At 37.2% G+C, this 60,948-nt stretch overlaps 6 protein-coding genes and 1 long non-coding RNA gene across 12 annotated transcripts; 5 read left to right on the top strand and 2 right to left on the bottom strand.

Moving 5' to 3' along the window:
- Nucleotides 1–5,203: 5,203 nt before the first annotated feature.
- On the bottom strand, nucleotides 5,204–7,478 carry LOC121803268. Its single transcript, XR_006050948.1, has 3 exons — nucleotides 5,749–7,478; nucleotides 5,607–5,677; nucleotides 5,204–5,336 (listed from the first exon to the last, which is right to left on the bottom strand). It is a non-coding gene; the product is annotated as an uncharacterized LOC121803268 (long non-coding RNA).
- A 2,501-nt stretch (nucleotides 7,479–9,979) lies between these two features.
- LOC121801965 (pyruvate kinase, cytosolic isozyme-like) lies at nucleotides 9,980–13,383 on the top strand. 3 transcript variants are annotated; one of them, XM_042201455.1, is made up of 4 exons: nucleotides 9,980–10,122; nucleotides 11,232–11,507; nucleotides 11,859–12,320; nucleotides 12,390–13,383. In XM_042201455.1, the coding sequence occupies exons 2-4, from the start codon at nucleotides 11,247–11,249 to the stop codon at nucleotides 13,200–13,202; spliced, it is 1,536 nt and encodes a 511-aa protein (XP_042057389.1). In that variant the 5' UTR covers nucleotides 9,980–10,122; nucleotides 11,232–11,246; the 3' UTR covers nucleotides 13,203–13,383. The 3 variants fall into 3 exon arrangements, with proteins under 3 accessions (XP_042057389.1, XP_042057390.1, XP_042057388.1); XM_042201456.1 differs by having other exon boundaries at nucleotides 10,073–10,217; XM_042201454.1 differs by having other exon boundaries at nucleotides 10,080–10,236.
- Nucleotides 13,384–18,473: 5,090 nt separating this feature from the next.
- LOC121801966 (alpha-galactosidase 1-like) lies at nucleotides 18,474–33,946 on the top strand. 2 transcript variants are annotated; one of them, XM_042201459.1, is made up of 14 exons: nucleotides 18,474–18,694; nucleotides 18,775–18,833; nucleotides 18,915–18,971; nucleotides 19,059–19,093; nucleotides 19,619–19,722; nucleotides 19,791–19,866; nucleotides 20,031–20,089; nucleotides 20,174–20,388; nucleotides 20,454–20,536; nucleotides 20,626–20,716; nucleotides 21,049–21,098; nucleotides 21,198–21,338; nucleotides 21,491–21,627; nucleotides 33,870–33,946. In XM_042201459.1, exons 1-13 carry the CDS (start codon nucleotides 18,525–18,527, stop codon nucleotides 21,581–21,583), a joined length of 1,233 nt encoding a protein of 410 aa, XP_042057393.1. In that variant the 5' UTR covers nucleotides 18,474–18,524; the 3' UTR covers nucleotides 21,584–21,627; nucleotides 33,870–33,946. The 2 variants fall into 2 exon arrangements, with proteins under 2 accessions (XP_042057393.1, XP_042057391.1); XM_042201457.1 differs by lacking the exon at nucleotides 33,870–33,946 and having other exon boundaries at nucleotides 21,491–21,725.
- Nucleotides 26,395–27,916, top strand: LOC121804321. The gene is made up of 2 exons (XM_042203811.1): nucleotides 26,395–27,753; nucleotides 27,809–27,916. The coding sequence occupies exons 1-2, from the start codon at nucleotides 26,395–26,397 to the stop codon at nucleotides 27,914–27,916; spliced, it is 1,467 nt and encodes a 488-aa protein (XP_042059745.1).
- A 1,374-nt stretch (nucleotides 33,947–35,320) lies between the features above and the next one.
- On the top strand, nucleotides 35,321–40,592 carry LOC121802918 (plant UBX domain-containing protein 7-like). Of its 2 annotated transcripts, none has more exons than XM_042202608.1 (9): nucleotides 35,321–35,491; nucleotides 36,861–37,075; nucleotides 37,529–37,727; nucleotides 37,916–37,993; nucleotides 38,074–38,142; nucleotides 38,658–38,801; nucleotides 38,951–39,062; nucleotides 39,518–39,780; nucleotides 40,148–40,592. In XM_042202608.1, exons 1-9 carry the CDS (start codon nucleotides 35,390–35,392, stop codon nucleotides 40,310–40,312), a joined length of 1,347 nt encoding a protein of 448 aa, XP_042058542.1. In that variant the 5' UTR covers nucleotides 35,321–35,389; the 3' UTR covers nucleotides 40,313–40,592. The 2 variants fall into 2 exon arrangements, with proteins under 2 accessions (XP_042058542.1, XP_042058543.1); XM_042202609.1 differs by having other exon boundaries at nucleotides 35,322–35,491; nucleotides 37,532–37,727.
- Nucleotides 40,593–41,028: 436 nt separating this feature from the next.
- Nucleotides 41,029–51,671, bottom strand: LOC121801963 (protein SHORT ROOT IN SALT MEDIUM 1-like). The gene is made up of 21 exons (XM_042201453.1): nucleotides 51,435–51,671; nucleotides 51,167–51,340; nucleotides 49,695–49,967; nucleotides 49,431–49,531; nucleotides 48,433–49,149; nucleotides 48,293–48,338; nucleotides 47,627–47,719; nucleotides 47,507–47,562; nucleotides 47,243–47,360; nucleotides 46,098–46,309; nucleotides 45,960–46,023; nucleotides 44,743–44,916; nucleotides 44,093–44,120; nucleotides 42,883–43,973; nucleotides 42,707–42,781; nucleotides 42,462–42,536; nucleotides 42,038–42,361; nucleotides 41,671–41,868; nucleotides 41,552–41,593; nucleotides 41,399–41,461; nucleotides 41,029–41,315 (listed from the first exon to the last, which is right to left on the bottom strand). The coding sequence occupies exons 1-21, from the start codon at nucleotides 51,510–51,512 to the stop codon at nucleotides 41,226–41,228; spliced, it is 4,092 nt and encodes a 1,363-aa protein (XP_042057387.1). The 5' UTR covers nucleotides 51,513–51,671; the 3' UTR covers nucleotides 41,029–41,225.
- Nucleotides 51,672–52,530: 859 nt separating this feature from the next.
- Nucleotides 52,531–58,182, top strand: LOC121805624. 2 transcript variants are annotated; one of them, XM_042205554.1, is made up of 11 exons: nucleotides 52,784–52,802; nucleotides 53,169–53,254; nucleotides 53,377–53,611; nucleotides 53,791–53,877; nucleotides 53,973–54,142; nucleotides 54,666–54,808; nucleotides 55,208–55,382; nucleotides 55,457–56,051; nucleotides 56,757–56,869; nucleotides 57,482–57,725; nucleotides 57,796–58,182. In XM_042205554.1, exons 2-11 carry the CDS (start codon nucleotides 53,205–53,207, stop codon nucleotides 58,018–58,020), a joined length of 2,037 nt encoding a protein of 678 aa, XP_042061488.1. In that variant the 5' UTR covers nucleotides 52,784–52,802; nucleotides 53,169–53,204; the 3' UTR covers nucleotides 58,021–58,182. The 2 variants fall into 2 exon arrangements, with proteins under 2 accessions (XP_042061487.1, XP_042061488.1); XM_042205553.1 differs by lacking the exon at nucleotides 53,169–53,254 and having other exon boundaries at nucleotides 52,531–52,802.
- Nucleotides 58,183–60,948: the final 2,766 nt, after the last annotated feature.

Here is a 60,948-nt window from a genome sequence, read left to right as displayed (position 1 = left end):
CAGGATGAGTTGGAGGCGATATGGAGGGAGGACGGCGGCAGCGGCGGCGATGATGGTGGCGACGGCGATGGTGGCGACGGAGGCAACAGCGACGGAGACGAGGAGTGAATTGTCACTCCTTTTTATTATTGTATTTTTTTTAAAATTTATGTACTTTTTTTTATTATTGTATTTTTTTTAATTAATGTACTTTTTAAATTATTGTACTTTTTTAAATTTTAATAGTATTATTAAACTTTTCCCGTATATGTCTCGTAAATTAAATTTCGCATATTGTGTGATTGTTAATTATTTCATTTTGTATATATTTGTTAATAGTGATGTGGATATTAGTGGCTAGGCTATGGCTAGGCTATGGCTGGGCTATGACTGGGCTATTTGCTTGTTTTGATGATGTGGTAGGAGGATTTTTAGTGCTGCTGATGTGGCAGTGGCTGGGCTATGGCTGTGCTATTGCTAGGCTATTCCTATTGTGGATGGCCTAAAAGAACAAAAAAAGAGGACTAGAAAAGACCAAGTGGTTTTTTTTTCTCTAAATTATATTTAGGTTCTTCTATTTTTAGATATCACCTCATCAACTTAATTACTTACAAAATACTTGCAAGATAATCCTATTTTGCAAATTACCAACAATGAGATGGTTTGTTTACCAATTCTTTATTTGATAAAAAAATGTTAATACTATACTAACAAATTAGTTGGTATTACGAAATACTACTACAAAACAAAACAAAAAAACATGGTTGTTTTGTAGAGAGACATATATATAGCGACTGCGATAAATGATATGGTTGTTGTTTATAAACTTATACCCTCTCCGTCGTACTCTAAGTGATACACATTCGTTTTTAGGATGTCCTAGTTTAAATTACACGTTTCTAAATATAACATCACTCTCTCTACTTTTTCCATCTCTCTTACTTTATTCTCCCCACTTACTCACAAAATAACACTACAAAAAATCTAGTGTCGAATTAGAATCGCTCTACTTAGAATGTTACGGAGGGAGTATTAAAAATAAGGGACCATTTCCAGTTCAATATAAACAATCTTTTGGGATAAGTTTGTTGGCAATAATGAGAAAAAAATCTACATATTAAAGGAAGGCAGCATTCAACATACTTAGCTGGTACATATTGTAATAATTAAACGCTATATATAGTCTCAATTCAAGTAAATTAAAGTTCATGTCCTCTCATTGTCCTAAGCCTTTGAGGACATCTGGTCCTACAGTTGACAATTCAAAATTACATTTCAAAATTATGTTTGAACTTTGACCCTTGATATCAATTTTTTTTAGAATTTACTTTTAAAACACTAACAGAGCTAGATATTTCACGTCAAAGTCGAAGGATCTAAAAGCATTCTTATCGTATGAAAAAAAGGGGTGTTGCAACTTGCACCGCTAACTTCCGGTGCAGTTTGGCAACCATTGTAGGTGAATTTTAAAACAATCAATTTGGACAAGGTTTACCATTATACTACCTACTCAAAAGAATACAAACGGAAAGAACAAACTCTGAATTGCCATAATGAATTTCTAGAGTTATGACTTCAAATGAAGTGATATCGTTTTGTTCCATTGCATTGATATCTAACCATATTAAATTTTGACACTATCCTATTGTAACTATTGATCCTTCCAAATTTATCAAAATAATACTGCACTCTTTACACAATCACATGATTTGTTTATAAATGCTATAAATACAATAATAAACAGGTAGAAGTAGACCATTTTCAAATGCTCAAATGCATGTCAATATTGAGAATATATTTTAAAAATGGTAAATTATAAAAAAAACATGAAATTTACTTAAATTCTTTATTTGCCCCGCAACCTTAAAAATCAGCATGAAAATCATAAAGTTTAGATTTGTTCATAATTATCCCACGACAAGAAAGTCCAATCACACATACATAATATCGCGTAAATGTTTCTTTAACCAAACAATGTCATTTGCTTTATAAATTGGCGACATCATTTAACTCACCAATAATGACTTTCATGGAGTATATAATTTCATAAAAAAACCGTTATAGGATAATTGTAATCAAATCCAACTTTACTGATTTTTCAAAGTTACAAGACAACCTATAATCTAGCCCAATTTTATACGAAGTGGAGTAATTTTTAAAGTTACTTGACAAACTAATAATAACACAATTTTATGATTTTTAGACAATTTACCCTTAACCAGATGAGGACACAATAAATCACATATTATATCGTCATATCATCCAAAACTTACGTCAAATGCCGCATTTTCCTGTCTGTCACCTTGTCAGCGGCCCCAACATGCCAACCCACAAAGACCCAAACAACTTTTAATTGAATAAAACTATAGAAACTAAAATAAATAGTGGGCCGATAGTAAATCAAAAGGTTAAAAATATGGGTCAGTATAACTAGGGTGTAAAAAGTTACCCATAAGGCCTAGTCCAAAATTCAACAAAGTTTTAAATCACAATTAGTAAAATAGGAGATAAAAAATATGTAAAGTATGAGAGAGAAAAATAGAAAAATATTTTTAATAAATAGAAAGACACTAATTTTGGTGGACATACCAAGATGAGAAGAAGAGACTATTTTTTGGAATAAAAGCCATGAAAAACAGAATGTGAGGCGAATTAATTTAAGTGCAATACTGTATGAGGTAAACAGAAAAACATCAATGAGGTGGGGAATGCAGGTAGGAAGAAGGACAAGCAAGTAGAAAAGCTAATATTAAATTCATGTCTTGATAGGAAGGAATCATGGATGGTCCTTTGTGGTCCTATGCCCTAAATGTCAAAATATTACTCTCTTTCATAAACCAGACAAAATCCATACACATATATTTTATTTTTATCAAACCTGTATAATCATATGTACATTTCATCCATTTGCTATATAATATTCTGCTTGGGCTTCGAATATATGCCCTAGGATCATCAAAATTTTGGCAATTGTTTAGTACTCATCCCTACCGCCTTATTTGAGGTGTTTTTTAGGCACATAGTTAAATTAAAGAAAGAATGTGTAGTGGATTAAGTATTATAAAGTATAAAAGATAATAACGTAGATAATTAAACAGAGAGTAAAGTAAGAAAGAGAATAAAATAAAAGAGATTAAATGTGATTTTTTTGCTTTAAAAAAATAATTTAACCATAGTACAACAGAGAAGACATTATATCACACTAGCATTGCCAGTTGTGATTATTGGACTGATAATCAATAGTATGCATAATTAAATAACTACAAATAAGCACCCATAAATGACTAATAGTGACCACATAACGTTTAAGTAATAACATGGAGTGATTAAGTGCTAACTAATTAGCGATCACAAATTAAGATAAAATCTTAGTTATTAGATTAGAAGATCTAGTGGTTGAAATAATGACACATGGATTATATTTTAAATTAAAAAATTATTAAATAAATTTAAAGGGTATTAATATCAATTATCTCTTATCAAAATCATCTTAAAACTTTAAATTTACGTAACTCTCTCGATTTAAATTATTTTTTTGCAAAAAATATATCAAATTAAAGATAATTTTATAAGAATTCCAACGAGATCTCAATTGCATATGTTCCGACGATGTTCGGATGATGAAATTTAATAAATTATATTTCAATTTTTCGTACATGTTGATAAGTAGATTTTATCAACAAATGCAAAAAAATCTCAATACAGTGTATGCAAAATCTCAATATAATGTAGGTAAAATATCAATAAAACTATGTAGATATTTTCTTTTACTTGTATTGATATTCTCATGTCATATTATTGATATTTGTAATACACTATGTTGATATAAAAAACACCCACGAAAATTATCATATGATAACATAATGACGATATTACCCTTTTGTTGATATTTTATCTACTATTTATTGAAATTTGTGAGCTTTAATTTCATCCACTCATTTTTAAATTTAAGGGTGTAGATTTAGTCTTGATTTTGGATTATGATGTTATAAGCATTAGAAGAGGACCCATAACATAATTTTTTTATATATGTCCAACCTCACATCAAGAAAAGAAAGCTAACGGTGTTAAATGATATGTAGTAGGATAAAATTAGGATTTCAAATCAACATCTATAGATCCGGGCTTACCTGGATTTACAACTAAACATTAAACTATGTGGTGAACAGCAACCCTTCAAAAGGGTGGGGTATATAGCTATGTTATGAGGGGAGTACATATAACGAGACTCAAAAGGGTTAATTTGCATGTAAAATAATAAAATTTGGCCAAATTCTAGTTTGTCATGCGCCCTTTCAAAATTTGAATGACAAATTCAATGTTAAGTTGGTGCACACGTGCAAAATTTGATGACGTCGATAAATAGCGACGATGCATGCGACTAAACGACGTCATTTTGAGCCTTAGAAACTACTTGTGTAAAAGAATAAAAGAAAACAAATTTGGTCACATGAGACAATTGAGAACTTTTGAAAATTCGTGTTTGCATTACAAGCAAAAAATTTGGCCAAAATTTGTAATTTATAGAGAACTGACCCAAATCAAAATAACGAGACACTACTGATCAAATAAGCAATAGCTTAATATTTTTGCTGTGGTTAGTGTTATTGAGCATACAAATACCCAAATTCATAAGAGTCAGTGTATGATTTACTTGCTGAATATTCATATATTTGCTAGCTAGAATGAAGCCTTTCCAGGTAACGTTATTCTAAATTTTAGTTAAGAGTGAAGGGATCAAGGGAACACAATACTATTTGTCTTGGCTATTTAACTCTAGAGAATTGGTTGAGTCGAATGATATTATAAGAATAAAAAAAGACTAAAAGAGCTGTTATTGGTAGCTCAAACTATAACAAGACAAGCTCTCTCTCAAAGTTAGATAGATTCTTATGTTAAACTTTGTCCAAGGGTCCAAGAAAGTGGTTAGAAGTTTTAGCAGACTTTGAGAAAAGATAGGCATATATAAATCACTGCATGATTAATGGGAGGAAAGGAAGAATCAAATAATGGTGATGGATGGTTGGTAGAAGGGGGGCACTCTACCAACCATATAGACATCAATGAATAACCGATTCATTCAACCGGTGACTAGTCAAAGTTGAGATTAGTGTGTGCATTTAAGACTAAGATTTTCATATGATAATCCTTCTCAAGCAATGTGAAACGGCCCTATTTTCTACACAAGTATGGAAATATGTTCTCATTCAATTAATTTGGTTGTCTCAACAAACGTCAGACTGTACTTAAACTAAAATTTATGTCTCACTTTAAATGAAACAAAAATAGAGGCTTTGAAGTTCCATAAGATTTTGTTTGCCTTAGATGATTCAGGAGTTGAACAAATTGTGGCTAGCCTGCATTTATGAGGAGATTTTCCAATTATTTAATAAATCCAAAATCTAGTGGTGAATGGTCAAGTAATTATTAACCTCAGTAATCAGTATAATCTATATTGTTCAAGCATTATTAACTATCTAACTTAACCTATCGAAGGCCGTTATAATTTTGATTAGTTTCAAGCTTTATAGATTGAAAACTAAGATTTGGAGAGAGAGAGAGAGAGAGAGAGATGGAAGTGGAAGAATGTGAAAAAATGACAAAATTGTGTTGGTCAGAAAGCTTACTTGAATTGAACAAGAAGCTCTTCAACTGAAGTAAAAGAATTGTTTGACATGCCAATCCCAAATTGCAGAACCTGAAAGAAATTTTATTACTGTGGAGCACAAACAGAATCAGTAAGGACTAGCACATCATACAATTAATTACCTGCATCAAAACCATCTCCTGCAGATTTCTTGCCAACTATCATGCTTAATAGAAAATGGAGCAGGATATTATATACATTAATGAAACAACGATCCAACGCATTTCAAAACATCACCGGTCGTGTAATGTTGGGTCCTCGATAAACTTGTCTCCCAAGGATGTGAAATTTGTAACAGATAGAGAAGGCGAATCATGTATCTGAAAAATAATCAGGTTAAAAAAGAAAAAAAGATGGATGTAGATCAATTTACCAACTTAGCTTGATATCCATAATGAAACAAGAGCAAATAACTGCAAGCTGCATTCTCCAATCAGATGTAGAAGCCAGTTTTTTGTGACCTTGCTGTCATTAGGTCATTAAATAGACTCTAGATTTGTATTTTGGTTGTGAATAAGCTTACTGTTTACTTTAGCATATGCTCTCTTTAAAATTAACTGGTGAGTGATCAGTACAAGGCATAATGAAAACTTCTGAAACAGCAAAACCTGACTAGCCAACAAAAAATATACTGGATTGAATCTCCTACTCCTAATTACCTACTGGTATAGCCGATGAACAAATATTAAGCAGGTTAGATGAAACAAAAGGAGAAGAAAAGTGATGACATCAATCAAGATGTGAACCAGGTTGAGCTTCAAGAGGCGTATAAACAGAATAACACAGCAATGTGAAGATTTGTCACAAGTAACTGAGTGAACAAGAAGGTTCTACTAAAGCATGAAGGCTGCAATTGAATAAACTAGTCAGAGTCTAAATGAATGCTTTTAGTGTCGTTAGCACTGTGAAACATAAAACTATATCTCAAGATCTCAGCTATGCACCACTGCACAAAACTATTTAACAGAATGAACAATCTGCATAACTACTAGATGAAGAAGGACAACTTCCAAAGATGCCTTCACATTTCTCATCAAAGTTCAAACAAAAATTATGGAAAACAAACATACTTTCTTGTAAAATCTAAGATAAAAGCAATTTGCGTGAGGCATACATGGATAACAAAAATAGTAAGAACTAAGAATCTTACGCATCAACATTGCAGTGATTCAAATTTGAGATTCTTCTGGTATCATAGAAAACTGTTGATATATCGACAAATGCTAATCATTCACAGCCACAGGGTAAGTACTAAGTAGTGTGTTTAATCTGTTCGTTACACAAGATTTTTAATAGTAGAGAAACAGATCATACACAACAATAGATCGTTAATGCTCCGCGTTCCGTCATACATTACAAGCAGAAAACATTTTCACAAACATCAGAAATGCATTATTTAATCACATAACACACTCAATCGGGGAAAAAAGTAGTAACTAAAAGAAAATTAGAATTTCCTGCATAAGCATACTCATCAGTCATCCCCCAACGCATTTAGCTACAGATTTCGTAATGAAATAATAAAAAATCGAATAGATGCAAATGAGTTACTCGAAGAGAGTAGGATGAAAGCGATCGGCGAAGACCGACAGCGCCGATTACTTGGCTATTGGCGAACGTCCAGCAAATTTTTCCAAACATATAACAGTGAATCACTGGAGAAAATCAAACGGAAGCCTAAAATCCATGCTGAATGCTACAATTTTTAAGGAAAAAAAAATCAAAATGCACAGGAAAGCTAGCAGGCCTAAGCAGATCGAATGAAGAACTCGATCACTCGAGATCGCAGGCATAGGCATCGAGCTTTCTTCATGACGCCGCTGCTCTGTTCTGCCTCAGAGAATGTGGTGAGAGCGCGCTCTTCAAACGCATTTTGTTGGAGGGAATAACCAAGTTAGCATTATTATTCTATAATGATTTTTTTTAATAATTTGACTTTGAATAATTAGTATAATTAAAAAGAGAAAAAATAGACCAAATTATTAAAGCAGCAACAACATGATTTAAATTTTAAAATAATCAATTGGCCTTGTATATATAAGGAAATCTGCAACGTCACGGCCTTGTTCCGCCGGAACGTGACGGCAAGCCAACCTGAAACTTTGAGCCTAGGGATGTCAATCAGGCCGGCCCATCGGGTTTTGGGCCGGCCCTACTTTGGATGTGGATCAATCGGGTGCGGGCTAATCGGGTTGTGAATTCTTTCGGGTTGTAAAAGTTCAACCCTAACCCTAAAAGCTCGGGTTTCGGGCTAGCCCAGCGGTTAAACGGGTTGCCACCGATAAGATTAACATGCGATCAATCCAATAAATAATGATGAAAATTAGTTATATTCATAAAAATATAAAATATTTAATTATGATAAATTTGAGATATATGGTCAAACTCAATCATAAATATGATCAAATACTAATATTTGAGATATTTCGTGAAATTTTAATGCATGTTTTAGAAATTTAAATATTTTTAAGTGAATTTGAAGTTTTTAATTTATTTATCAATTATTATATTAATAAAAATTCAATATATAATATGTATATTTAATATAAAATTGAAAGTTATTTTTTTTAGTTATCTATATTATAAAATTAATCAATGAAGTGTCGGGTTTGTGTTGTGTTGTTAATATTAATAAAAATTCAATATATAATGTGTATATTTAATATAAAACGGTTATTTTTTCAATATACTTAAATTACTTTTCGTGTTGTGTTGACCCAAGGTGGTCCATGTTGTTAATGAGTTCGTGTCGGGTTTGTGATTTTCTTAACAAGTTGTGTTTACCTTATTAGATACGGTCGTTAATAGATTGACCTGATAACGACCTAACACGCACGATTTGTCACCCCTAGCTGTAGTATAATTATGTTTTAGGGGAGAGGATCCCCTGCTGTGGAGGAATCACAGTAGGGCCCTGCTGCCCCTCACATTCCAATTTTTTAATAATAACAAATAATATTAAAAAAATAATAATAAAAAATTTGAATGCGAGGGGCAGTCCACAGCAGGGGATCCTCTCCCATGTTTTAGGGGATAAAGGTTGATTTTGTCACGTTGTAGGTATCTATCCAAAAATATCTCACTAATTAATTTGGCGACATTGGGCAGGTGGCTGTATGAGCAAGGAGTGAGCATGGCAAGCAAGAGCTTTAACAAAGAGAGGATGAGACAAAATTTGGAAATATTTGATTGGTGTCTGAGTGAGGAAGACTTAGGTAAAAATAAGCCAACTCCCACAAATCAAAGGGTTCACTTTGGCTGCTATTTTTGGACCCTATCCTCTTCTTTTGGAGATTGATTCATTCTTTAAACTTGAGTTTCTTTTGTGTTTGGTAATTATGTACTCCCTCCGTCCCTGAAAATTTGTCACTTATTTCCTTTTTAGGCGTCCCAAGTTACTTGCACTATTTCCATTTTTAGTAAAAATTTTCACCTACAGCCGTCATTTTTGACTTTCCTATACACTCATTCCTAAATCTCCGTGCCGAAAAGGAAAGCGGCGAGTAGCCCGGGACGGAGGGAGTATTACTTTGTGGAGTATTTTATAAAACTAATTTTTACCATGCATGAAGCTAGTAGTAGTAATTAGCTAATTAATCATGAAGGCTTCGATAAATGGGCAGGTGACAAGTTTGAAATCGGTACTCCCTCTGCCCCTTATAATTTGTCTCCATTTGACTTGACACGAGTTTTAAGAAATGTAATAGAAAATGAATTGAAAAAATCAGTGATATGTGGGTCTATTAATTTATAATAAAATATAAGTAAGAATGAGTTAGTGAAATATGAGATCCACTACAAAAAATGGTGAAAGTAAAAGGTGACAAATTTTTTAGTACGGACAAAAATGAAAATAAGTGACAAATTTTAAGCTACGGAGGAAGTAATTAGTACTAGTCCATTTGATTTGAGTATTGGAGCCGAGATAATTAAGAGGAAACAGTTAATACTACCTTCCTCTCAAAGAGTCTAAGTGAGTACATCCAATCCATTTGATTACAGTAATAAATAGTTTGGGCTAGTTTTGAAGTCTGGGCCATAAAGCCCAATAATTTAATGGACATCATGTTTTATTTATGTAGTAACTATAAAAATGAGTACTGTATTTTTGAATAGTCTCTCTGTTTGCAATTAATATTCTCTTTTTTTTTCTAATCCAATAAAATATCCATCTTTAATTAACAATTCTTCAATATTTTTAATAATCCTATTCCTATATACTTTATCTTCTTTTACAATTTCCATGCAACTGAAAGAAAGCATTACTACTAGATTTACTATTACTCCAAAGCAGTGAGGCAATAATTAAGGTGCGATTTCTTTTGGAAAAAGTAACCAATTGTATTAAATATGAAACAATTGAAAATAAAAAAAATCTGTGGCTGGGATCTCCGGTTTCCGGTTTATAGCACGTGGCGTTTGCGACACTAATCAACTTATTTTGGACAAGGAGATTCACACAGATCTGCAGCCTTAAGAATTTTCTCATTCAACAGGTTGGACTCTTTTTCAACTTCAATTTCAAACAAGATTTGCGCCTTAGTATTTCATGCTCCATTCACACTCGGTGCTTCCCTGAATTTATTTGTGGGTTGGTTCTTGAAATCTTGGTAAAGAAACGATTTTTATTGGTTGTTGAGCTTCACTTGCTGTATTTGTGTTTATGTTTATCTGAATAATGTTGTCTAAAAGGGGAAAGAGAATCATAAGGGCATATTCGATTTGATTCCATTTTTGTAGTGTGATTCTTGCAGTTTCATATTCCCATTTGAATCTGAGTTCTTGCTTAAGTGTAAGTTTAATTTGCAGGTAAAGATGAGATTTTTTTACTTGTTGAGCTTCATTGTTGTATTTATGTGGTTTTAGGCTTATGTTTATGTGAATAATGTTTTCTAAAATGAGGAAAATAGAATCACAAGGGCATATTCGATTTATTCCTTGTTTATAGTGTGTGTGATTCATGCAGATTGATATTCCCATTTGATCTGAGTTCTTGCTTTTAATTTGTAGGTAAAAGAAAAGATTTTTTTAGTTGTTGAGCTTCACTTGCTGTATTTGTGGGTTTAGACTTATGTTTATCTGGTTAGTGGGAAAAGAATCAAAAGGGCATATTTGATTTGATTTGATTTGATTGATTCTATGTTTACAGTGTGATTCACGCAGTTTGATATTCCCATTTGAATCTGAATTCTTGCTTAAGTGTAAGTTTAGTTTGCAGCTAAAGAAATTTCTTTAGTTGTTGAGCTTCACTTGCTGTATTTGTGTGGTTTTAGGCTCATGTTTATCTGAATAATGTTGTTTAAAAGGGGGAAAAAGAACCATAAGAGCATATTTGATTCGATTCGATTGATTTCATGTTTCTAGTGTGATTCATGCAGTTTTGATATTTCCATTTGAATCTGAGTTCTTGCTTGAGTGGAAGTTTAATTCTTGCTTTGTATTTGTGTGGTTTTAGGCTTATGTTTATCTGAATGTTGACTAAAAGGGGGAAAGGAATCATTAGGGCATAATCGATTAGATTCGATTGATTCCATAGTGTGATTCATACAGTTGGATATTCCCACTTGAATCTGAGTTGTTGCTTAAGTGTAAGTTTAATTTGCAGAAAAGTTTTGATGCAATGGCGAATGTAGACTTCGAGGGGATCTTGAAGGAGCAGGCAAGTGACGATGTTAGGGTTCCAAAGACGAAGATCGTGTGCACCCTGGGGCCGGCTTCTAGAACAGTGCCGATGCTGGAGAAGCTGCTTCGAGCTGGGATGAACGTTGCCCGATTCAACTTCTCACATGGCACCCATGAATACCACCAGGAAACCCTCGACAACCTCAAGATTGCTATGCACAACACTCAGATCCTCGCTGCCGTCATGCTCGACACCAAGGTTGGTTGATTGGTTGCTCTTTATTCTTCTCTTATTCGAAGGATATCATTTATTAAGCTTAACTTGCTGTACTTTTCCGGTTCTTGATCTAGTTTAGTGCTTTATTCGCAAGTTTGTGTAGTTTTTACGATAGTTGGGATTGATCGGTTGGATATATAAAGCAGGAATGATCTTTATCCCAATCAATCTATCTACATGCGATAGGTCATGTGATTTCTTGAATCATTCATCATCAACTTGGGATATATTATCATGTATTCTTCTTCATCAGGGCCCTGAGATTCGTCATGTGATTTCTTGAATCATTCATCATCAACTTGGGATATATTATCATGTATTCTTCTTCATCAGGGCCCTGAGATTCGAACCGGTTTCCTCAAGGATGCCAAGCCAATTCAACTCAAGGAAGGCCAGGAGATCACTATAACAACTGATTACACCATAAAAGGAGACGAGGAGATGATCTCCATGAGTTACAAAAAACTTCCTATCGACTTGAAACCCGGAAACACTATTCTGTGTGCGGATGGTACCATCACATTTTACGTGTTGTCGTGTGACCCTGCTGCTGGAACTGTGAGATGTCGGTGTGAGAACACGGCTATGCTCGGCGAGAGGAAAAACGTCAACTTGCCCGGTGTGGTTGTGGATCTTCCGACGCTCACGGATAAGGACAAGGAAGACATCCTCGAATGGGGAGTTCCTAATAACATCGATATGATTGCTCTCTCATTCGTGCGCAAGGGATCTGATCTCGTCAATGTCAGGAAGGTCCTCGGCCCTCATTCCAAGCGAATTCAGTTGATGTCAAAGGTTCGTTCGACTTCGATTTTGTCAATATGTTTTCGTGTTCTTTACTGATTCTTGAATTTTGTGTTCAAGGTTGAGAACCAAGAGGGGGTTATCAACTTCGATGAAATCCTCCGCGAGACAGACTCGTTCATGGTTGCTCGTGGTGATCTCGGAATGGAAATCCCGGTCGAGAAGATATTCCTCGCGCAGAAGATGATGATCTACAAGTGCAACCTCGCAGGCAAACCCGTCGTGACCGCCACGCAGATGCTCGAGTCCATGATCAAGTCTCCGAGGCCGACCCGTGCCGAAGCGACCGACGTGGCCAATGCCGTCCTTGACGGCACCGACTGCGTGATGCTCAGCGGGGAGAGCGCCGCGGGGGCCTACCCCGAGCTCGCCGTGAAGATCATGTCCCGGATCTGCGTAGAAGCCGAGTCCTCCCTCGACTACGGGGCGATCTTCAAGGCGATGATCAAGTCGACCCCGCTCCCGATGAGCCCGCTGGAGTCGCTCGCGTCGTCGGCCGTGCGCACGGCGAACAAGGCAAAGGCGAAGCTGATCGTCGTGATGACGCGCGGCGGGTCGACGGCGAAGCTGGTGGCGAAGTACCGGCTGGCGGTCCCGATCCTGTCGGTGGTCGTCCCGCTTCTGACGACGGACTCGTTCGACTGGTCGGTGAGCGACGAGTCCCCGGCGAGGCAGAGCCTGGTGCACCGAGGGCTGATCCCGGTTCTAGCGGAAGGGTCCGCGAAAGCCACGGATACCGAGTCGACCGAGGTCATTCTTCAAGGGGCGCTGAAGTTTGCGACCGCGAGAGGGCTCTGCCAGCCCGGCGACGCCGTCGTCGCCCTCCACCGTATCGGGGCGGCTTCGGTGATCAAGATTTGCTTGGTCAAGTAATGAGAGGTAGTATGTGTTTGAAACTGGTGTTTCTCAATTGAAGAGGACATATATATGGGCTGCCATTTTTAATTTAAATGCTTACTATATAATAATGCAGGCAGACATATGGAACTAGTTTTGTAATATTAATATTGAACTCCTCCCTATGTAATTCAGTTTTTTTTATTTCTTGTTTTCATCTGCCTTGTGGAATATTGGATTTAGTGTAGTTTTTATATTGTCGATGATGCATCATAATACTTTATTAGTACTCCTTCACCCTTTCATTTCATGTCTCATTTTATTTATTTTTATTTCGTAAGTAGGTTTAATATTCACTAACTAAATTAACTCCACTACAAAATTAATGTTTATTACTAATATATTGTGAAATTTGAATTTAGTGTCTGAAAAATGAAGTTTGTATCTTTTTGGTCTCAGGAAAATAAAAAAGACCATGTCTTTTTATTATTTTGCCCTAAACCTATTAAGGACACATCTTTATTCTTTAATTTATTTTAGGCTGAAAATTGTAATAAGATTAGTTTTAATCATAAAGAAATAAATTTGATTTATTTATAATTTTGAAAATTATTTTAAGTATTATATTCTTAAAATTTAATAATATTCTTTTAAATAAACTTGATATTTATTTTTTTTGGAGACATTTTTAATAGAATCAAAGCCATATTTCAGTTAATTTTGAAATTTATAAATCTTTATATAAACAAAATAAATTTATATTCAATCAATTTATGATATAAATAAAAAATAATTATTTTGATTAAATATTTTTAGGGATATAAAGAGTACGAACCCTATTTGTAGACATTAAATTTAAACAAAAATAAAACTCATATTCTATAAGTAATTATATGATACTCCATTATAGTAATATTTTTTTACATTTCTTAAAACTCCGTTCCGTTGACCTTTTCTTAGTACTTTATTGTATTGTCTGTCTTATTGGTATTTTGAATTTAGTGTAGCCTTTATGCCATGATACTTCTCATAGTGAATTCTTAACAACTAACATTCCGTTGAGTACTTTGTTGTCATTGTATTATGAAATATTTAATTTGGTGTAGCTTTTATGCCAATGATGCTATGCTTCTTAATACTCCTATACATCATAGTGAATTCTTAATACTCCTCTCGTCCTATTATAAGTCGTTTTACATAAATTGGATGCAAAGAATAAAATACTTTGGGTATATAATCATTGAATTCACTAAAGTTAACTTAAAATTGGTCTAAAGTATCACAAATTTTATATTTCGTGTGTTATTATCAACTCGATTCAAATAATATATTTTCGGCAAAAACTTATTCTATATAGGCTACCATGAAATGTTAATGATATTTAATACTACCATTTTTTAAGTATGTGATAAATAGAATAAACGCTAAGTAGAAATAACATTGATTTAGTTGTGCAAAGTAGGAAGAAAAAAAATACGTTAGTCGGATATGGTAAGTACTCGTCGTGGAAAATAACACATAAAATGTAAAGTTTGTGATATTGTAATTCAATTTTAAAGTTCTTGGAAATACCAAAATTAAGTCAAAGTTTATAGTTTTAAAAGACCAATATCTCACTTTATAGCGGGACAAATAGAGGAATTTTTTTCTTTTTTTTTTTCTATTTTTGTTTTCCCTTTTTTCTCAAAAGTGATTCAATGATAACTCTTTATTTATGTCACTTTGATTTGAGTTTTCGATCGGTTTGATGGAGGAGAAACTTTTTATCAACTGAATTATTTTTTGTCATCGATTACTCCTTGTCGACCGAGGTCCAAATTCTCGCGAAAACTGCGGAACACTTTAAATCCTAAAAATAGAAAAAAATAAATGGTGAAACTGAAAAAGGAAAAATAAATTGCAAAAAGCAAAAAAGAAGTTGACAAGTGAAGAAACTCTCATTACCTACCAAAACAAACAAATGTGTTCACCAAACACGTCACTACCGCAAGATGGAGATAAGGCTTGGTGGAAAAATGAGTTGGAAATTGGAATAGTGGTATTGCTACCCAATAAAATCTAGACAACTTTTTTTCTATTGCTTTTGGCCCATAATATTTTCCCACTCTCACTTATGACACTATGATTGTGATATATTCAAAAAATAAAATTCTGCGTATGGAAGTCTTTACAAAATTTTAAAAACAAGTTAGATATATATGGATGTATGTATTAATTGCACTATTCAAGGCAGGATTTCATCAGATATGAATCATATGATAAGATGAAGAAAAATAAATGCTGATAAGAATGATTAGCAAAAATTTATCCATGTTTTCGTGTGCATTACAGTTATCTTTATCTAAATCGGGTGTTTTTTGGAAAATATTGATAAATTATTTTTATCCTTAGCATTTATATGAAATTTCAACCAGATCCTTATTCATTCACCTCTTATTCTTCTTTTTCAAAATGGAATATTTATGATTTATGGCACAATCAACCATTTTTAAATGAACAAAAAATATCTTAATATTATTGGTTAAAGCTTGATACAATCCTATAATCATATAATAATGAAAAATGGTACTGTACATTTTTTTAATGGGACATGTTTCTTATTCCTTAATCCACAATGGTTGAATTTATTCATCTGTTGGGAGGTAATAAGTGGCTGAATTAATTTGTGTAGATAGTATTGTCTTGTAATAGTATCAAATTATGATAACTAGCCAAATCTATACTTTGCATCTCACACATTTTCTCTTAATATTAAGAAAATTCGATGTAAATGGTGTGATATTAATTAAACAGCTTGGAAATCATAGAGCAATAACAAATACTAATATAGAACTATTTATTTTAAGTAAATACGTACATGAATAAGATCTGATAACAAGATTGCTTATAAGTTTTTTATTTATTTTCTTTAATTTTAATTTAATATGTTTTGATATATAACAAACTTATGTTAGATATGTATATATTGTATAGAATGTACGATTCATTAGATATGATAAGATTTAGGAAATTAAATACAGACAAGAGTGATTAGCAATATTTTATCTGTTGTATCATGTGCATGATATTTGTTTCCAAATTGGGTATTTTGTGGAAATATATTGACAAGTTGGATAAGAGGCGCTTAGTATTATTATCCTTATCATTTATAAGAATATCTGTTATAAATGGCACAATCCAATCATTTCTAATGTACTCCAAAACATGCACGTAGGAAATATCTTACTATCGTTAGTTATTATAAAAGGTTATAAAAACAATAATAAAAATAAAAATTGTATACATTTTTTTGATGGGATATCACTTAGTTGGTGTTCCTTATTCCTTCTATTAATCTACAATGGTTGAATTTATTTATCTTTTGGGAGGTAATAAGTGGTTGAATTAATTTGTGCGGACAATAAAACAATTCAAGTAATATTAAGAAAACTCGATGTAAATATTTCTCGGTGTGTGTGTGAGAAGACAGCTTAGAAATCATATAGCATAGGTCTTTTACAGACGAATATTAAAAAAAAAAATCATTAATTTCATGTAAGTACATGAATATGATCTCACAAAAAGATTTCATATTATTCAATGTGTTTAAATCTATAACAACATTAATTGCTAATGTCACAAGCTCAAACGGGTGAGACGTCTCATTCAATCTAGGCAAATGAGTAAATAAGGGAATTATGCACTTTCTAAAATGTAAATTTTATTTATGAAAAGAATAGATAGGGTATAATGACTTATTGCAATTTGCAAGCAAGGTGTCTATTAATATTGCAGGTTTTGTGCAAAATATCTTTATCAGAATTCCTCAAGTAAAATCCATGTGAAGTGTGGAGACAACTCTATCTACTTTTACCAAAAATACCAAACAGAAACAATAAATACATTCAAAAAAATAAAGTATATCCTCAGCAATACGTGTCTCATTTAACTCGACGCAATTTTTAATAGATGTGAAGGAATGAAGGAATAGGTGAACCCACATGAGTTAACAAGGGCTTAGGGCATCATTAATCCCGGCCCGGTTTTAGGCTCAAGTCCCCTCCACGTCATCATTCCTCTACAGTTGCGGCCAAGACCCCTACTGCTCTAACCCTGCAGGCCACAACCCGGGCTGTAACTAATAATTGACACTATTCACAACTTCAACCTATTTGACTTGTAAATGCAATACGTTGAACAATTCAAACCGGGAAAATAAATTGTTCATTCGAAAAAAGAAATTACAAATCCTAGAAAAAAAATACAAATCCAAAAAAACTAAAAATTATAACATAAAAAATGCAAAAAATGCAAAAAAAAACTAAAAATTATAACATAAAAAATGGCAATAAAACTAAAAATTATAACATAAAAAATTTGTAAAAAATGCAAAAATAAAAATAAAAATTACGCCTCCCCTCTTCTTCATTTTCCTCACTCAACTTCATCTCTCCCTCCCTCTTCTTCCTCTTCCAAATGCAAAAGAAATCAGAAAATTGGGCTCCGTCACCCCTCTCCCTCTTCTTCCTCTTCCTCCCTCTTCTTCTCCTTCCAATTTTTGGCAAAAATTGCAGCTCCGTCACAGCATGGAACCATCCAACGCGAGCTCGGGCAGGACCCCGGGACCGTCCCCGGCCGCAACGTCTCTCCCTCCAACGCGCAGGACGGGCCGGGACTCGCGATTTGCGGCCTGGCCCCTTGTGTTAACGATGCTCTTAAGCCCCTCCAAAATTGAAATTTCTTTTTTTTTTTCCTATTTATATCCTTTTTTTACGTTGAACATGTTTGCTCGCCATTTTTAGCTTGAACCTTTTATATATAAAAAAAATCCTATCATAACATATCGAATTATTGGTATTTTGTGCAAATCGCTTGCAAAAACACTTACTATAAGATATTATATGAAAAAAATTGTCTATAAAATTTTTAAACTCAAAATTTTAAAGTATATAGTCCTTAATAAAAATAAAAACACTTATTACAAAAAAATCATAGTAAAAGTAGTGTCTAGTAAAATTTAACTCAAACTTTAAAATATATAGTTTTTACTTAAATTTATGTGTCCGTCCCTGAATAAAGAAGTAAAAAGTTAGTGGAACGTGAAATTCACTCACTAGGTTTAATAAAAAGTAAAATGAGACATGTTGCAATAAAAAAATGAGACACGTGTAACCGGACGGAGGGAGCAAATTTTTTTTGGAACCTCATCTCAATTATTGATTCTAAGTTTTCTTGCAAGAGAAATACTAAAGCACAGAAGGCCCTCAAATTTTTTAAAAAAAATTGAAAAACAAAGGCATCCAAAATCCTAACTATAAATACTTTAAATATCTCTCATCCCAAACAGCATCTTCCACTCCATAAATTGTGTCACTTCTCATGCTTCCATTTCATCAAACATCAACAATGGGCTCTTCATCACTTGTTGCTAGGACTTGCTCCTTCCTAATCATGTGTGCTGTAATAACAGCATCTTCTTCATCGGATTCCAGCGCCTTAAGCCGTCGGAATCTTCTTGGAAATGGCATTGGTTCCACCCCACCAATGGGGTAAAAAACTCATCTTCAATCTACTTATTATGCCCTCCATTTTCTTACATGTAAAAACATCTATTTTTTGTTCATTTTAGATGGAATAGTTGGAATCATTTCAACTGTATGATTGATGAGAAGATCATCAAAGAAACTGGTAATGATGGTTTTTGATATTCTCATTATTTTATCTTCTTTGTTGATGACTAAGAAAAATCTATGGTTTTTTGTGTGTCAGCTGATGCCCTTGTCTCAACTGGCCTTGCTAAATTGGGATACAATTATGTCAACATAGGTAAAAAAATAATAATGCTGCTGTTAATTTTTATCCTCTTTTTTTTCTAGTCATTTTTGTGACAATGCAAGATTATGTCACTCACAGATGATTGCTGGGCTGAACTCGAACGCGACAGCAAGGTATGTTCTTTTTACGAGAGAAATTGCTAGGAGTGAGCATTCAGTTTTCGATTGTCAAACTAGACGGAAAAACAATTTTTTGAGATATGAAAACCGATTTAAACCAAAAACCAAAATAAATGAGCATCCAAAAATATACTAGAAGAATCATCTAATAAGTATTAATTAATATTGTATCATGTCTATTTTCAAGCATAAAGTTACTACAATGCTAGATTTATTTTTTCTATTCAAAATTTATATTTAAATTTGTACTGTTCAAAATTAAAATTTATCTAGATCTATTTTTACTAGGCTTTGTTTTTTTATATAAATATATATACCAAATTCCTTTTTTACTCTTTTTCTATATTTTAGAATCGAATCAAACTGAAAAACCTAATTTTTGTTAAAAATTAAAACTTAAGGGAAACTATATCGAATAAATTCGAACTAAATTTTAAATTTCAATTTGATTCTGGTTGGATATTCAATTTTTAAATATTTTGTTGATTTGCATGTGGTTGATGATGTTGGAAATTTCAGGGAAGCATGGTGCCTAAAAATTCAACATTTCCTTCTGGAATTAAGGCCTTATCTGATTATGTCCATAGCAAAGGTCTTAAGATAGGAATCTACTCAGATGCAGGGTAACAACAACAACAATTTCTTTCAAATTGAATCAAAACACGAGGCTTATCCTTTTCTTGGTTTGCAGATACTTGACTTGCAGCAAGAAAATGCCCGGTTCGCTCGGGCACGAAGAGATCGATGCCAAAACCTTCGCCTCATGGGTATATTTTTCTAGCTATGGCTGTTTTTTTTGGTTAATATGATATTATCTGTCCTGGATCAAGTCTTCACGGATTTGTTGTTGGGTCATTTTAAAAAAAAGTTTCATACTAATTGGAGTTGAAAAACACTGCTTTATATTGTTTCTAATTTTTCTTGTTCGCAGGGCATTGATTATCTCAAGTATGACAACTGTAACAATGGTGGCATTAAGCCAACTCTGAGGTGACAGAAAGAAAATAAAATAAAAGAAAGAATTGATATGGAGTTAAACATTACGGATTAATTGTGTTGTGTTGTGTTGTGCAGGTATCCGGTGATGACCCGGGCTCTGATGAATACGGGGAGGCCCATCTTCTTGTCCCTATGCGAGTGGGGAGATATGCACCCGGCACTGTGGGGCTACACCGTGGGGAACAGCTGGCGAACGACTAACGACATTTCGGATAATTGGGACAGCATGGTGTCAAGGGCTGATCAGAATGAGGTTTATGCAGAGTATGCTAGGCCTGGTGGATGGAATGGTAAGTTACTAACAACTTGTGTTTTTTTCGCACAAATGTTCGAGTTTGAGTTTGAGTTTGAACAGATCCGGACATGCTTGAGGTTGGGAATGGAGGAATGACCAAGAATGAGTACATTGTTCACTTTAGTATTTGGGCTATTTCTAAGGTATAAAACATCTTGTAACTCTAAGTTGGATTGAGATTTGAGATTTGTTGTATATGTAATTATTGTTGGTATGTGTGTATTGGTTTTAGGCACCATTGCTAATAGGTTGTGATGTGAGAAATATAAGCAAAGATACCATGGAGATTATAGCCAATAAGGAGGTCATTGCACTCAATCAAGGTAACAAATTCTTCCATCTCTCTTCTTTTTCTTTTGGGCAAATTTAGTTGTTAATATTGCAAATTTTGGCTGAATTCTGAATTTTCCCACTAACTTAATTCTTGATTGTGAAAATTATGAATTTTATTGTAGTTTTTCGGATTTTTGGGATTTCCACAGCGATCGTGACTCCTATGTGCCCTAATTACTCCTTATGTGGCATAAGTGACACCACATGGATATAAATAACAAAAAAAAAAAGAATTTAAAAGGAAAAAAAGAAACCAATTCATGATTTTTATGCCTAAGTTTTATATTCTTGTTGTGACATTTTGTGATGTGATTATGGACAGACAAGCTAGGTGTTCAGGCCAAGAAGGTTAGGATGGAAGGTGATTGGGAGGTAATATATAGATATACAAATAGACAATAGTGATGATTGGGAGGTAATATTAAATGTAGATTTGAGTAGAGATAATTCGGTTATTTGGTGTTCGAGCAGGTGTGGTCCGGGCCGCTTTCGCACTACAGAATAGCCGTGTTGCTGCTTAACCGAGGCTCGGTGGCTACTCCAATCACAGCCCATTGGGACGACATAGGCATCTCCCCGGCTACTTCTGTCAAAGCCAGAGACCTTTGGGAGGTATATATCTATCTCTACACTCCAACACCATTCATATATATTCTGATTGTTATCTAAGGCTTCACCCGGGTCGCCCTTAAAACGTTCCGGGTGAGTTTCGATAAATTCGTTTACGAATGAATTATCCTACATGTGTATTTTTGTTTTTGCAGCACAAGACTCTGACTTCAACATTTACAGGAAATTTGACAGCACGTATAGATTCTCATGCTTGCAAGTTGTTTGTATTGAAGCCTATTTATTGAGGTTTCATTTAATTGTAGAATTTCTTATGGAGGGGAAATTTCATTGTAACGACCCGCTAAGCCGATATTGTTAGAAACAATATTATTATCTTGATTACTTATATAAGTAACTTGAATGCGATTAAATTCAAGCTACGATAAATTATAGGAGTTGTTGTTTTAACGTTAGGCAAGTGAATAGAAAACGTAAATATATATATTACACCTATATGAATATTAAATTTAAATAAATGAATAAATATTAATAACAATAATAAATTAATACATAGTTTTTCTTTATTAGTTAGCTTATCCGAGAAGACCTCTGTCATGCGATGCATTTAATGCTACTGGTTGAGTTGTAGAGATAATAAATGCTGCATTTATGAAGGCATTAATGAGGTATGGAAAAAAATCCTTCCTCTGACACTTTTGATGAACATTCTCGCCTAGATTAATTGCAGGTTAAGTTTGCCATAGATGAGTATATTTACTCACTTTCTTTCACCATAAAAACATTACCATCATACATCCTAATCACCCCTTCACGACCCCACATAATTCCTTCACAAACCCCACATACTATTTCCTCTTCCTACTTCAATTCCACATCGGACAGAGCCTAAGGAGGAAGATTTACACACACTTGTAGAATCAAGTCACCAATCCAACACCACCTCTTTTTCCCCCACATAAAAGGTAATTCCAAGTTTTTTTTATGCATATACATCAGATTATAGTAAGAATGAAAATGGAAACATGCTAAGTAACCTTTATTTTCCACATATTACATCAGGGACTCCAAATTTCACCCAACACATACAAGTAGCATGCCAAAACCAGAATTTTTCCCCAAGCTATTGAATGATAGACATAACATAGGACTTTTAATGATGCTTTAGACAACACCAAAAAGCCTGTGACTCTTATAACAATTCTATGTAGACCTCTGAAATAAATATAGAAACTCATCTTGAACCAATCTGTAAATCTGCCGCGAGGAACTTCCGGCAGCGAGCTCGGCGCTCCGTCGTCAACAATGACAGCCCACGCTCCAAAAACGCATCCTTGCTTTCTTTCCAGGAATCTAGAAATCTTGGAATGAAATTAACAAAGTCTATTATCACAAAGGTATTTAAAACCTAAATAAAAAAAAAAGGGGGGAGGGGATGAAGAAACCGATCACCTACCTGTCGGAAACGGCGTCGGCCGCTGGAGATGAGGGTCTTGACGGCGACGGCGCTGGAAGGGAGGGGAGGGCTGATGGATACAATCCCCGCCGAGCTGAAACCTCGGCAAGAGCCGAGCATGGTCCCCGCCGAGTTGAAACCTCGGCAAGAGCCGAGCATGGTCCCCGCCGAGCTGAAACCTCGGCAAGAGCCGAGCATGGTCCCCGCCGAGCTGAAACCTCGGCCAGAGCCGAGCATGGTCCCAGCCGAGCTACAACTTCGGCATGAGCCGAGCAGGGAGTAGGAAACGATTCCGGCAGACCTACAGCCTCGGAAAGAGCCGGTCAAGGAGCAGAGTGTAGCAAGGGAGGAAGTATCCATTGCGAAGACAGGGCCGGCGAGGAACGTGAAGCCTCCGAGCCGATTCGGCGACCTTGGGGCTGTACTGCATATTGATTTGAGGTCCATTCCGAAATTAAAGTATTCCGGGCCTAAGAATGAAATGGTTAAGTAAGCTAAAATAAATAGTTGTGACCCAAATTGTTTTTTTAGGAGTAATTAGTAAAGTATAGAATATCAAATTTTGGTTGGAATCTAACTAGCAAACGAACTAGTAATAAATAATGTAAGTTCAAATAATGTAAGTTTAGAAATTTCGTAGTAGTAGTAGTAATAATAATATTAATAATGAAGTGCTATTAATTAAATTTCCCAATTTAATTAATATGCAAGTTTCTAAAATTTTCTAACGGTGAGCAAATGATAAAAGAAATAAAGTAGGGGCATGCATTCCTATAAGTATGTGAATTTCTCGAGTCTTATTGGTACGTGTTTGTTTTCAAAAAGGTTATCTCCGCCAGTAAGGTCGGAGTAAGAATTCAAGATAAGAAAACTAAGCGATCAAGGTGAGCTTTCTTATACTAAAATACAAATCGTATTTTATGAAAACAAGAACACATGTTCGTGATTTTAATGATGTTGTCATGCCATAAATGTTTTGTGTATGATGCCTATCTGTTGGCTACGGCCAAGTGAATTATGAATGATGATACAAGTCGAATTCGGGTCCCAGTGAGGGTGGTGTCCCCGCTCGGACTAGTGTACACAAGCTCCCTCTGTCATGTTGGGCAGAGCAGGTGACCGAGGAAGGTGGCCACCTTCCCGGCACATGCATGTAAGGTGACCGTGCGAGAACACCATCTCGACGGCACAAGGTGATCAGATATGGCTAAGTACAGGAAAAAGGGCCCAAAGTGAATATTTTAGTAAGCTTGGGTCTTTTCAATAAAACCCCGAGTATTACTGCGATGATGGCTTGACAATATTTTCAAATGTATATTTGTAATTTTCGGCATTATGTTCACTGAGTACTTTTTGTACTCAGCCCTGCATTTTTTTTCTAAACGTGCAGGTTGAGTCGTGGAAAGGGGAAGGGATAAGAGCTGTGGAGAGTAATCTAGTAGATAACTATGAACAAAACTCTCGGAGGTTCATGTCTCCATACATGGACCGCGTTCTTTCGTTTCCGCTGTGCCGGTTAAGAGGCAGTGTCTATCTTACTCTTTACTCTGATAATCAGAACTTGTATGAACGGTCACCCGATTCTACATGATCGAGTGTATTTTGGTTATAAGTATTTCCGTATTTAAGTTATTATGTGCGTCTCGTTTTGCTTTGGCTTTAATTTCCCCTAAATTCTATCCCCGCTTCTTATAATCCCTCCTTAGTCGCGAATTCCCGGGTTATGCTATCCTTAGCTAACTGCGGTCGTGACAGAGTGGTATCAGAGCGTTCTTTCTCGCTTTGAACCCGAGAGTCTTTTTCATATAATCCTTGGTCTAGCATTGATTCGCTGGGCTTTTCGATTAACAAAAGAGACTCCCAGCACCTACCCCCAACACGCTCAACCAAAGCAACGGTAAGTGAGTATATTTTGTTTTAAAAGCAAGTGTGTATAATTTTTACTGACTTATGTATAGAAAAAAAAAAAAATTTTTTTTTTTCCTTTTTGTATACATAGCCCTGACAGAACAGCAATTGTTAATTTGCCAACTCTTTCCTGAGCTGGGCAACAATACCAGAAACATTATAACAAGTAATTCGAACTATAGTGAACATGCATGATGGGACGTAGAAGTGACTTTTAGGACTGCTTCTAGTACCCAATTATAACATAGTTGGATACGACTCGTAGGAATGACCAAGCATCCGCATCACATCACGTTTACTTCTTTATGTTTTATATGCATATTTACGTACCGCGATACGAGGGGGGGGAGGCTGATCGATATAGGTTCTTTTGCAGATGGTCTATCCTTCAGTCGAGGATATTCTCCTTGAGTACGTCACATTTGTGATACTCGTAGGAGAGGATCTTGGGATATCTCTAGCACAGTTTAGGTGGCTATGGGAGAGAGCGCACCCCTTTGGAGTGACTCACTATGACGGGATACAGCGACTTATCAGACTTCTACCCTCGGATTGGGTAGGCTTTGCCATCGATCGATCCCGTGATTATATATTTTCTGTAGCCCCTTTCTTCGACTCTTTTGGTGATTTTCCCGAGTTCATCGGGGAGATCCACTCGTGTTTTATCCTACATGGTCAGGCACCGAGGGGGCCATATATGCGGCCGGGCGATCTAGCCCCGGTAGGAGACCCAGGGGTCCCGCAGCCAGCAGACCTTCAGCCCGAGCCGGTCATTCAGCAGCCCGACCTGATTCTCCCACCTCTGCCCTCTCCACCGAGGCGTCGGACTCGCGGAGAGTTTGAGGCTGGACCATCTCGTTTCCCTTTGGGAGATGAGGAGGATCTCTACCTAGTCAGCCCTGACCCCGCACCGAGCCTAGAGGGAGTAGGGTCGGAAGGCACCGAGGCGAGAGAGTTACGAGCTGCAGCAGCCGAGAGGTGTAGGAGGGGCAAGGCCCCCGCCACTCTTTCAGTCGGGGATGAGTCAGTTGAGCAGAAGATCATAGTAGGTACCAGTCGCCTACAGCCATTGCCCATTCCCTCTGAGGCATCTCCCGACGCATTGCCAGGAGCGACGAGTCGTACTATTCCGAGTCGCCACGAGCCTATATCACTAGAGCGTGGACCCGTCGCATGGGCTATACGCCATTGGGGAACTGTGACCAGTGGACCACATCCTCCGGGTAGCACTATTGAGTCAGCTATTCGCCTTGATGAGAGTTCGGACGAGGAGGAGCCAGAGGAAGGTGAGGAGGACCCGGGGACCGGTGCGAGTGCCACTGAGACACCAGCCTGATCGTTGACTAAATAAGGATGTCACCTTTGTATATATGTGTGTACTCCAGAAACGGATCCGTTATGAGACCGTTCTGGTTTATGTTTTGACTAGCTATAGTATTTTGACATCACAGAAACATTCATGTGAGTGTTCTGTGGCTTGACCTATTTTGACTAACATCTGTTTAGTAACAGATGTGATATGTTGCGACACCAAGAATGGTTGTACGAAAGTCCTCCGTGGAGGCAATTTTTCCCTGTACATAAACTTTATATGTATATATATACATGTTTTACTTTCTGTCTCTAGCAGAATTTGATAATGATTGTTTGAATAAATTGAAGTTCTCTACTCTCCTAATCTTTAAAATCTTTCCAACAATAGTAACTTATAAGGAAGTGTTTTATCAATAGAAAATGCCGCCAAGGATAGCTGGGCGACCCCGAGGAAGAGGAAGAGGACGTGGTAGAAGGCCGCACCCTGAGCCCGAAAGACAACACGTAAACCCTCCGCCACCATCTCCACCTCGATCACTTTCACCCCCCCCTGCCCCGACAGTAGATAGAACTGTCATTAACACCTTTCTGAAAAAGAAGCCGCCAACGTTTGACGGAAAAGGCGACCCCACTGAAGCGGAATCGTGGATACGTGCGCTCGAGCGCCTGTTTGACTTACTGCAATGCACAGACGATGAGCGTTTGGTTTGTGCCTCACTCCAACTGACTGGGTCAGCAGATTATTGGTGGGAAGCCCGCAAAAAGATAATGACCCCGCAGCAGCTAGAGGACCTAACTTGGGATCAATTCAAGACAGGAATCTACGACAAATACATCCCCAAGAGCTATAAAAAGCAGAAGGAAACAGAGTTCTATAACTTGAAACAGGGACGAATGTCAGTGACAGAATATGATCGCACTTTCTTTGACCTGTCCAGGTACGGAGTTGATCAAGTGGATACGGATGAAAAGATGTCCGAGAAATTTTGTGCTGGCTTGAGGCACGAAATAAGAGTAGCATTGGCTAGCCGTGGCGGACTACCATATTCCGAAGCTCTAAAACTGGCCTTAGACATTGAAGCTGCATTGCCTAAAGAAAGACCTGCACCCAACCCTACAAATATGTCACTGCAGACCTCGTCCCAAGCCCCAAGGGACAAAAGGAAGTGGGAAGGAAACCAGAACCAGTGGGGACAAAAGAAGCCATGGCATGGACCACCCCGCCCACAAAACTTTGCAAGGCAGCCTATCTTTAAACCGACAGGAATCACTCAACCAAGGCCCAATCTTTGTCCCAAATGTAACAAGCCCCACAGCGGAATCTGCAGGGCCGGAGAAATGATTTGTTTTACTTGTGGAAGGTATGGCCATATCGCCAGGAACTGTCAAAATGGACTCCAGAGAAGGAGTGCACCAACTAACCAGCCAGCACAACGTCAACACTTGCGAGCTCTACATGCAGACACCCAGAACCACCAGACCCCGCATCCACAACGACCGAGCCTCTCAACTCAAGCTAGGGCATATGCATTGGGACGAAACCAACAGAACAACAACCATGGGAATTTGGCAGGTATGGGCACTCTATTGAACGTACCTATTGTCCTTTTGTTTGATACTGGTGCCTCGCACTCCTTCATATCAACCTCGTGTGTAAGCACTTTAGAACTCACACCAGAACCAGCCGAACCTAGAGTAACGGTGTCCTCACCAGTAGGAGGAGTTATAGAAATCACACAAAAGTGCTCGAACCTAGAAATCACGCTCGGAGAACGTAAGGTTATTGCTAATAACTTGGGGGTCATGAAAATGGAAGATGTCGATATTATACTAGGGATGGAATGGTTGGCCAAGAACCACGCCACCATCAAGTGCAGTGAAAGACATATTTCCTTTCAAACTCCGGGAGAAGGGCAAGTTGAGCTCCATGGAATCACTATGAACAAGCGCAAATCCATAATTTCGGTCCTACAAGCAGCCGCGCTGGTGAAAAAAGGGTGTCCCGCCTACCTCGTCTACTTAAGCGAAGAACATAATGAAGAAAAGAAGATTGAGGATGTGGATATTGTACGTGAATTTCCGGACGTATTTCCGGACACGCTGCCCGGGTTACCCCCAGACAGACGACTGGAATTCACCATCGATTTGGAACCAGGAGCCGCGCCAATTTCAAGGGCGCCATACCGAATGGCCCCAAAGGAACTGGGAGAACTGAAACTACAACTGCAAGAACTTTTAGACCTGGGTTTTATCAGACCCAGCGTGTCACCATGGGGAGCTCCTGTACTTTTTGTCAAGAAGAAGGATGGAACGTTGAGGATGTGCATAGACTACCGAGAATTGAACAAGGTGACACTCAAGAATAAATACCCATTGCCAAGGATAGATGATTTATTTGACCAGCTTAAGGGGGCCAGTATATTTTCTAAGATTGACTTAAGGTCCGGGTACCACCAATTGAAGATCCGGTCCGAAGATGTACCCAAGACAGCTTTTCGCACCAGGTACGGTCACTATGAGTTCGTAGTAATGCCTTTTGGATTGACCAATGCCCCTGCGGTGTTCATGGATTTGATGAATCGCATATTTCACCCATATCTCGACAAATTCGTCCTGGTCTTCATAGACGACGTCCTCATCTACTCGAGGAATAGATCGGAACACGCTGAGCATCTAAGAACTATCCTCGAAACGTTGAGGACCGAGAGACTTTATGCTAAATTCAGCAAGTGCGAGTTTTGGCTCAATGAGGTTAATTTTCTTGGACACATAGTAACGGCAGAAGGAATTCGGGTAGATCCAGCAAAGGTAGAGGCCGTACAAAACTGGAAATCACCAACCAACCCGAACGAAATTCGGAGTTTTCTAGGACTGGCTGGCTACTACAGAAGATTCATCGAAGGGTTCTCAAAGATTGCCAGGCCAATGACGCAACAACTCAAAAAGGGCATCAAGTTTGTGTGGACCCCTGAATGCGAAGCTAGCTTCCAACTGCTAAAAGAGAAATTAACCACCGCCCCCGTGTTAGCCGTGCCAGAACCAGGAACAAATTACGTGGTCTACACAGATGCTTCGAAAAATGGACTCGGGTGCGTTCTAATGCAGAACGGGAAGGTGATAGCTTATGCGTCGAGACAACTCCGACCCCACGAACTGAACTACCCCACTCACGATCTGGAATTAGCAGCCGTAGTGCATGCACTGAAAATTTGGAGACACCACCTATATGGGGTTAGATGTGAGATTTTCACTGACCACAAGAGTCTAAAATACTTCTTCGAACAAAAGGATCTAAACATGCGGCAGAGGAGATGGCTCGAGCTGGTGAAGGATTACGATTGCAGCATAAACTACCATCCGGGCAAAGCAAATGTGGTAGCTGACGCACTGAGTCGAAAGTCTCAACAACTAGCTTGTCTGGCCACCCGGGAGGGAATACTGATACAAGAATTTGCCAAGATGAGGATAGAAATCATACAAGCACCGGAAACAGTGGAAGCTAAAATCGCAACTTTGGTGCTGCAGCCCGACCTGAGAAAACGAATAGTTGACGCCCAAAGACACGACGAAGCTCTGGAGAAAATACGAATGAAAGTGCGAACCGGTGAGCAAAGCAATTATAGGGAAGAGGCGGACAATGCCCTCACTTTTGAAGGAAGACTGTGTGTACCAGCCAACCCGGACCTTAGGAATGAAATATTAATCGAGGCACATGACACTCCGTATACCGCCCATCCGGGAAGCACAAAAATGTACCAGGATCTAAAAAGAAAATTTTGGTGGGACGGCATGAAAAGAAGCATCGCAATGTTTGTCGAGAGATGTTTAACTTGCCAGCGAGTCAAGGCATTGCACCAACGACCTTACGGAAAATTACAACCCTTGGAAATTCCCCAGTGGAAATGGGAACATATCGCCATGGATTTCGTGACAGGCCTGCCCAGATCCAAGCGTGGAAATACTGCCATTTGGGTAATTGTTGATCGACTCACGAAAAGTGCTCATTTTATCCCTATTCCAATCACGTATGGATCTGAGAAACTAGCACAGTTATATGTACGGGAAATCGTGCGTCTGCATGGAGTACCTGTGACAATCACGTCAGACCGAGACTCGAAGTTTACATCCAGATTCTGGCAAAGCATGCAAAGGGAAATGGGTACGAGATTAAATTTCAGCACCGCATTCCACCCCCAGACCGACGGACAATCCGAGAGGACAATCCAAACTCTAGAAGATATGTTGAGGGCCGTCGTACTCGATAGAGGAGAAAACTGGGAATCCATCTTGCATCTGATAGAGTTTGCCTATAATAATAGTTATCAAGCCACCATCGACATGGCACCTTATGAGGCACTATATGGAAGAAAATGTCGGTCTCCACTCTATTGGGACGAAGTAGGGGAGAGAAAGGTATTAGGCCCAGAATCCGTGGCGGAGATGATTGAAATCGTGAGACGAATCCGGGGTCGAATCAAGGAAGCGCAAGACCGACAAAAATCCTACGCCGATGAGCGTCGAACGGATTTGAAATTTAACATCGGAGAGAAAGTCTTTTTGAAAGTATCTCCTTCCAAAGGGATAACCAGATTTGGACTCAGAGGAAAGCTGAAACCACGGTTTATTGGACCCTATGAAATTCTGGAAGAAGTGGGCCCGGTAGCATATCGTTTGGCATTACCACCCAATTTTTGTAATGTGCACCACGTATTCCACGTCTCCCAACTTCGGAGGTACGTGTTCGACCCGAAGCATGTCATTCGTCACGAGGAAATCGCTTTAGAACCTGACCTGAGCTACGAAGAAAAGCCGATAGAAATACTAGACCGAAAGGTGCAACAGCTTCGGAACAAGTCGATTACTACAGTGAAGGTTTTGTGGAAAAACCACGGACAGGAAGAAGCAACATGGGAGCTAGAAGAGAAAATGAAGGAGAAATATCCCGAGCTTTTTGTCTAAATATTTTCTAAATTTCGGGACGAAATTTCTTTTAAGAGGGGTAGTATGTAACGACCCGCTAAGCCGATATTGTTAGAAACAATATTATTATCTTGATTACTTATATAAGTAACTTGAATGCGATTAAATTCAAGCTACGATAAATTATAGGAGTTGTTGTTTTAACGTTAGGCAAGTGAATAGAAAACGTAAATATATATATTACACCTATATGAATATTAAATTTAAATAAATGAATAAATATTAATAACAATAATAAATTAATACATAGTTTTTCTTTATTAGTTAGCTTATCCGAGAAGACCTCTGTCATGCGATGCATTTAATGCTACTGGTTGAGTTGTAGAGATAATAAATGCTGCATTTATGAAGGCATTAATGAGGTATGGAAAAAAATCCTTCCTCTGACACTTTTGATGAACATTCTCGCCTAGATTAATTGCAGGTTAAGTTTGCCATAGATGAGTATATTTACTCACTTTCTTTCACCATAAAAACATTACCATCATACATCCTAATCACCCCTTCACGACCCCACATAATTCCTTCACAAACCCCACATACTATTTCCTCTTCCTACTTCAATTCCACATCGGACAGAGCCTAAGGAGGAAGATTTACACACACTTGTAGAATCAAGTCACCAATCCAACACCACCTCTTTTTCCCCCACATAAAAGGTAATTCCAAGTTTTTTTTATGCATATACATCAGATTATAGTAAGAATGAAAATGGAAACATGCTAAGTAACCTTTATTTTCGACATATTACATCAGGGACTCCAAATTTCACCCAACACATACAAGTAGCATGCCAAAACCAGAATTTTTCCCCAAGCTATTGAATGATAGACATAACATAGGACTTTTAATGATGCTTTAGACAACACCAAAAAGCCTGTGACTCTTATAACAATTCTATGTAGACCTCTGAAATAAATATAGAAACTCATCTTGAACCAATCTGTAAATCTGCCGCGAGGAACTTCCGGCAGCGAGCTCGGCGCTCCGTCGTCAACAATGACAGCCCACGCTCCAAAAACGCATCCTTGCTTTCTTTCCAGGAATCTAGAAATCTTGGAATGAAATTAACAAAGTCTATTATCACAAAGGTATTTAAAACCTAAATAAAAAAAAGGGGGGGAGGGGATGAAGAAACCGATCACCTACCTGTCGGAAACGGCGTCGGCCGCTGGAGATGAGGGTCTTGACGGCGACGGCGCTGGAAGGGAGGGGAGGGCTGATGGATACAATCCCCGCCGAGCTGAAACCTCGGCAAGAGCCGAGCATGGTCCCCGCCGAGTTGAAACCTCGGCAAGAGCCGAGCATGGTCCCCGCCGAGCTGAAACCTCGGCAAGAGCCGAGCATGGTCCCCGCCGAGCTGAAACCTCGGCCAGAGCCGAGCATGGTCCCAGCCGAGCTACAACTTCGGCATGAGCCGAGCAGGGAGTAGGAAACGATTCCGGCAGACCTACAGCCTCGGAAAGAGCCGGTCAAGGAGCAGAGTGTAGCAAGGGAGGAAGTATCCATTGCGAAGACAGGGCCGGCGAGGAACGTGAAGCCTCCGAGCCGATTCGGCGACCTTGGGGCTGTACTGCATATTGATTTGAGGTCCATTCCGAAATTAAAGTATTCCGGGCCTAAGAATGAAATGGTTAAGTAAGCTAAAATAAATAGTTGTGACCCAAATTGTTTTATTTTTTTTTAGGAGTAATTAGTAAAGTATAGAATATCAAATTTTGGTTGGAATCTAACTAGCAAACGAAGTGGAAGTAAATAATGTAAGTTCAAATAATGTAAGTTTAGAAATTTCGTAGTAGTAGTAGTAATAATAATATTAATAATGAAGTGCTATTAATTAAATTTCCCAATTTAATTAATATGCAAGTTTCTAAAATTTTCTAACGGTGAGCAAATGATAAAAGAAATAAAGTAGGGGCATGCATTCCTATAAGTATGTGAATTTCTCGAGTCTTATTGGTACGTGTTTGTTTTCAAAAAGGTTATCTCCGCCAGTAAGGTCGGAGTAAGAATTCAAGATAAGAAAACTAAGCGATCAAGGTGAGCTTTCTTATACTAAAATACAAATCGTATTTTATGAAAACAAGAACACATGTTCGTGATTTTAATGATGTTGTCATGCCATAAATGTTTTGTGTATGATGCCTATCTGTTGGCTACGGCCAAGTGAATTATGAATGATGATACAAGTCGAATTCGGGTCCCAGTGAGGGTGGTGTCCCCGCTCGGACTAGTGTACACAAGCTCCCTCTGTCATGTTGGGCAGAGCAGGTGACCGAGGAAGGTGGCCACCTTCCCGGCACATGCATGTAAGGTGACCGTGCGAGAACACCATCTCGACGGCACAAGGTGATCAGATATGGCTAAGTACAGGAAAAAGGGCCCAAAGTGAATATTTTAGTAAGCTTGGGTCTTTTCAATAAAACCCCGAGTATTACTGCGATGATGGCTTGACAATATTTTCAAATGTATATTTGTAATTTTCGGCATTATGTTCACTGAGTACTTTTTGTACTCAGCCCTGCATTTTTTTTCTAAACGTGCAGGTTGAGTCGTGGAAAGGGGAAGGGATAAGAGCTGTGGAGAGTAATCTAGTAGATAACTATGAACAAAACTCTCGGAGGTTCATGTCTCCATACATGGACCGCGTTCTTTCGTTTCCGCTGTGCCGGTTAAGAGGCAGTGTCTATCTTACTCTTTACTCTGATAATCAGAACTTGTATGAACGGTCACCCGATTCTACATGATCGAGTGTATTTTGGTTATAAGTATTTCCGTATTTAAGTTATTATGTGCGTCTCGTTTTGCTTTGGCTTTAATTTCCCCTAAATTCTATCCCCGCTTCTTATAATCCCTCCTTAGTCGCGAATTCCCGGGTTATGCTATCCTTAGCTAACTGCGGTCGTGACATTCATGCACTATAAAATAGTGTTGTTGTGGTGAGAAATGGTGATTTATCAATATAATGGTGGTTCTATGGCATTGGTAATTAGTTGGCTGAGTTATTTATTTATTTATTTATGTTATACAGTTTACAAGTACTACTAGTTTTTAAATAAAGACTAAAGTCACCATTGAAAATGGGCAAATTGCCTAAAAACCAATAATTAAAAGCATGAATCTTAGCATTTTTTCAGTTTTTTTCATGATATCGTTTCATCAAGAAAGTACACACAAAATTAAAATAGTACTAATATAATACAAAATCTACCTAATTTAATCATCAAAATGACATAGTTTCATTGTGTTGATTTATCATTTCAATATTAATTTTATCATGTTATCCCAATTAAAATTACCATTGGGCATGCTACATAGGATTTAAAATTTTCCAAAATAGTTGACCTTGAAAAATTTGCTTCATAGAGTACAAAAGTTCGTATACTCCACATTTTAACAAATTTTAAAAGTGCTGTTAAACACATGAATTGAAATATAATTACTGTATTTTTCAGCTATTAAATCCTTCAAATATGAAGCTAATTAGAGCATCCTCATCGCCACTCTCCGGGGCGGACGGCGTCCGTGGAGCGGGGCGCGACACAGCCTCGTCCGCCGCTGTGCTCGCGCCAACGGCACGGTCCTGCTCGATAATAAGAGCACGTATGTGCCGCTGAGCATGGGGACGTGACAGCGTGCGATTGGCCGTTGTAATTTCTTTTCTTTTTTTTTTTAAATCGAAAATAATACCAAAAATTAAAAAAAAATCGGATTCCCAAAAAATATAGCCGTTTATTACGGTTTTTTTTATTTTTTTTAAAATTTTAATTATGTAATTTTTAATTTTTAGGATTTGAATTATGTAATTTTTAATTTTTTAGTAATTTGTAATAGTATTCCGAGTATTTTTAATGCATTCTAATATTGTGAAAATGTTTTTATTTAAATTGAATAATAGAATGATGAGATCCTTGAGCATGTCCTTGCGGAAGAGCATGGATGTAAAAAAATGAATAAAAGTGGATCCGGACTCACTTCCATGCTCTTACCTAAGAGCATGAATGAGAATGCTCTCGTATACTTACAATTTGTTCAGCTTGACGCCACTAACTAAAAATATCAATTCGACTCAAAATTTACGGAATGATAAATTCACTCGCTAAATTTAGAAAAGGTTAATATTAAAAATATACTCCATAATTTAATAAAATTTCATCCATCAACTTACATCCAACAAGCCAAGAATTCGAATTACAACTTACATGCCTTCTCTCAAAATATAATATTATGGGAAAAAACAAAAAAAAATTGCACAAAATAAAAAAAATATAGTAACCCGTATTTTCCATATAAAAGAACTCTGATAAATAAGGAATAATAAAATCTTACCAGAAATAAATACTGTATATATATAAATGAACAAAAGTAAAATTCATATGATCTCTCCCAAATCTATCTCCAAAAACCTAATTTTGAGAAATCAGTAGAAACTTCAATGGAGAGCGTCTTATCTGCTGTGGATCAGCAGAGATTGGTTTCCTCCTTTTTGGAGATCGCAATCGGCCAAACAGCCGACACTGCTCGCCAGTTCCTTCAGGTGCTTCTGATTTCTGCTTTTGATGTTTCCGATTTATCACCGCCTTACTCGATCTGCTGATTTCTGTGACCTGCATTGCCGATGTTATCTCCTTAAACTTGTTCCCCATTTCCAGCTAAAGTTGTGTTTGCTAATCCAGAGGAATGTGCCTGCCTTTATGGTTATTCAAGATGTTTGCTATTCTTCGTTTTTTTTGGGTACTAGTAATGATTTTAGGCGTAAAGCAGCTGATTTTTCTGTCTAATATGCGGAATTGAGGAATAGAGATAAAGTAATAGTTTAGGCGTTTCTTTGTCAATATTTGGCTAGAGCTGAGGAATGTGCCTTTATTGTTATTAAAGTCTCTAAGATGTTTGCTTTTATTGGTTTTTGGGTACTAGTAGTAATTTTAGGCATAAAGAAGCTGAATTTTCTGTCTAATATGCGGAATTCAGGAATTGAGGTAAAGTAATAGTTTAGGCGTTCTTTGTCAAAATTTGGCTAGAGCTGACGAATATGCCTTTATTGTTATTAAAGTCCCAAGATGTTTGTTTTGCTTGGTTTTTTGGGTACTAGTAGTAATTTTAGGCATAACAGAAGCGAATTTTCTGTCTAATCTGCGGGATTGAGGAACCGAGGTAAAGTAATAGTTTAGGCGTTTTCATTGGTAGAAACCAATCTCACAAACTGCAAGTAAGTATCAACCGTTAAATGAAGGGTTTGTTTAAGGATTATTTTGAGGAGGTGTTATATATGTTTAGTTTAGAATTGCTTGATGGGTGTCAAAATCATAATGAGTTTCAGGCCTATTCGTTATCAAGATTTAGCCAGAGCTGAGGAATGTGCCTTTATGGTTATTCAAGATGTTTGCTTTTCTTGTTTGTTGTTGGGTACTAGTAGTAATTTTACTATTTTAGGCATAAAGAAGTGAATTTTCTGTCTAATTTGCGGGATGGAGGAATCGAGGTAAAGTAATAGTTTAGGCTCACAAACTGCAAGTAACTATTGATGGGTAAATTGAAGGATTAATAGGATTATTTTGAGGTGTTAAGTTTAGAATAGCTTCGTCGGTGTCAAATCATATGCCTATTTTCTGAGTTGCTCCGTACGTGGTGTTATCTAGGGTTGTATTGTCTAGATTGTGTATCAATATTTTTAGGGTTAAGTCACTCCTTGTTATTCATTACTGAAATTTTTGTGAATGCAAAACTTGGAAAGACTTTGCATATGGTTTTAGTATTTTAAAACTGCAATGTATTGTCTGGATTTTTGATTCTCTATGCTATGTAATTGTGTGTTTTGGAACACTGATTGTCTTGTTCCTAACATATCAGAGATTGATAATTTTCTCAGAATTTAATGTAAAATTTCACATGATGTCATGATCCAGGCTACAAGCTGGAATTTTGAGGAAGCTATTCAACTCTATTTCATTGGCAATGAAGGCAGGGCAGGTCAACCTCCTGCATATTTTCCACCAGTGGGAAATGATTTTCCTCCGCATGATTTGGAGAATGAGTTAGGTCGTCCAGATGACACTGATGGTGTGCGGGCACCTTTACCTGTGAAAAGAGATGTTCTTTATGACAGTCCGATGCTTTACGGGTATCCAAACCTTTCTCATTTTGCTCACTTGATAAATTGTGATTTTCACCTTTATATGATTTATGTAACTTCATTTTATGATTCATTTATTCTTTGAGCTTTCGTTTTCTGCTTCTCTGAATTTGATTTTCCTTGCCATTTGTCAAGTAGTCATTTAGCGTCATTCATGGTCAGGTTGTTAATTTGGTACCTTTCGTTAATATTGATGTACATGCATCGGGTGATGTTCTTTAGAACGGAAATTTGTAGTTTAGGCATCTACTTTTAAGTGTTACCTACTGTTTTTTTTTGGTGTTTATGTACTGGGAAAAATTAATGTTTTAGAAAAGTTAGCTAAAACTTCTGTAGGTTAGTTTTTTTTTAAATAACGTTTTGCTTTATCCAGCAGTTAAAAAGTTAGCTAAAACTTCTGTAGGTTAGTTTTTTTTTTAAATAACGTTTTGCTTTATCCAGCAGAACACGAAGGGGAGATTCATCACAAGGAACTCCTTCTGTAGTTCCATTTCGCAATTTTCAGGAGGAGATGAAGCGACCTGGAGTCTGGGAAGCAGAACAAGGTTCTTCGTCTTCTGTTCCAGACAAAGTTCAGGATAATCTTGCCTCCTTATATCGTCCTCCATTTGCTATAATGTACCATGGCCCCTTTGAAAAGGTAAAATGCTCTCTAATATATTTAAAAATATTGGGTTTTTATTTGCTTTTGGTGGTGGTACCTCTCTGGTTATTAATATCAAACTTGGATGGAAAGTGCCGAATTGATCTTGAGATGTGATTCAAAGGAGAGTAGGAGACATTAACATGACATATGTTTTATTTGATGCATTGTCCTATTTGTTTCAGGCTAAAGATCATGCTAGAGTTCAGAACAAATGGCTCCTTGTCAACATGCAGTCCACTAAGGAATTTAGCTCCCATATGGTACTTGCTTTACAATTCCCCTCTGCCCCTCTCCCTCAGAACAAATGGCTCTAAAACATTATATTTTTCCTGTTTTGCAGCTTAACCGCGACACTTGGGCAAATGAAGCTGTTGCTCAGACTATCAGGACAAACTTCATTTTCTGGCAGGTTTGTATGTCATATATAAAGTGTCAAATTTGGAATACTGGGCCTTACATTTGTTGTAATAGTAGTACTTGATAAGAGACCATGTGAAGCCTTTTGATTTTTTTTTTCTGTATCAAGAGGTTCTTATATTTATGCTTTGATAGTTCCAACTTCCAATCATGTTTCTTTAATATTCCATTTTACATACGGTATGTTTTGCTTTTCATAAATCATTAGCAGGTAAAGATGCAGTCATATTCCGAGTGTTGGAATATGAGAGGGAGGAAAATTATTTTAAGTTCAGTTTAAATGTATTTCTGTTGCACACTGCACAAACAATGCAAAACTGATGTATGGTGATTTTTATATGTTATGACATGTGGAATTTTGGTTAGTGGTTTCTCAAATTTAACGCATATACATGCTCATGAGCACCGTGAGTGTTTTTAGCGCTGTATTCCTTAATTTCTATGAGCTAACAGCATACCAAAAGTTATTCTACTAGATGATTCTTCCTGTTATTTAATACGCTTTAGGTATATGATGATACTGAAGAGGGGAGCAAAGTTTGTACTTACTACAAATTAGACTCTATTCCGGTCATTATGGTGATCGATCCCATAACAGGTCAAAAAATGCGTTCTTGGCGTGGAATGATTCAACCACAAAACTTGCTGGAGGTATTTGAGTTTTCTATGTATTTTAACTATTTTTTCAATGACACGTCTACACCCATGGAGGACTACGCACTTTAACCTAAGGAGAGTGAGATGATTCTTCTGTTACTAATACTATAATGTGATCTGAGCCTTTTCTATTCATGTTCTAGGATCTGTTGCAATTTATGGATGGCAGCCCCTCAGATCTGCATGTCAGTCACTCTCATAAACGATCCAGAGAAAGCTCAAAGTCCCCTATTCCACGTCCCCAACCAACTACAGGTTTTCCACTTCTACTACTAATCTCTGCTTGACCCTTGCAAATCACTAATTATTGTTCAAAGGAAATGTGTATATATATACGTCAATGACTCAATATAGGTTGGATAACATCTAGATTTCACTCTTTATGTTTATTTTTCATTTGATTGATTAATTTTGGTGCATTTGTGCAATTCATGTTTTTTTTGTATGCAATTTTATAATGAGTGAAGTTAGCTTTCTACAAAGTATAATTGAATCAAAGGATACGAGTATGAACAGTGTGACGAACTAAATTGACAACATTGGTAGCTAACATGTGGCTAGTTGTAATTGAACACTTATTTATATAAAAATCACTTGAAAAACTCTTGACATGCTTCATTACCTCCACATGACTGTAGAATACAGATTGTATGCATCTAGCTATAATGTACTTGTGTAGTTTCTGATGATTGCTATAAATGTTTCGACAGCTGCAGATAACAATAATGAGAATGACGAAGACCTGCAGAAAGCGCTGGCTATGTCTATGGATGATCAGAAGGAGATTGATACAAAATCAGATCACCCCAACAAAGTGGATGATGCCACTGCTGAACCGCAAGTTAAGAAGCCAAGTTATTTACCTTTGCCTGAAGAGCCCAAAGGTGACAGGAATCTGCTTTGTATGGTTGGAGTACGTCTCCCAGATGGGCGCAGAATCCGGAGGAACTTCCTTCGCACCGATCCAGTTCAGGTAGATGTTTAACTATTTCTCTTTTAGAATCTGTCACTCCCCAACTGATTTTTGCCGTGCGCACCCGTCACCCTATTTCCCAATTTCCTACCCTCCTATTCAAAAAACTCCAACTCCATGCTCTTGATATTTCTGCTTTCAGTTCTTCTGGATTGTATCTGAAATCATGCATGTGAACATAATAATGTAGCATTTCTGGTTGATCATTGATCACAGAATAATCGATGATGTTACACATGTCGTACGGTAGAAAAGTTGTTGGTGCACTAACTCTCGAGTCTATTCGCTTTGTTGGAAATAGCTATGTAGTGCTAATACTGTTTTTGCTTGCAAGTTATCCCTTGTAATTATTGTTCATTTGGTACAGCTGCTATGGTCATTCTGCTCCTTGGAGCTGAAGGAAGACAGTAACCGGCCATTTCGCCTGAGCCAAGCTATTCCCGGTGCATCAAAGACATTGGATTTCAATGTCATTTCAACATTTGAGGAATCGGGGCTTGCCAACTCAATGATTTCGGTAACTTGGGAATGAAGACCGGGCGGATGAGATACTGTGTTGAAGAGTTTTTACTTCGGAAGCTCGGATATTTATGTCCCTTTCATTTTGTTGTTTTTTGTAAGAAGGGGAGATGGGTAAGAATGAAATCAGTCAAAGCTACTGTGATGCATCTCTTGTATATATTGCATGAAGCAAACTACAGTTTTAGTTCTATACTTTTGCTTCCTTTATTTAGTTTGGAGAAGGAACTCATTATGAATCTGTAAATTTGTTATTTAAAAAGATACTCTTATGCATCACTTTTTATTTTTAATCAGATAGTGTACCAATTCATTAAATCAAAGGGAGAAAATATGCAGTAATGGCAGAAGTATAATTTAACCGAATTTGATCAAGGGCATGCCTTAACACCTTTGGAGTATCCTTGCATGAATTTGTATGGCAGTTATTCCCACACCTCTTTTCCAATATTTTGACAATGGCTAAGTAAAAAATATTAAAACAATGTATTCTAAAAATGAAAACATCATTCTCTATTTTATCATCTCTACAACTTAACGTACTAAACAACATTTTATAATATCTTGGGCAAAAAAAGGAATGTTTAGGGGGGGTATAAACTATCAACTACTACGCATTTTAACAAAAAGACAAACTATTCATCAAGGAATTTACTAACTTGATTGTTACATAATTTGATTCAAATACAAAAATCATGATTAGGAAAAGATGGTCACTTTATGGCTTGCTTTACCCATAACTTGAATATCATAAACTCCAACAATAATAAGAATTATATTTGTAAGGTTATTTCACTCCCGTTACCTTGAAAAGTACTAAGGGAAGAGGGAAATAAATATTTCATACAGAAATAGAAACGTTTCTAATGTCAAAAGAAATTTGAAACTAATAGAATCTAACAATCTGCCCAATATATAAAAACAATTCAAAGACCAGATATCTTCACCAACTTCTCGTACAGAATCCGGTCGTCCCGGCCTGTATTGCTCTCCAATAGCGCACTTTGCACCAGTTCCTATTCGTGCAAGATGCTCGTCAGAGAATGCCTTTCTGTATCACAGTTCTAATTCAAAGACAATATCCAAAAAGAAAACAAACCTTGACGTCCCGGTTCGAGAGGAACTTCCCTAAGTTGTGGATTATTACCCTCAGATCTTCGACCTGAAAGGAGAACCAATTGAGTGAGCCAGATTAGTATTGCTCTAATAAATATTATTAGCGTGAGGTTAAAACCCCAAGTCAGTTTTATACCCTAATGTGTCCAACGCGATTCCGGTCAAAAAACCTGAAAGCCTGCTCCAAGAAAAAAGATCAAAATTGAGAACATCACACGAGAAAGATAGAAGATTTGTTAAGCAACAATAACATGCCTGCAGCAGCTCTTTGTCAATAGCACCCTTGGTTGCTTTTGCCTCTGATTCCCTCTTTACGGCCTTGTTTTTATCATTTATATCATGATTGATAGGTGTCTCTGGAGTTTGCCCTGCAGTTTCTTGTGTTTTATTCTGTTCATTCCCAGCAGTATCGCCTACAGCTTCACTGTCCATCTGTTCTGCTTTGGGTTCTTTCTGCAAGGACAGAAACAGGTTAGAACTACCACATAAAGGACATCTAAAGAAACTCATTAGCATCTTAAGATATTTAATGGCCAAACGTAAGAGAGGAGGTCAATGTCCGATGTCCCTGCATGTTCTAAAACTAGTAGACAACCAATAGAATAACAAGTAATGGTCTTGCCTCCTCGGGAGGAACATGATTATGGGTTGTATCCTGCATTTCTACATCCTCCTCGGGTTCTTCTTCGGGATCTTCCTCGTCACTTTCAGCTTCAATCTTCGGATCAACAACCATTTGGGTAGCAGCAGCCTCTTCCTTAACAACATTGATGTCTTCTTGGCAAGCATCATCTTTACTCTCAATTTTGGTGGGTTTGATGTCTTCAACATCCTTAACTGTCTTAGCACGCTTAATTGCTGAGCCCTCCTCATTCTCCTTCTTAGAAGCTTCTTGTCTCTCTCTCTTGCATTGTTTTCTCTTCATCACAAATTTAGCCCGCAACTTCTGAAATAGAGAATAAAAGAGTGCGTTTTGTAAGTAGAATAGGAGAAATACAAAACTAGGTAAATCCAGAACTGGCATGGTTGTTAGGGAGCTAACTAACCTGAAGGAAAGCCCAAAGACGGCAGCCCATTTCATATTGAAGCATCTCATTAAAGGACTCCGCAAACAGTGATAGCTGCAACCATTAAGTTCAGAAGCGTTGGTTATATACTAAAGACTCCAAAAGGACACTTTGAACTAGCATATAAGAAGAAACTGAACATATATCACACAGACAAACAGCTGCAAACAGATCCATGAGTGCAAATTAGAAGACAGGAAAACAGGGTGTTAAATTGATCAGACCTCAAAATTTGATTCTTCAAGCTCCTTATTACTGTAATCGAGGAGTGAATCAAGAGAAAGTGACACCGACCGGGACTGTGAGACAAAATATATTCAGTAAGTTCTTCTAGCATTATGGAAGATCAGGTGAAACTATCCCAAAACCAAAAGCAATATAAGTCAAAATGTAAACTTACTGTTGAATCTTTTTTCCCCTTTGTCTGAAGAATCACCCCTGGGTACCGGGGTAGTTCATCAGTCTTCCTTTTCTCTTTTACCACTTTATTAGCTTTGCTAATAGATTCCTTTTTCTCAGTATCATCTATTCTCTCTTTGTCATCCTTCTGCTCTTGCTTTGCATTCAATTTTGTAGCATCGTCACTCTGAGACACTTTCTGATGGATGCTAGTGGCCTCCATTGTGGAGCCAGATAAGTCTTTACCGTCTCCTTTCTCCTCGACCTGCTGCTGTTGCATATCAGAAGAAACAGTTGGTTTTATACTGGGACTCTTATTATCTTTGGTTATGACCTCATTCTTTTGGTTTTCATCAGCCTGTCCACCCTCTTCCCCCTTAATCTGTTCAGGCTGAATGACCTTTTTAGAATCATCCTCGGCCACCTGATTGTCAGCATCAGATGGGACAGCCTTTTTCTTGGGAACCCTTTTTATTACTTTCCTCTTTACAATTTTCTTCTTGCCACTCTCTTCTGTCACTACACTAGTTCCTGGTTCTGATTTAACCTTTGCATTGTCCTCAGCTCCCTCAGATTCACTGACAGGCTTCACCTCAGGAGTTGTAGACTCATCCTTTTCAGGGGCAGTACCTGTTGTCTTTTTTACGATTCTTTTCCTTATAAATGTTTTGATAGCAGGAGGATCAGATGATAAGTCATCCTTTTGCCCATCAACATCTGATATAATGCTGGCAGCACCTACATCCTCTTTGTCTGGTACATCATTCTTCTTTGTAGAATCTTCTGTGATTTGTTTTTTGGTAGCAACTTTTTTCTTGACAACCCTTTTTATAATTTTCTTCTTTCCAGTCTTAGCACCCACTGCCTTCTGGTCACTCGTACCTGCCACTGTGTCAGTCTTTACATTTTTCACGTCCTCAGTGCTTCCAACCGCATCTGTAATTTCAATGTGTTTCTCTTTCTCCTTCCCCTCTTGGGAAACCAACTTTTCTTCAGCTTTTGGTTTTTGAGTATCTTTAACCTTTGAGCTATCAGCTCCAGCTTGTCCAACTTTTGTCGTCCCAGTTTTAACAAGCACAGCTTTCTTTTTATCTTCATGATAAACAGTTACATAGGATCAGTTCTTTTGGATAGGATGCATAATACAATTTTGAATAACCCAATATAAGTGCAACCGTGAATATATGTGATACAAAGATAAGATAGATTACCTTTTGCTACATCTTTTTGTGCAGATTTCTAACATCAAATAAACAAAGATAAATCAGTAATTATCCAAGATATTGAAAATGGAACAGTCGGAAGTTGGAAACACAAACATAGATCTAAAGTGAACACATAACAACATCATCACTGAGTTGACAAATAATTTCCCTGTCCCCTAAAAATTAGTCCACTTTTGCCGTTTTGGTACGTCCCATAAAGTTAGTCAACTTCCACTTTTGGTAACTTTTTCTTTCTATCTCTCTCCTACTTTACCAATTCCGCATTATAACCCGTGTTGTTTCCAAATTCTCTATTTATAATGGATGGAAGGAATATAAAAACCCTAACTTATGGCAGTGAGACCTATGGTTAGATATTTAAGCACAACATATTTAACATGCAAAAACAGGATACATAAAAAAGTTAACAATTTGCGCAATTTAATTAGACTCGTTATCAATAGAGTAAACACTACAGGATCTTAGGAACAAGATCATGATTCGAGGGCAGATAAGTATTGTGGAGTAAGCTATACAAAGTTCCGCAGTGTTATACACCCATTTATTCTAAGTGTATTCATTCAAATTAGCTAGGACCAAAGTACTACCAATAATCTAATCATCACAAATATATGTCACCCAAAGAAAAAACTGACCTCTTTCTGCAAATTTAGCTGTCGGTCTCTTTCAGCAACAGCTCTTTTGTGGCTAACCCACTGATCACGCCAAGACTCTAGGGAAGGAAGGCAGTCAGAAATATCTGGAACATACAACACAGTCATTTCTCTGTGGCTGAAGAGTCCATCCTTTCCAACTCTGTCGTAATGAATCTGCATAAAATGAAAACCTAATGTCATCAACTCATCATGGAAGGTCACTAGACAAGCAATTCTTTTAGTTCTACACTTTTTCCTCTCGAGATTTGTACGACACCAACTTAAGCTTCTGGACATATTTCGGAGTCATTATTGCCCAATGGTTCCTGGTTGTCTCATACTGCTTAAGTTCTTCAACAATGCGGGGAGAAGTAGTTACAAGTTTATAGAATCCAGGATTGTTCATGTTTCAGTGAATGAAGAAGCTTGGTTTCATAATCAGAAAATAGAACATGTATATTGTCTGTAACATGCAATAACGTAAAACACTATATATGTGTATGTTAAAATCTCACAAGGATATGAGGGATCATTCACAATTACCTGCGAGTATATCACATAAAAAAATTGCCACCATTACTTCTAATAAAATTATTTAAAACATACATATCATAATAAAGTAGTAGTAACAAATAACAGTGATAAATTCATGTCAGTCATATCAATATATACCAAATTTTTTTAAATAACACCGTTATGTTCGATCAAGAAAATATCATTGCAACTAAATTTCAACTTTCAAGACATTAGTTTATAAGTATTTATAATTATTTTTCAACTATCTCATTAGGTACTCCACCTCTCAACTGCATACCACATAACAACACAAAATATAATTAATCCTTGCATTCTGTTAACAGAGTAACATACTCCCTCCGTCCCAAGTTACTTGAGGCGTTTCTTTTCGGCATGAGATTTAAGAAAGCTGTATTGAATGAGTTAAATAAGGTAGAGGAAAGAATAAAGTAAGATAAAGAAGAGAGTGTAAAGTAAAAGAAAGAATAAAGTAGGTGTGATTAGATGTTTTGATTTTAGTTAAAAAAAGAAATGACTCAAGTATCTTGGGACAACCCAAAATGGAATACGACTCAAGTAACTTGGGACGGAGGGAGTATATCATAAATGTATTCAGACTAAGAACTAAAACTTCTGGAGCGAGAAATTTACTTAAGTATAACACACAATAACTAGAAAGAAGAACATGAAAAGTTATGGACCTCCAGGAAACGGTTCCAGCGCTTACAGTTGCTCAAATCAAGATTCGCCACATCCTTTGCATACCTAGAAAGGGATATATTTCAGCAGTGGCCAAGAAACACAACACCAATTTCAAAGATTTTAGTTGATGAACAAACCTCTGCGCTGTTCGTATTAAAGAGGTGTCATCAACTGATGGATCCCCTCCATCAACTGTATCCCATGCCCCACCAATGGCCATCAAAGAACTATTCTTTTTTAGAACAGCAAATCTAAGAATATTGCATAAATGGGGGATGCGGTCGCCTCGGGTCTTTTCAGATGACAGATCTGCCTGAGCATTTTGGCTAAGACCACTCATCAAGAGAATCTGACAGCACAGATAAGATTGAGAAAAAGGATATAAATGAGGCTTTCACCCATGCAATATGCACCAAGTTTCCACCAACAATGACAACTTCAGAAATTGTACAAAACCAATATGCAATAAATTGTTAGACATGAATTGGTCAGTTGAATGTTGGTAACCTTTCTGGAATATATTAAGATTAAAGTTGTTACTTGTTATGTGTTGGTGCATTTTATAGTTCACAACTAGAAAGGGCAACTTTACCAAAAGACTTCCAACTTAACTGTAGATGTTGAAGGTGAGCATAACTGCATATATAACTGAGTTCACACGCAATTCAGGGGTACTAAGGTATTCAAAACTGGCTGACAGCACCAATAAAATCCAACACCATACTCCTTCAGTAACTCAGTTCCACCATGAAAGAGATCTAGAGTTTTATTATGGACAAACTGAAAACTGTGAGAAGCCGAGGTAACCCATTTATATGTCCAATGCAATCAAGAACGGACTTAGATTAAAAATTAAATGTAGATAGAGAATATTTTTTGCAAAATACTCCCTCCCTCCTCTAAATATATAGACTTTGGAGACATCATAAATATTAATGTGAAATTGGTAAAGTGAGAGAGAGGGGGAGAGAGAGAAAGAGAAAAGTAGTGTTAGTGGCCCCACATTATTAATAATGTAATGTATGGTCAAAGGTTTCTAAAAATAGAACTAATTTTGGTGGACGGACAAAAATGGAAATAGGGGACTGTTTTTCGGGGATGGAGGGAGTAATAAACAAGCAGATTCTTCAATGTAATAGGCAATCGAAGTACATAAAAATCTGGACTGAGGAACTAATTGTGCTAAAAATATAGTCGCAGTTTGTGATCAATTCTAACTCCTAGAAACTATCATTGATTGGCAAACATTGCAGTGCATTTAATAAACAGCATAAAAGCCAACCTTGGCATTCCAGGTAGTAGTTTGGCCTCCTTCCTTTGCCATGTCAGAAATCAGCGGTGGGGAAAGTAGTTCTTTCTTCTCAACAGGACTCTCATCTTCAACAAATTCATGCTCAAAGCTGTGATATTGATCATGCCAGATGTTTATCTTCATGTAAAGTTAATTAAAAGTACAAATGATGCTTCAATCACAACATCATGTAAGAAGGAAGATCCAAATGCCTAAGGGTCAAAACTCAATAGGAAGATGTTGGAAAGGATTTACCTCACAGGAGTTGAAAATGGGAGCTGCAGATTTTGCTTGGGCCAATGTACAAGTACCTAAAACCAGACAATCAGTATAATTTAAATTGGACAAAATAATCTGGGTGAAAATTAGAAGTACCTTGGAGCATTCTGGAGATATATATAGTCGTGGGTATCGTTTGTCCAATGATAAATAATCTCTCTCAGGTTCAATAAAGCTAAATGAAAAAACCTGCAAAAAACATGTAACACACTGAGGAACCTTTTTCCAAATTTCTAATACATAAGCCTCTTTTCAATTTACATAAAAAGACAATTAATACCACCATACATATATCTTAACAGGGTAGATGCGGACAACCTTTCATAACGTGATAGCTGCAGTGGCAAGCAACAATAAAAGTAGTTGCTTGTTAAAAAAACACATGCATACATGATTGACAGGAAGTCTAGATAATGTCTCAAGATTGAAAGCCTGTAATTTGACCAATGGCTAAGGAAGTAAAAAATTATGAGAAAATATAACAGGAGGTCATACCACCTAAGTGAAAACAGGATGTTGAAGACTGAGTTAGCAACAGAAAAGAATGATGAAGAAAGGTATCGAGAATATGTATAGGTTGAGGAATAAGCTAGGGAAAATGCATCAGAGTAAGCGATCAAAGCCACGTGGATCTTTGAGCAAAGTTCCCTGAATCAGCAACCAGACAACAATCTACCAGGGGATGCCACTCATGACCCATGTGCTGAGGTCCGTGAAGTAGAATTAACAAGTAAGGTTCTTTAGGCTATTGCATTGCTTTACCTTGCACGAATATTCTCTCCTCTTTTCTTTAACAGGAGAATGATGCCTTCAGCATTATAAAATACCAAGTTAGGAGGGCTGCAAGACAGACAAGTTGCTAAACAATAGAATGGTTATATGATGCAATTAACAGGATCGACCTATTCAGTACTTCACGACGTGGGGATTCCCGCCTCTGAGATCTGGCATCCTTTGTAAGAGAAGGACCACGACGGTCCCTGGAGACCCTAGGGGGAGTAGGTTCGCGCCTCAATTCAAGTCCACGTTTGTGTGGCCGGTCTTTCTCCTTGTCCCTCCACTCCCTTTCTCTTTCACGTTCTCTTTCGCGCTCCCTTTCACGTTCTCTGTCGTTCTCCCTCAGACGCTCTCTATCACGTTCCCTGTCGCGTTCTCTTTCACGTTCTCGTTCACGTTCACGATCTCGTAGTCGTTCCTTCTCTCGTTCTCTATCTTTTTCTCGCTCACGCATAAAATCCCGGTTATCCCTTAATTCCAGCTCTCGACCATATGTGCCCCTCTCATCATTTCGATCATCAAGTCTGTGGTGAGCTGCGCGTCCCAATGTACCACTGGGATAATCTGATTCAAGTGGTGAGCGATGAAGTCCCTTTCCAGCTCCATAGTCTCTACCGGGAGGCAAGCTCACACCATAGCCAGGATTTGAAGAGCTTTGGCCATAGATGAGATCATCTGCAATTCCACGAGGAGCTGCACCCAAAATCGAAGCAGTCTGCTGTCCACCATACGGGTTCACCATCGAAAGATCACGTAAATCAGGGTCAATCCTCCCACCATAGGAAATGGGATCTTGGCCAGGATGACGAACAGAGGCCCTTGCTGCAAGATAATCCGCTTGTCTGGCAGAAATTTGATTTCCACTCAGTCTACTAGATATGATACCACTTATTGAAACTGCACACAGAATGGTGTGTGCAAGTCTACGATGTGAATGATTTTCTCAAATCATATCCATAACCGGAAGAGTACCATACAAGGTTAATTTCAGTTTCTAATAGTATGATCATGGCATGCACAAATTGAAATATGCAGAATAGTATCAGCAATGTTTTTGGCTATTGGCTAATGAAACTAATATGACTGCGATAAGTGAAAAAAATTGCAATTATGCTCGACATACCTAGATCCTCCTTCAGCAGAAGCAGATTGTAGTCCACGAGCCTTTAGCACCTGTTCTTGCCTAAGCATTGTTGCTTGCTCCACATGATCGTACATCTTAGACTGAGAAAACATTAAATGATTCAAAAAAGTCTCTATATCTGTGCAAGCTGAAAAATGATATAGATTTGATTTGGGAAAGAGACGAGTATATATGGCCAAAAAGCATAAATTCCTTTAGTAAGAAAACATGCAAAAAAATTAAGCACATTGCACGACTCTATACCTGATGTTCATTTCCAAAAGAAACAGGATCGACATATCTACTGAGGGTTTCACTGGGCAAATCTGTCCCCAGATATGCACTATGCCGTTCAGCATACGGGCGCCTTTCAATTGATGGATATTCAGATAGGAACTGATCAACTTTCTGACCATACCCACGGCTTGACGACGGGACATAAGCAGTGCCAAATTTAGGCGAGTCTGGGATGGAAGACCCATAATTACCTCGGCTTTCTAATGTCGTGCTAACAGATCCTTTGCCCATTGGAGAAATCTGAAAAGGGGTACAGCCAAATATCAGATAGCACCTAACACACTTAGAATTTGTAGCTCTTTAAAGTGTGAATTTAGACAAGGAAAAATTAATTAGTGAATTTCTCTTTAGCTAAGAAAGAAAATATCTATACAAAAGATTTCGAGAATAGATAGAAAAGCGGCAACACATAAGAAAATGTATCCAAAATGTAAATGTGTGAGGGTTGTATTTTGAATCAGGAATTTGATTGAATGTGAATTTCATGATTTTCAGTCTAAATTTCCCCATGCAGGATACCCTTATTAAATTTTCAACAGCCGATGGTAACATGGTTGTACCAGTTCAATTTAGATAGTAGATACAAATAAAATTAAAGAGAAAACAAAGTCATGAAGTCTGTGATGATCTATTTAAGGCTTGAGTAATTTATGGGAACCAAAACAAACAACACATGCCATTTTACGCTCCAGCCAAACCTACAACTAATAGAAACCATGCACGGGCAGTCATAGAAATATTAAGAAAGATTAATATGCCAGGCTTCTGAACCTTTTGTCCAAAACTTTTTCTTATACTATCAAGTATCAACTACCAAAGAACAAATCAAAACCTTGTTTTTCCTTCCTTTACTTTTTCATTCACGTCTTACACTGTTGCTACCAAGGAGTAAAACCATTGCACTCCAATCATAGAAGACTCATGATTCAGATCTTACCACCACCACTTCATACTTAGTGACTCCACAGCTCATCCCAAATTCAATTACCACCGACTTGGTTCATAACTAGGAAGAAGGCATATCACCTATAACGCTTGCCATGAAATTTCTAGTTTTCAGGGGTAAACTGATTTGAAATCTCATTTAAGGATGTATCTGATACAAATAAGAGGACTATCGAATTTATTAACTTAGAGAAAGCTTATCATGGATTCTTGTTGGTAAATAAGTGAGCATCTGGGATTTTTTTTTCACAAAAAAAATCTGATGATCCTTCCACAATTACCTATACCCTAGTGGAAGAAGAATGCTGCGATCATCATTACCTATACATGTTGCCTTAATTGATTGTTGTGTGAAGCCTTATACACGTGATTTCCTTCTACCAAATGACATTACCCCATAACATATTTTCAGATAAGTAAAACCATCATTTCAACCGATTCACATCACAACAGTTACGACGCACATATAAATTGAAATTTCAAGATAAACAAACCTGTTGCGCGGCAGAACCATACACTGAATTGTACTGCCCACCATAATGCTGCTGCTGCGGCGACCCTGTAGCAGCCGCGGCAGCCGACGAATGCCCGTGCACATGACCATGAGCCCTAAGCCCGCCAAATTCCGATTCCTGCGGACGCCCTCCTAGAATCGCCGAAGCACCCAGCTGGAAAAAAAAAAAGAAGACGGAAACACGATAAATAAGGGGTGAATTATGCCCTGCAATTGCTGTGACCTAGTTAATTAAGGCAGATGCCTACGTTCTGAGCGCCGTAGGAAGATTGCGATGAATAGGGTTGCTGTTGACCGTAGGGATTGGTCCCTCGAGAGGAATACATGGCAATCGATAAGGGGAAAATAGTTCAAGCGATTATCGGTATCGATTGAAATTAGAATAAAATCGGCTAATCGTAAGCCGGCAGCGGCGCGGCGGCCGACGACGGAGGAGTGGCCTGAGCTAAAAAGGAAATGGATGAAGAATGAGTAAACTGACAGAAGCCCTAGTGTTTTTTTTGTAAGCAGGTGCATTTGTATGTGTAATATATACCATCCGCACGGATCATTACGACCCGACCCGACCCGACCCGACCCGACCCGTATATTGTATACACCCAAGTTTTGGGATCCGGGATTTTTCCTTTGTTGAAATCTCTCCTCTTCGACTTGTTTTTGGCCAGATTCTACTTTTTTTTTAATCTATAATGTTTTATGATTGGTTTCTTTTACGCACATGTTGTTAGGTCGTAAAACAATGAATAAGGATACGAGCAGTGAGCAAAACTAGAGTAGATGTTGCAAAGGTCATGTGGTGAAACATGTGACGATGGCATAGATAAGGGAGACGTGATATCGAGGCGGGACAGAAGCAAGGTGATGCATGAAAGTAAAGAGTCATGTATTGCCAAACTCATAAGATCCATTAGTGTCAAAGCTACATTGAAGGACTACTGATGAGCATATGTCTACCCGAGATTGGCTAGTCGCAGATCATCTGAACATTTAAGTGGTTGGAGACTTTTTGGTAGCGTGGTTGACAAAAAGATAACAAGTTGTTGCATGATGATCTTGAGAGTTGCATGCATGGATGCATCGTGGATTGTTTGTTCGATGAGCTTCGTCTCAATCGGCATTTGATCATCGACCGAATTCTCTAACATCGACCTCTACCAGTAGCAATAATTAATGAGATTACAATAAAGTACTATATGTTTAAATAGAGAGTTCTCTACTATACAGTTGTGAAACTAACAAGAAAATGTGAAACAAAACACGAAACACCAAAACTTAAAATAACAATAAAAAAAAGTCAAGAAAAAACACTCTTATAGTATTGTTGCAAGCCAATATACATTCAAACTACGTGGTTCCGTAAAGTTTTAAAAACAGCAACCAAATCCTCAAAAACTCGGGGTTTTCCGATTTCTGCGGACGATTTCGAGATCAATGGAGACGGAGAATGCAGAATCGGCGCCAAAGAACGACAGCCTCTGGATTTTGAAATCAATTTTCTCGAAGAAGACCAGCGGAGACGGCGGCGCCGACGCCGATTTGAAGAATCCGCCGAGCGACAATCAGCCGCTTCCTTTTCTCTCAGCTCACGCCAATTCCGTCGTCGCTCGTTGCTCTAAGTAATCAATTTTGTCAACTTTGTTTCTCACCGTTTTACGCCATTCTAATTCTGAAAACATGTTGTCGTGAAATGCTAGGTTTTGATTTGTTTTTTTTTTCTTCCTGATTTGCTGGAGCAATGGATTTGGAATGTAGTTTATTTTAGGCGACAGCATACACACAAATTGAAGTAATTCCAACTTCAAGTTGTTTTTGAAATATCCAACTATTTGTGTATGACTGCTCTCTATCTCTGGAAATGGAATAACAATGAACATGTGAACAGCATACTTTATAATGACTCGAGTATGTTATAATGACTCGTATGGGCAGACATGTTGTTGGCATTATGTTAATGCTTGACAAGGATAACATTTTCTTTTAAGGAGAGTGTTACTTCACCTGCAAATTCCCTTCATCAAATGGAATTATGGACGAGAATTCCATGGTGCACGCTGAATATTGCCACTCGGTACATCAAAAATAATTTGATTGCTACTATTCGTTAGAAGACACTTCATTTGATTCCTCATGATGTGCCTGAATTATGTGTATATTAAGAATGATTTCTAACCCTTTATGAATTTCTTGTAGGATTCTCAGCATATCAACCAAAGAGTTACAGGCCCTATTCGATGTAGAGCTACCTTATAATCTTAGGCAACCTCCATCCTATGCTAGGAACTTCCTTGAATTCTGCTCGTTTAAAGCACTACATTTGGCCATCACAAGACCCAATTATTTAATTCACAAGGAATTTTGCCATCTGACATTTGACATGATGGTCGCATGGGAGGATCCTCATATTGATAGTAACCTCATAGATAATGTATGACTGGAACTGATCTTTTTGCCAAAAATATTATGTCTATCACATGTTATAGTTTGCATACTTTTTGTACTAATGCAGTACTGTCACTTCTCACAAGAGGATGGATGTGAAGTGAATTCCTGCTTTACTGTCACTTCTCTTTCACCTTTAGTCTCATGAATAATATGTTATTTCAGGAAACTGCTTCCTGCAGCAATCAGGATGTGGAGGGTGAAGATGGTTGGTCATTGTTTTATTCCAACTCAACCAAAATGGCTGTTCAGGTGGTTATCACTCAAAAGAATTCAGTAATAAGTTTTACTTATATTGTTTCATATACCAGCATCGTTTATGTTAGTTATGTTATTGAAAACTGAAGGTTGATGACAAGAAAACTGTTGGGCCAGAGGCTTTTGCTCGGATAGCTCCTGCCTGTCCAGTTATTGCAGATGTAACCACTGTTCACAATCTTTTTGATGTTCTGACCAGTTCTTCAGGTCCCCGACTTCATTTTCTGATATACGACAAATACCTACGGAGTCTTGAAAAGTATGCCGCATCACTGACTTTAGCCAACTTCCTGCATGAACTCTGTATTTGCCTTTCCTGATCTTTTAAAGAACTTGATTTATAGCAGATGTCAAGTAGTTGGCTAGTTTGTTTAACTCTGAAGATGCATATAATCCCTGTATGCATCTTGCCTCAAAATTTAATGACAGAATGACTATGGAACTAGCTTTAGTGGCGTATACATGCAGAATCCCTCAACTTGCCTTCATGATAGAGGCTGATTGAATACTTTAAGCAGCAAAAATAAAGATGCAAAAAACTGTTTGTGTTGTATGCATGCTGATAGACTTGTAGTTTCATGTTCATTTTAAGCAGAATATTGATAATTTTATCCAAGTTGCGTTTTTTAAAATAAAAATTACAGTATGGTGCATGTATCTTTTCTTCTGGGCTTCACTGGATAAGTAGGTAGAATTTCGATGGAAGCATAGAAGCTGAAAATTAGAGAGATTGCTGGTTATGTATGGTATGGAAATCTTAGTGACTCCTACTTGTGGTGCAGGGTTGCAAAGTCCGCACAAAATGCATTGGGACCACAGATCACTGCCTCTCATGCACTTGCTGATGATGAAGTTATTATAGATATTGATGGCACGGTTCCTACACAACCAGTTTTGCAACATATTGGGATGTCTGCATGGCCAGGTTAGCTGCAATCTCACTTTTGGAGCTGATTTAGCTGGTCAACACCATTAAGACCCTTTGCAACTGCCTAAGTTTCTCTGTAACATCTGAATGGTTCACTTCAGGAAATAAAATTATTCCCTCAGACACAACAAGTATATTCTTTCCTTAATGACTCTGCATTGTTTTAGTATGTTCTGCTGTATTTCCTCGAGTACATCTTAACATGATTATACTTACTAAATAATGAATAGCTGAATTTATCAACTTTGAAAAGTATGTAATTGTTAGACGGTTTCACAATTTCAAAGGTTTGAGCTATGATTTATGTTGTGTATAATGATTTGATTTACTCTAGTTTTGTTCTTTCAAATGTTCATTTTGTATTATCTTATTATCAATCTTGTTTGATCATTTCAGGGCGGTTGACATTGACAAACTATGCTCTCTACTTTGAGCCTGGCGTTGGTTTATATGACAATGCTGTAAAATATGATCTAGCAACTGACACAAAACAAGTTGTAAAGCCTGAATTAACTGGACCCTTGGGTGCTCGTCTTTTTGATAAAGCTGTCATGTACAAGTCAACAACCATGTATGTCTCTACCTCATTTATACATGCAATCTCAAATAATTATCTTTTGAGTCTTGACTCTAGTTTTGGTATAGGGCAGAGCCCGTCTATCTGGAATTCCCTGAATTCAAAGGTTGCTCAAGGAGAGACTACTGGCTGGATATATGTCTGGAGATTTTGCGTGCCCACAGGTTCAATAGAAAATATCATCTAAAAGGAAACCAGCAATCAGAAGTGCTTGCTTGGGCAATTCTTGGAATTTTTCGGTTTCATGCAGTTAGAGAGGCCTTCCGTGTCTCATCGTCCAATTACAAGACTTTGTTATGTTTTAACTTGGCTGAAAGTCTTCCAGGTGGAGATATGATAATGGTAACTCTGGCGAGTCAAATGGCCCTCATAAACCCTAGTGCTGGCCAACAAGAGGTTTCTATTTCTCCAAATGCAAATAGGCGGCCCATATTCCCTGTTGCACTTCTTACGCTTAGTAGACTAAAAATTATTTCTCCGAAAGAGGGAGAAGTAAATGTAGAAGCAACATATCCTGCTGGAAATCTTCGTGTTGGTGAAGCAAATCCTCTAGAAGCTGTTGTGAAGCAGTTGGAACAGAACACTGGAAAGGCTGAAGCTGCTCAAGCAACTGTTGATCAAGTGAAAGTTGAAGGAATCGATACCAATGTAGCAGTGATGAAGGTTCCCTTTTTACAATATTACATGCTTTGCCAGTTGCACTTTTTATTACTTAATTCTTTTTTCTTCATGCAAGTTTACACATATAAGTGAAGCTTTCTATCCTTTTTGGCAGATATATAATCTGTATGATGCTATAAGCTATTAATTGTGTATTTTAAATCAATGGTGCTTCCTTGATTGGCTAATTAATTGCTTTCGTAAGTTAACTTGGTCTTCTAGACTATTAAAATATGGTACTTTCTGTTTCTACTTTATCCGAAAGGTACTGAGTAAGAAGTCTTATTGTCGTAATATAGTACTATCTACTTCCCATTACGATTATACTGAAAGCTGTGTTTCCAATTTAGATGGAACGCTGTTAGTAATTTTCCTAAAATGTTTTTTGTGGCAGAGAAGTTATATTAAGTTTTAGCCGCATAATATGTGAAGTATGCCCCCCATAAATGCAGCCTGAATTCCACCCATTTCTTACTGCTAATATGTATGACTAATGATAGAGTTCACAAAGGAAAATTTAACAGTGATTATTTTGCATGTCATGAGAATATGAGATCATATTTCCTCTTACTTGGAAAATGCCAGCATTAGCTTTTTACGCATGATATGACTTTCTTTGGTCATTAATGTGAATAATGTTCTTGGGGAACATATATCTTGTTAGATGTTCCTAGCTTTTCTCCTGATAAGAAGCCCATTTGTCTGTAGGAGTTGCTTTTCCCGGTTATTCAGATATATAGCCGGATTGACCGTTTGGCTTCCTGGAATAATCCCTACAAGTCAGTGACGTTCATCGCAATATTTAGCTATTTGATAGTTTGGTAAGAACCGATATCATATTTTTCTTACACTGCTGCACTACTTATATTCTGTGAACACTTCGAGCTACAAGCTGTCAAAAATGTTTGATTTGCTAAAACTCCTATCACATCACAGACTACAATTAAAACCTTATAACTCGGCTTAACTTTTACCAACTGATCAGTTATCAGCATGTATGCTTGCACCTTGCATGGTCTTGTTAATCTCTTTTTTCAATGGTTTAAGGTCTCAGGAGTATTCTTCCAATAATCTTGCACATTTTTGCTCAGTTCTTTTAAAATATATTTTTGCACCTAAATGCCGGCTTTAAGAAGACATTCACCTTTTTTGGTGTCCATACTTTCAAGCAAGATATGAGAAAAATGCTCTCTAAAATTCTAGAATTAGCCACTCTGTTGACCACCTACGATGTTTATATTGGTAATCAGTCGATAGGAGATGGATGTTTGCTGTTCCCCAACAATTCTTTTAGTCCAGAGCCCCCCCTGAGGGAACTTTTTGTGTAGCATCTGAAAAAGGGGGTTGGACCAAATTTACATTATCATCCATTTATGTAGCATTGTAATGAGGCAAGTTGTATTAAGTATCTAAAGGCACACTGCAACTTTCAGGGGTTGGGCCAAGTATCTAGTACCATCTGTTTTCGTATTTTTGGCACTCGTGATGCTCTGGCTCAAGTACGTTTGGAAAAGAAGACAAGTGGAGGCATTCAAAATTGTACCTCCCCCTAGCAAGAATCCAGTGGAGCAGCTGATAATATTACAAGAAGCAGTAACTCAACTCGAGTCGCTCATCCAAAGTGTAAACATCGCTCTTCTCAAAATACGAGCACTCCTCTTTGCTGTCGCACCACAGGTATCACCCTTACTAATTGATGATTTAACACTTGCATTTGTTTGTGATATATAGTTGTGGTGATTGGCAGGCGACGGATAAGCTGACTGTGTTGTTGTTTGCAATGGCTATGGGGCTTGTATTTGTGCCAGTGAGATATGTGATATTGATGTGTTTTCTCGAGTTTTCCACGAGATATATGCCGTTGCGAAGGGCAGGTACCGAACGAGGGATGAGACGGTTGAAGGAGTGGTGGATCAGAATACCAGCTGCTCCTGTGCGGATTGTCAAGCCAGATGACAAAAAGAGGAAATAATCACAGCATTTTGCTATCATGTAAATATTTTTCTATACTAATCTTGCTCAATGACTTGAGTTTTAGAGACAGGCAGCTTTCAAAAATATATTTTTAGATTTCATATTTAAATTGTATCAATTGTCTAATGTGGTAAAAATGTTGAAGAACTGTTTCCAAAAACACTAACAAACTGGGACCATAAAACTATATTTGCTCATCTCATCCTAGCATAATCCATTTCATGAATATGATATACTTTGTGGGAATTTCTAATAATATCAAGTCTTGTTCCTATTTTAGCCCGTTTTGTATTTATCCAATTAGAAAGGCACGATAAACTTTATACAATGGACATCGCTTGATCAAAATTTGAAAGTCGTTATTATATGTTTGTTTTATTTTTGTTGATGTTATATTGATACATTGATAAGACTTTATACTAACTTAACATTGGAAAGACGATGTTAGACCTTTTATTTATGAGGGATCTGTGCTCACACATAAATGTAAATACAAAATAATAGTACTAATAAACTTGTATAAAAATCAATGAATGGTGGTGATAACATCCATCCTTGCCGTTTATGGTAAAAATAAACCAACTCTCGTAATTGCAAACATACTGAAATAGCAAACCGGGACTTTTATTTGTGTACAAATAGCTAACTGAAATTGTTCATCGCGAACGAAACGAAATAGCAAACCAAGACTCCAAAACGAAAACCGAGACTCCTATTCGCATACAGATTCAAATAGCTAACTGATACAGTTAATCGCAAACAAATTAAAATGGCAAACCAATACTCCAAAGCACGAAAGGAATGGAATGGCAAACCAAAACTCTTAATCGCACGAGAATGACAAACCGAGACTGTAATAGCCTATGGAGGGAATACTTCTTTTCAATGTTTAATACTCCTACTATTTGTTTCTCAATTCATGGTCTGCAATGCTTAATGAATTTATTTTTAATAATTATTCAATTATAACAATTTCATCTTCAGTAACTTCAACTTTACAAGTATTCTCGTAATTCGGCATTAGGAAAAGGGAAAAACAAGATTACTCTTTCTTAAAGATCTAACAATTTAGTATTAGTACGTATAACTCTAGAATTCATCTTCGGTAATTATCCAATTTATGGTAATTTGATCCTCAATAGCATCAAATTCCACATTAAGAAAAGTAAAACCAATTTTACTCTTTCTTAATCATCACAAAATTGATTTTTAATAGCAAATTCGACAGTCAAAAATTCAACGGAAAAGATGAAAAAAAAAGTAATTTTAACGTGAATGAAAAACAAAACCTATGAAAAAATTGAGCCCCAATGCTACATAATTAATCAACTCAGCTCTTTTTTAATCTGTTTACTGCAGCCGTTTTCCGCCGCACCGCTCTTCCTCTTCTTCTTCGCCGGAGAATCTCCATCGGTCTTGGAGTGGGACTGCAGCAGGCGGTTGAAGGCGTCGGAGGTTCGCTCCAAATAGATGGAAACTGCAGGCGAGGAGTCGTTCTCCACGGCGGCGAATCGGGAGACGAGCTTCGCCGCTCGAGACAGAGGGATAGGTTTTGTCGAAAGCACGCGAGCCGATATCTTCATCTCCGGCGGCGGAGGAGGCAGCGGCGACGGCTAGGTTTTATTGATTTTAGTTTTTAAGGCTTCGATTTGGGGGCGGAATATACGGCGACGAGAAAATAAGAAGAAAAATGTTTATATAGTACTCCACTAGTAAGTTAGTGATTTATTTAAAGTATTTAATCAAAAATCTAAACATTGAATTTCAGATGATATGAAATTGTAAACAAATTACAAATTGGTTGACCGAAAGAATTATTTGAAAACCTAATCCGTTTAAATAATAAGTACTCCGTAAATAGTACTATATTACTATTAATTTAAAATTTGAATACGTCTCAAATAGAGGGAGTAATATTAATTTATGAACAACTGGTCTACAAACTTGCAAGGTAAATTACATCCATAATAAATTCATATTAGTAATTACAAGAAAATCCATAAGAAAATTAAATCATATACTATAAATCTAGTAATTGCAAGTACATTCATTGAAGATTAGTATTGATATATTATTGAAGACCAATATTGATAGCTAATCCTTTCAAACTTAAAATTCGATGACCATCTTATACTATAATACTACTTGCTTCCCCGAAATAGTTCATACCCTTTTCAGAGATGGAAGAAGTAGTACTATACTATATATTTGTGTTTCGTCGTGTCTTGTGATAAGATTTTAGTCGATGGCGTTCAAACGGGAATTCATTGTCTTGGTTGTTTGTGTTTTGGTTTATTGTGTTAGCGTCGGAACTTACGTTTTTAAAGCAGTGCAACTTCAACCAGATGTATCAACTCAGAGATTCAATTATCGATGCTGGAAATCTGATTAGATAGTTCTCTATCGGCGCCTCCACTAGTTTCGCGAGACTGCCGTACGGCCAAACGTTATTTAAAGAAGCTACGGGGCATTGCTCCAATGGCATGATAGATTCTTTTGGTGAGATTAATTTGTTTTTGGTTAATTAGTTGCTTTAATTAGTGATATAGTAATTAATTACAATTAAGAACACAAGGCGGTTTTATATACTTTATTGTACTCCCTCCGTCCCCAAAGAGTATGAACTTTGGGTTCGGCACGAGTTTTAATAAATATGGGGTAAAGTAAGAGAGAGATAGTAATGGAAATAATGTAAGTGGAGAGTGATGTCCACATTATTATAATGGTATACGTGTTAATTGTAATGGTATAATTGGTAAATAAAATGATGTATAGGGGTAGTATGCTGTTTGAATTTTTCAAAATTAGAAAGTTCATACTCTTTAGGGACGTACGAAAAAAGAAATAGTTCATACTCTTTGGGGACAGAGTGAGTATTTTAGTTTCCATTTGCGAAGATTAAAAAAAGTAGCTCATATATAGTATA

The sequence above is a fragment of the Salvia splendens genome, chromosome 5 (assembly GCF_004379255.2).
Source record: "Salvia splendens isolate huo1 chromosome 5, SspV2, whole genome shotgun sequence".
NCBI classification, from domain to species: Eukaryota; Viridiplantae; Streptophyta; class Magnoliopsida; order Lamiales; family Lamiaceae; genus Salvia; species Salvia splendens.
The sequence above is the reverse complement of the archived record's forward strand: the minus strand, read 5'-3'. Positions and strand labels throughout refer to the sequence as shown.

Bases quoted from the DNA above. Each gene is read 5' to 3' on its own strand.
- LOC121801963 (XM_042201453.1), bottom strand. From the start codon at position 51,512: ATGTATTCCTCTCGAGGGACCAATCCCTACGGTCAACAGCAACCCTAT. The intron at 49,968-51,166 runs GTTTGTTTATCT...ACCCCTTTTCAG, and splicing joins ATGGTTCTGCCGCGCAACAG to ATTTCTCCAATGGGCAAAGG. The intron at 43,974-44,092 runs GTAATCTATCTT...TTTATCATGAAG, and splicing joins ACAAAAAGATGTAGCAAAAG to ATAAAAAGAAAGCTGTGCTT.
- LOC121801965 (XM_042201455.1), top strand. From the start codon at position 11,247: ATGGCGAATGTAGACTTCGAGGGGATCTTGAAGGAGCAGGCAAGTGAC. The intron at 11,508-11,858 runs GTTGGTTGATTG...CTTCTTCATCAG, and splicing joins CCGTCATGCTCGACACCAAG to GGCCCTGAGATTCGAACCGG. The intron at 12,321-12,389 runs GTTCGTTCGACT...TTTGTGTTCAAG, and splicing joins GAATTCAGTTGATGTCAAAG to GTTGAGAACCAAGAGGGGGT.
- LOC121802918 (XM_042202608.1), top strand. From the start codon at position 35,390: ATGGAGAGCGTCTTATCTGCTGTGGATCAGCAGAGATTGGTTTCCTCC. The intron at 37,076-37,528 runs GTATCCAAACCT...TGCTTTATCCAG, and splicing joins GACAGTCCGATGCTTTACGG to CAGAACACGAAGGGGAGATT. The intron at 37,994-38,073 runs GTACTTGCTTTA...CCTGTTTTGCAG, and splicing joins AGGAATTTAGCTCCCATATG to CTTAACCGCGACACTTGGGC.
- LOC121801966 (XM_042201459.1), top strand. From the start codon at position 18,525: ATGCTTCCATTTCATCAAACATCAACAATGGGCTCTTCATCACTTGTT. The intron at 18,695-18,774 runs GTAAAAAACTCA...TGTTCATTTTAG, and splicing joins GGTTCCACCCCACCAATGGG to ATGGAATAGTTGGAATCATT. The intron at 20,537-20,625 runs GTATAAAACATC...TATTGGTTTTAG, and splicing joins GTATTTGGGCTATTTCTAAG to GCACCATTGCTAATAGGTTG.
- LOC121805624 (XM_042205553.1), top strand. From the start codon at position 52,618: ATGGAGACGGAGAATGCAGAATCGGCGCCAAAGAACGACAGCCTCTGG. The intron at 55,383-55,456 runs GTATGTCTCTAC...GTTTTGGTATAG, and splicing joins ATGTACAAGTCAACAACCAT to GGCAGAGCCCGTCTATCTGG. The intron at 56,052-56,756 runs GTTCCCTTTTTA...ATTTGTCTGTAG, and splicing joins CCAATGTAGCAGTGATGAAG to GAGTTGCTTTTCCCGGTTAT.
- LOC121804321 (XM_042203811.1), top strand. From the start codon at position 26,395: ATGCCGCCAAGGATAGCTGGGCGACCCCGAGGAAGAGGAAGAGGACGT. The intron at 27,754-27,808 runs GTTATTGCTAAT...ATATTATACTAG, and splicing joins TCACGCTCGGAGAACGTAAG to GGATGGAATGGTTGGCCAAG.